The sequence below is a fragment of the Lethenteron reissneri genome, chromosome 26 (genome assembly GCF_015708825.2).
Source record: "Lethenteron reissneri isolate LAM-NWPU_2019-01 chromosome 26, ASM1570882v1, whole genome shotgun sequence".
NCBI classification, from domain to species: domain Eukaryota; kingdom Metazoa; phylum Chordata; class Hyperoartia; order Petromyzontiformes; family Petromyzontidae; genus Lethenteron; species Lethenteron reissneri.
Window position 1 is genome coordinate 13,073,964 of NC_083804.1, and position 72,089 is coordinate 13,146,052.

Below are 72,089 nucleotides of genomic sequence, written 5' to 3' on the forward strand. Positions count from 1 at the left end.
GGGAGGGGGTGGGTGGATGGCCGGACCTGGGTATCCGAGCTAAGGGTCGGGTGAATATTTTGAAGCTTTACCGTTCGTAAGTTGCAACACATTTTCGTGGCAGCCCGTCATCACTGGATTGTGCCAATACGGCATTCATGGCGTGTGTCGCACGCACAACGCAAGCGAGCGAGAGACACCCACCCCCCAACGCGGTGCCGGTGGCGTCACTCGCCATGTGAAACAGAAGCGGAGGGGGTGGCCTGGCCAATGGGCTGAGCCAGATCGGGGTAACACCTGCGGCTATAATAAGGGAGGGATCGGCAGCTCCAACGCACGTTCCAGATCGTGCAGAGAGAGCGAGCGAGCGCAAGTAGCGAGGTTACAGCAAGCGAACGAGTGTCCGTCCGCGTGAGACGAGCTGCAGACAGTGACGTGCTCGTGTGTTGAGCGGTGGTTGCGCGCGGTTCCCGTCCGAACAAAAGAGCGAGAGAAGAGGTCCTTGGCTCCGGCGCAAGTGATCCTCCTCCTTCTCCTCCTTACTCGTTGACCATCGCCTTTTGTTTATAAAATCACCGAAACAACAACGCACGCGCCGGCGCCGAAGCGACTCGTGCAAACTGCGCCCGCTCGGAGTGAGCCTTCCGGGCGAACGAAGAAAGAGTAGGAGGAGGAGGAGAAGAGGAAGAAGGAGTAGGAGGAGGAGGAGAAGAGGAAGAAGGAGTAGGGGTGGTGGTGCTGGTGCAGTGAAAGTGAATTCGCTCAGCCGGGGAACGACTGCGCGCGCGTGATTCCCGGAGCGCACGGCCACTGCGGGGGCGGGGAGAGGGCGCAGAGTTTGACGAGCACCATCGGTAAGTCACCTCCACGCAGTGTGTGACCGCCGTGCGCGCGCGCGTGTGTCCCTGTGTGTCCCTGTGTCTGTCCGTGTGTCCTCCTTGCGTGGTGCACGTCTGGGGAGCGGCAGAGTGCGTCGCGGGTCAGCGCGTTGCGCTGCAAACCGGCCGCCACTCGAGTTCGATTCCTGGTCACGGGCAACAGCAGCTGATATATTATCTGAACCGGTTCTGGGTCTCTTCCCTCTTACGTTGACACGGCCTCAAATGAGTTACCTCTTGTGATGTGCGTGTGTGATCGTCGCCGCTGGGGAGACAAAGGCGGTCGGGCGTGGTTGCTGGTCACCCACCCACCTCGTGTGCCGTGCCGGCCTTCATAGGTGCTCGCTAACAGCACTTGCCCCTACAGTTTGCTAAAGCTGCACGGGGAATCGTTGTCTCACTCGATAACAGCATTTGCCACGACATTGTACACGGCTATACGGAGGATCTTACGTTTCTCCTTTGTGTGTCGTGATCAAGATCATGTGTGTGTTGTGGGGGTACGGTGACGCTGTGATTAGCGCACTGCGATACGAACCCGGATACCCACGACGTTCCATGCTCAACCTCGGCTGACATCGGTGCTCATCGATGATATCAGAACCGGTGCTGCCCTTCCCCTGCACCCGCTCTAGTCGATCTGTCGACTTAGCCTCATGCGAGTGCCTGATGCGGTGCGTAAACGTCAATACTTGGGAGACAAAGGCCACCGGGCATCATGTTGGCCACACAACCTCAGTGTCCACCGTGCTGGCCTTATTGGTTGTTCGTTGACCGCACGTGCCCCAATAGTCTACCGAAAAGGCTCTCTGTACACTGGGGATCTGTTCGATTGTGGGCTGTGTGGCGTGTACAGCCCTTGCGCGCTGGTGGATGCATGATCCGCTTGAGTTTGTGTATGAATATTTGTGGGGGGTTTTTTTATTTGCTAGGATTGTGAGCGGTTTTACTCCGGGGTGGTAAGATCTGGGAAAGATCAATACTGAGCTGTAGATAAACGGATTCAACGCAGCAAGCCGCCCGAACGCTCACTGCATCGAGCGCTTTCAGATGCGCTTCTGCGACCGTCTGGAACGCTCTTCCGATATTTTGAAGCCACTGAAGCTATGCACTTTTAAATCGAGATTGAAAACTCATCCTTTAGAACTGCTTTTTGCGTTTAGTTTGTTGTCCTTCCTCCGCATCTCTGATTAGCACAGTTGGTAACATACGGTGCGAAAGAAGTTCAACATACATACAGTACATAGGTTCAGGCACAACAGCGAGCAATTGAGAATTCGGTGTAATTGGGAAACGTGATCAACATAGAGACGACCTTCATTCCAAACCAGGTGAGAAACAAGACCGAGGACCTCTCTGTCTAGAGACACATATTAGCCAACTTTTTTTTTAAGTCGGAGAGATCTTCTGACATCCAGGTCTCCCTTGATAAAGACTCGTCACCTGACGGCGTTAACTACCGTACATTGCCAGCTCGGGGTGCGGCAATCGATTAGGTTTGGCCCTAATATTTGATTTGTTTCGCGTGGCCACACCCAGGCTATAATATGACGTCTCCTCTTGCCTAATTACATTATTACATACGTTTTTGTGCTTTTACACTGTTGTTGACAACATATCTAATGATGGTTGTCAAGGGGGCCCCATCTCGTACCTTTGGCCAGTTACGCGACTGTCAGCTGATTTCAAGGCTTCCACAAGAGTAGTACTCTACCGTAGTTACATACTCAGGAGGAGGTTTAATTGTTTCTGTTATTCGAGCCATAGGTTCACTTTCAGATGGCACGCTACCTTGCACTCGATTTCGTTGTGGAGTGGTGGTGCTGTGATTAGTGCATTGCGGCTAAAAACCAGCCTACCCCAGTTTCATTCCCGGCCACGGCAGACGGACATTGCGAGTGGTATTTTGGGAGCCCCCTTCGCCAACCCACAGTGACCAGCGTGGTCAAGTATGGTCAAACAACTCTCATGGTAACCGACACGGAATGGAGAGAGACCTTTAGTGGATATACAATTATGTTTATTTGGAAATCTTAAAAAAGTGCGTGAGAACCATGGGAGGTAGTAGAAATTAATTACTGTGGATGCTGCCAGGTTCTGAAGCAAGAGGACACTGCCAAATGATCCCTGCCGAGTAGTGAAAGATACAGTTAGTATGTAGTGTGGGTGCTTGGGCAATACAGTGGAGCATTGCTGGAATCCGATTATTCTTTTTCTTAAGCCTTCAAAATGTTTGGGTTTTTTGACGAACGTGCCCGGTTTTGATTATCGTCCAGTGCACAATGCTCAGGGGACCTGAGCAGGCCAGGCAGTGATAATAATTATGGATTGTAAAAAAGAATGTACTGTATCTACTGTCCTGTACATGTTTAACTTGTGTTGACGTTTCAAGCAAAATTAACGTTAAGAATATGTAGCACGTGCTGAACTTAACAAAATAAAGTCTCTAGTAATAATTGTACACCCTTTTTTTTGTAAATCCACTGCTAAATGGGGGACTCCTCGTGCTCTGCGAGTTATGGGGGGATATTTGACCATACGTCATCACGATGGTCAGTGAGGGTTTGTTATGGCAATAGGGGGAGGGGGGGCTAGGTCAAGTTCAGATTGTACCCACCACTGATTTTTCTCGTGGCTGGGAAGCAAACTCAGTTTGGCAAGTACTTACCGTCGAGTACTCCCTCCAAATGCACAATAATGGCATGGGCTGTACACTGTGAAGTTTTGAAACCACCTATGAACAAAGTGCCCTGGATGGGCCAAATCCCTTCTACCTCTAAAGCCAAGCAGAATTGAGCCTGGTTAGCACTTGAATGTTGACTCTTTGGAAATATCAGGTTTTGAAGACTTTGGCTGCAAGGTGGCTTGAACATGGCAGTACAGCAGTGGATTATAACCACTTTCGTGGAGCTTTTGAGCGTTATCCCCTCCGGCATGGTGGGGTTTCTCCGGGTATTCTGATTTATTTCCATATGACGTAAAAACACTCATTTAATGGATTGGCCAAACATCCCAATTCAGGCTCGATGGTGAGCAGTAAACTACCTCACCTGTTATACAGGAGGTCGTGGGTTCGATACTGACCCTGACGCATGTATACTTTGAGTTTACATGTTCTCCCCGTGATCGCGTGGATTTTTCTCCGATTCCTTCGGTTTTTCCCTCCACATTTATATTATTTAGCTGCTCGAATTTTCAATGATAGGCCACTTCATTGAGCTATCATTTGTGGCCAGGTCGCTTCTGAAAAATAGCTATATAGCTCAGTGGGCCTTAACTGGTAAAATAAAAAATAGTTTTAGTTTAGTTTAAGGTATTGTGAGCAGTGGGGAATTTTGTTGCAGTTGGCATACGACTTGATTAAATTCTATGTCACCTCATGGCCTTGTCAACTTGGCATCATCATCACCTTCATCTTCATCAATAGCTACTATCACCATTTCCATAGCCATTAATCATCATTCAACACCATTATATTTCACATCCTTCTGGCAGTATCATCACACTGATTTTACTTATGCGTCATAGTGCATAAATAATAATAATTCTTATGAATGTGTGTTGTGCTTAATCTGCTGTCCCATTTGTGTGTTGCAGCCGGTAAAATGGCCAGACTCGGGCACGCCATGCCAGCGGTCGTCGGGCTGCTGCTGTGCACGCTGGCGGAGCAGTGCGGCGCGCAGGCTGTGGGCTGCGGCAGCGACGTCCAGTGGCCCTTCACGAGGCTGTGCGACCAGACTCTCGCGTGGGGCATCGTTCTGGAGTCGATCGCCGCCGCCGGAATCGTCATCTGCTTCATCCTGGCGTTTGTGCTGCTCGGCAGTATCCCCTTCATCAAGCAGAACGGGAAGAAGGACTTCGTCCCTGTGCAGGTGGTCTTCACGGTGGCCACGATGGGGCTGTACGGCCTCACGTTTGCGTTCATCGTCTTAAATACACCGCAGACCTGCCCGACACGACGCTTTCTCTTCGGTGTGCTCTTCGCCATCTGCTTCTCTTGCCTCATCACGCACGCATACGCGATTATCAGCCTCAACCGCGGCGCAGAAGGGCACTCCCCCTGGAAGCTGCTGGGAATCGTGGCGCTCCTCTCCCTCGTGCAGGTCATCATCAACGTGGAGTGGCTCATCACGACCATGGTGAGGCCCTTCCAGCAGCCGTGCCTCTATATGCCAATGGACTTTGTCATGGCCCTCATCTACGTGATGGTGCTAATTTTCGTCGGCTTCGTCATGTCCATCTTGGTGGTTGCCGGAAAAAATCGCAACTGGAGGAAGCACGGGGTTTTCATGCTGATCACCCTGATATTCTCCGTCTCCATCTGGATCGTTTGGATCGTCATTTATGTGCGTGGCATCGACGACCTGGAACAGCGGGGCAACTGGGATGACCCCGTGCTGGGCATTGCCCTGCTGTCCAATGCCACCGCTTTCCTGTTCTTCTACATCATCCCCGAAGTAAGCCAGCTCAACAAGACGACGAGCCACGGGGACATGGAGAACCACTTCCTCCCCGCGCGCCCTGCGCAGAACCCGCCTGCCACCCTGCCAAAGCCGTACGTCGTCGAGAATAGAGCCTTTGCCTTGGATGAGCCCAACTCTGGTACGTGCCTTGCATGCGAATAACTTTCCCTTTGTCTTAACACTGTCCTTGACCAAATCTGCCAAACGGGGATTGGATTGTACATGTTTCAGTTAAGTCACGGTTAATTGTGAATTTTTCTCGGCGAGTGTTTCATCTGTAATATGGTGCTTGTGAACATTTTTTCGTGTCGCTATTAAATAATGAAAAGAGAATGAATATGCAACTTCAAAGGCATCGTAAAGATTACATGTCAATATTTGACGTATAACCAGATGGAGAAAAACAATTGCTTAAGCTGTAACTTAATGGGACCTATTGTCTTACGGATTTGCCATGAATTTATTTTTCAGGATACAAGTCTGACTCACCGCTGAACGGTCATCATTCCAACCCGGTGTACCAGCCAACGCCGATGAGTTTAATGATGAATGGCAGGAATGTAAGTTAATGTAGGTTTTTATTTGCTTCATGGTGCTGTGTGCATATCGAATGAAGGGTGTACATCATCATGCTGATTGTGTATAATTAACATTATTTACAGCCCTTTGTCAATCCACTGCGAGATGAAGGCCTTGCCACACTGTGTCGATCATGAGAGTTATTTGACCATACTGACCACACTGATAAGTGTGGGTTGGTGAGACAGTGGGACCCAGAGCTGAATTGGATATCACTTGCTATCGATGTTAGCTCTGGCCAGGATCAGACTCACCAGGTGACTGGGTTCAGAGGGTAGAGCACAAACTGCTGTGCCAATGCTGATTTTACTGCTCAAGAATTCTAAATGTGACAACATTAAATATTCCAGTTATGCTACTAAAGAGAAATGTCATGCTTTTGAAAAAATAATTATTCATTATCTGCTTGATGAGGGCTTCCCTGTGCCATGTCAGTCTTCGGGGCTGTTTGGTCATACTTCCCCACCGCTAAAATATAACTCGCCACTGATACCCTAGCCAGTCGTTGGCTGAAATCAACGTCATCGCCAGGTTCATAGCACAGGGCATTTACTACTGTGTTCCCATGCCACCCTCTATTGAATTACAGTATTGCAAATATTCCAGATGAAGTTTCTAAAATTTAAATGTGCAACTGGTAATCGTTACATGTTGGGAGGTGGCACACGAGTTATATTATTGTTTAGTTTTGCACTGTACTTCTATCATGTACGTGCCATGTTACAGACGACAGATTGCATGAAATGACTCGCGTAATGATTGATGCGTGTAGCGGCAGTCTTTTATTAAAGGGAGTCGTTTGTTGGCTACTCCGGTCACGGTTCTGACGTCTGTTGTTTTGTCGCATTGCGTGTTGCCCTTTCTCGCAGGATCACATGATTCCACGGGCGACCTACAACAAGGACGCGCACAATGCCCCCACGGTACGTATAGAGGACACCGACCGAGTGCCGCCTCGGAAGGCCTTTCTTCCCGCCAACAACCAAGGCCTGAACCACTTTCAAAGTGGGGAAGACTGGCGTACACCACTGTAGTAGACATTTGTTGCTGTAAGCCCACCCGCTTTTAAACAGTGCAGCAATTTCAAATGTGCAGTAGCTTCTTGAAGTGAAAGCGAGAGTAACTCGTTTTCAAATGAAAGATTTAAACACCAGTAATTTATGCCTATTAAAGTATTCTTGTTTCATAGGTCCCAACTGCTGGCTGGTAAAGGTGCAGCAGGTGACCTGATGTGGAGGGGCTTGTGTCGTACGGAGCAATGCCTGTGTACTGCTGGTTAGTAGCCACTTCCTAGCAATTTGGACTTAATGTGTCTACCATCAAGCACCGGAAATGATTCTTTATTTGTGTGTTTTTACCAATAGTGCTTTATGTTAAGAAAGGTTTTGGCTAAGAAAGACTTTACATTTTAGTACGTGCTGTGGATTGATGTCCATGAGCGTAATACTTGCACAAATGTACGTTATTATTTGTAGCTTGAAAAAAAAGTAAGTGATGTATATTTACGCATTTTTAACCTTTCGAAGGTTTGATGTATGTAAAATAGTAGCAACTGTTTGGAAAGAATGGCCAAAGACGTGAACAAAATGTCAAACTGAGATACGTTGGTTTGTGTAAAACATGCTTTGTGTGTGAGTGTATATATATGTGTGTGCACATATACATGTGAAACATGTTTATATGTAAGGAGTGTAGGCACATTTATGTATATGTATTTAATGTAGTAAATTGTGTGTAAATACTAATAATGCTGGTAAACCAAGCTCATACAGTGCGACCAAAGGTAAAGTTGATATTTCATTTGGTCACCGGTTGAAGTGAATTGTCCAGTTCCCGACAGATGAATGGCAAATCAACACCCATAGTAAATTCATAATGGAAGGCATTTCTTAGAAATAAACACGCATATATGCCATGCCCAAAATTTTCAGAATCTGTTGAATGGTGTGACATTGTTATGCTAAGAGCACAGGAGGGCTTCATTATCTGAATAAATACTTTCCTTTTGGTTATCCTGTAGCTTGGACTTTTGTATTCTTCACAAGTACAGATGCACATAATGTTTGCTATCTTTTCACAGCTTTTGTATGTCTTGGCAAGTATTTATGCTGTAGTATGCCTTTGTATGATAAAAAAAAATACATTGTCATGTATAGAGTGACTCTGACAGGCGCAGAATTACACTGCACGCTGTTGTGCATGTTTTATTTATACGTTGTTGTCTAAAATAAAGATATCACAACAAAACCCTCGTGTGTGTTTGTGTTTTATGTTGGTGTGCCAGCGTGGGGTGTGTGATCGGGCACTTTACCCCGTGACCTCAATTTGTTTTCTTTTTATGCACATCATCCATCAACTCTTTCTTTTTGAGCCTACAGATATTTGTATTCATCGCTGTTTACATTTGCAAGTTTTGCATTGGGGTTTTATTTGACTTGCTCAGAATGCCGCTATTATATATTACAGTGCTTGCTTGTCGAATATTGCTTCAACAAATGTGCAAATATTGTTGATGAGAATTTGTGAATTCTATGGGATATTAAAGTCACATACAAGCTCACTGAAAAGAAAATGGTAATAAAAAGGACGCACGCAGCTGTAAATACATATCTTTGCCAACTGTTGGAGGTGTATCTTGATCACCTTTTCAAATAAGATGGCAAGTGAGAGCAGGATGGAGTGTTTTTTTTGTAAAACTAAAATTTGTGAATGAGAAGCGACGTACTAATGTGCTGCGCATTAACTGGCACATGCAGTGGAAACATGAGCACGGACAAAGACAATGGAGTGAAAGCTGCAAAGCATGAAGAGTTACATATGGGGAAATGCGTGTAGAGAAAGAAAAAACATGAACCAAAGAACAAATGCAAATTGCGAGACATTGACTGTTAAGAAAAGTGTACTTGGATATAATGCATACCTATAAGGGCTGATTGTCAGTGAATAAGACTTGTGAAGGAATGGCAGCCAAAGCAGTGAATAAAGACAAATAATACCCCACTTTAGCATTAACAAGCCTCCCGTGGCAAGTGCTGTTGACAAGCACCTATAAAGGTCGGCATGGCGCACAAGGGGGCGAGTGGAGCGAGAATTGAAGCTTTCGTGACTGCAGGAATCCATACTCTTTGGTTCTTTCAGTAAAGTCACGTAGTTTCACCTGAAGACGGACGCTCGTGTTGCGATCGAAACATCGTGATTTATTTGATTTTATTTCTACCTACATGACTTTACCGAAAGAACCAAAGATCGATTTTGGCACCACAAAACGTCGGGGAGGCCGTTGGCATGGGAAGGCCTTCGTACAGCAGTGGATAGATCACTGATGTCTGTCTACAATTCTTAAGTGTTGTATAACAGATTCCATTGAATGTGCGTAGTTAGTAGGATTAAATTATTGTTTCCATGTCATGGTATTAGTGCAACTCCATTGACAGTAGCAAATGTTGAAATTTACTAAGCTAATCCCATGTGATGAATGCTATAAGAATATTAAATCATTAGTGGTGGGTAACACGCCACTAACATTGAATGGGTGTTTTATTCTGCCACACAGCTAGGGTTCTTACTGAGTAATGTTTTTTTAATGAAAAACAGTAAAAGCTATAATTTGTTAAGCTACTTTTTTGTTGTAAAATTTAATGACTCATACTACGGTGTTATTACAAGATGAATTGCGTTAATTATATTTTTCTAATAAAATATTAAATGCGTATTTTATGCTTTGTCTGTAAATGTTATTATTTGTATACCACTCTATCAACCATCGTTAATAACAACAAGGTGTGATTATGTGCACATCTATATTCATTCATTTTTCATGTATGCATGCCAGTACCCCGATATATGTACATGCATACTATACAATTATGATATTTAATATTGTCCTTTTACCAAATTTGGATTTATTCAAATAAATACTGTAAATAAACTGCATTAAATGCTATATTGTGGTGTACTGCATAAGAGTTGAAGTTTCTGGCAAGGCATGCTATACAGTGGTGAGATAGTGGTTTGGGCATGCACGGGAGTGATGAAAATGTGATTTTCTGCTTCTAAACCATCGATGTTAATGTGTTTGTGCTGGATGTAATACAATCACTGCCACTGTAATTCAGTGCGTGATGGGAGAAAATATACAACTTTGTGCAACTGAGTTTAATATTTTTTAACACTATCAAATTTAATATAAATCTTGCCAGCTTCACAAAGACTTATTATTGTGAGTGTAACCAGATCTTTCAGTATTTACCAAGATTGGCAGGTAGTTGCACGCCAAAGGAATGTCCAGACAAGCTTAGTGAATAATTTTTACTGCTGGCCCAAGTCTCCTGTTGCGGCAGAGGTGTGTGCTTTGGGTTTTTTTTACATTCGTGCACAGAAGCATGAAGTGTACATTTTTTATTGACTTCTGTAATATTAATACAAATGTTGTTTGGCATGATTTTTGTTCAATTAAACACTATTCCATTTCTCGCTAAGCCTTGACGCATAATCGCTTGGCATACTGAAAAACGAAAAGGTGAAGGTGCAGCCCTGCAATTGCTTGCTTACGCCACTGCTGGCAGAAGGCCCTCCGCTAGAGGGGGCTCTAGAGAGCCCCTCTAGAGGGTACTGAATCTACTCCTCCACGCTGTTAATAATGTTTGGAAAACGTGGCGGTACCCATATTTTGCCCCTACCACACGTAACGTGCCGATGGAATCAGTGTGGTGTACACATTTACACTGCGGGTGCGTACCGATATATCCTATTTTTATTATTATTTTACACGCTTTTATTTAACTCACTCCGTCTGTTGTCGTATCCTCAAAAAATATTGCAACTACATTTTTACCCACTTCCCAATGTGCTATCGACTGCAATCTCGGTATACTAATGTCTTACTGATGACAAGACTATATTATGTTATTAAAAATTAAAAAAATATATTTTTAAACAATCTTTTTTACAGGGTCTAATTGTCCACGCTCAACTCACGTTGGCTGTAAATCACCACGGATCCTTACGTTATGGCAAGCTTCAGGGCCACTTCCTGGAGTCGTGGAGTTCTGCCATTACTCGTACGGTACATTTCATTAAAGCGTGTTTAAAAAAAAGTATTTTTTAACATTACTTATTAAGTTCAATTTACAGTATTTGGAGGGCCCAGTATGAAACGCTTGACAACGTTCCTGATGTGCATGTGCGTGAGTAATGGTTTGTTTGTGGTTGCACATTACTCGCGGCATGTTTGAATATAAATATCTTCAGTTGCACCACCGTCTATGTCATTGGCCAGTGCTGTAACCGGATATGAACCGAACACAAGTCAGAACATAACCATGAATGGTATTCATCAGTTGAAATAGAGCCAACACGGCTTTATAAAAAAAAAACTGAGACTATAGAAGCAACATTGGTAAATAAGACTGTCTCGTTATTGACGAAAACAGTTTTTCTTTTACCAGGTAAGGCCCACTGAGCTATACAGCTCTTTTTCAGAAGCAACCTGGCCACACATCATCACTCAACGAAATGGCTTATCACGTGGAAATTAAGAGCAACCAAATACTCGAAACGCATCTTTCTAAATGTGGAGAGAAAACCGGACCCTGAGAAAAATACACGCGACCACAGGGAGAACAATGCGAACTCAAAATATACAGGCGTCAGGATCAAACCCACGACTTCCTGTATACAAGGCAAGGGAGATAACATCTCTCCACCGCAGCACCACACGAGCACATTCCTGCGGAGGGAACTGGTAGGAACGTTGGGTTGCTCGGTCAATGGCCAGGGCCCGACTGTGAGGGCGGGCACAAGCCGGCGTGAGTAGGTTAAACGTTGAGTTTTATAAGGGCACCACGGGGTGACCAGCCCCTGCCACCCAGCCCCACCCCTCCCACCCAGCCCCACCCAGCCCCACCCTCTCCACCCAGCCCCTCCCCACCCAGCCCCTCCCCACCCTCCCCTCCCCACCCAGCCCCACCCTCCCCACCCAGCCCCACCCCACCCTCCCCTCCCCACCCAGCCCCTCCCTTCACGACGGACGGACGGACACAATAATCCCCTGTGGGCTGGTGTAACCAGGAGGTTCCTACCAGTATTAACATTCTCCACGATGAACATTCTGAAATTTAACAATGGTGCTCAGGATAATTATATACCTGGTAGTGAGCTTTGTCAACTTTCTATCAGCTTTAGCATCACCCTCTCCAGAAGTGGCAGTGCATAGTCAACTTGTGATGATCATATACATTTAAATACAAAGCATGACACTTGAAGGGATTTAGAACCTTGGGATGACACTGCCCAATGAGTAAAACTCAGCAACTTCCGGGCCATAATGTTTGGGTACCCCAAAAACAACAGTTTGGTTTCAATATTCTTATAGTTATATGCAAATACCAAAGTATCTTTGTCCCAAATTCCAGCTTTCTTAACCCGGCCGAAACACCATTAAAATGGACATCAGTTAAGTCAGAATTATCTCTATGCACAGTATAGAACACTCTTAATTATGGAGCTTTCGTGACTGCAGGAATTAATATTTGGTTCTTTCGGTTAAGTCACGTCTAAAGATAAAATAATAAATTAAAATAAAAGCATATTACGACGTTTCGATTGCAACACAAGCAATCATCATCAGGCAAAAAAGAAATAGCAACAAAAATCTATAACTAGAAAACTATAGACAGACATACAAGCAGACAGACATCACAAGGACACACAGAGAGAGGACACATATCGGCAATATATCGGCAATATGTGTCCTCTCTCTGTGTGTCCTTGTGATGTCTGTCTGCTTGTATGTCTGTCTATAGTTTTCTAGTTATAGATTTTTGTTGCTATTTCTTTTTTGCCTGATGATGATTGCTTGTGTTGCAATCGAAACGTCGTAATATGCTTTTATTTTAATTTATTATTTTATCTTTAGACGTGACTTAACCGAAAGAACCAAGTATAGAACACCTTTCCATGGAGGGACGAGCCTTCCACCATGGGAATGTGGAATTTCCTCAACTGTCTTAGAGCCACCAATGCAGTGGAAGTTCATCCCGGTGCTAATTCTAGGGTGGAGACACTTGATTGGTTAATGTAAATAATATGCAAATCACGACGCAAACCACCATGGTGCAATATCATCCAATAACCCCTCATGACCCACACGGCATTTTGAGGCCCTCATGCAGCAGTGGATTGATAAAACGGGCTGTCCACACGGAACCAGGTGTTTGGTGAAATGCTTCTCCCAGGTCCCTGTGCCACTTGTCCATTTAGTAGCTTCTCTTTGGACCAATGTTAACAGTCGTAACCGTTGGCCATTTTCAAATGGAAATATTTCTTCACTGCTTGACCTCATCACCACGTGCTTGACCTCATCACCACGTGCTAAAGACCACGAACTCCTTATTTCGTGTATGTTGAACTTCTTTCGCACCGTACTACATTGCCATCACTTTAACAGAGAAGAACTGGAATTATCTTAAGTGCGTGTCAGAGAGTCTTAACCTTTAACACCATTAAAGTACAGTACTATAGAGTGGGGATTTAACACTGCAAAGGTCGCTTCGTGGGCCTAATAAAGCCGTTTGTCAAGTGCAACTTGGCTTTGTCAAGGGAGAATTGTGAGGCCTTTATGCCGATTGTATTCCACATACAGTATTTTATGCGCATAAAACTTTCCCCCGTTTTGCTTAACCTCACGGCGATATTATGAAACGCAGCTGCAGGTTCTCGTAGAGTCGTGAGCGAGAATGTTCTGCCAGGTAACGCTGCTTTAATAAGATGATGATGAACGGGGTGAGCATTTCACTCTGTGGCCAAGCTACACTCACTCTGGGTACTCAGGTGAGTTAAACAGACTGTGACTGAAAATATTAAGCCGCACGGTACTCTGTTTGCACTTCCCTTTTCATATGCTTTGTTTGTGATTGCCACACGTGCTATTTGAGAGTGGGTTGGCAGCAATAGCAGAAGGAAGGAATGGTCTATTGTCAATGTGAAAGGGTCTCTTGTCACAGCTCTAATATGGCCAAAATGTTGGCTCTTTTTGAAGTGTGTGGTGTAATAGTGAGGATATGCGCATTATACACGCAGTATGGTGATATTATGGGACATACAAGGAATCATTGGAACATAATATTCTGGTCACGTGTCTGTTTCTGTCTAGATATCAACTTTTGTCTGTACTGTGCCTCTCATTTGATTATGGCCTTTTAAGCAATTTTATGCTTGTTGGATTTCTCGTCATTTATATAAAGTGTTATAATTGTATTACAGGCCGAGTCGTCTGTTTTGTTTATGATTGTCACACATGCTATCTGGAGTCTCGGTTGGCAGTAATGAGGGAAGGAAGGGGTTTATTATCACAGTGTGGAAAGATCTATTATCACAGCATGGACCATTTTCACGACATGGACACTGAGTGCTGCTTGACACATTTTGGACAATTATTACTGTACGCCTAATAATTATTACGTCCCTAATTTTACGGTTTGATTCAAACTTTGGTCACCCCTAGATCTTGCTGTCTCTTGGTTGCCAATTTAATGCTGGTTTTGTAATCATGTTATATTCTCTTCCATTGTCGTGATGTGCAAAGCTCAAGGTTGGTTGTCTCCAATTGTGAGTGTTGCGATTTAGTCTCAATTTACTCGACAAATCAGTGTCCACGACAACAAAAGAAACTAACGATATTTAATTAACAATGACAATTTTGTACAACTCTGTGTCATTCTAAAACTATTTCAGACACACGTAAACGGTCGTGCTTTCGCTACGTTGTCCCCACCTGAAGACGGACGCTTGTGTTGCGCCCGAAACCTCGTGATTTAATTTAGTTGTTTTCATTTATTTTATTTTTTACCTACGTAGCTTTACCGAAAAAACCAAAGAGTATCTTTCCATCACACCCATCACAGCCTCCCATCCTGGTGTTGCAAACCCCATCTTGCCAGTGTTCTCACCCCACTCTACGGAACTACCTCCTACAACCGCCCACCTCTCCACGTGCTCTCATCAGTTCTGTCTCCCTCACAGGCACGAACAGGTCTCCCTCTGGCTCTGCCCCCCTCCAGCACGAAAACGAGACCATTTGATGCTTTTTTGTTTAGTTTCTTACCCTTCTCACGCACCTCCGATTAACACGGTTGGCTTTGTATGGTGCGAAGTTCAACATACAACATGTAAACAACAACTTCTCCTAACTAAATAAACCATTCCTGAGTTAAACACCAATTCATCAGATGTTTGATTTATATAAATCGACCATTGTCTCCTTGGTGGTTCTGTTTACTTGACTACTTACAGTCTCGTGTATGTCTTTGTGATTACTCCAAGAATCTTGAGTAACACCAAGGTGTTTGGAGCCAGCTCAAAGGTTGTCAACCATACTGATGAACCAAATTTACATTAATCTGCATCTTTAAGTGGGTGTGGTTATATTTCTGAACAATTAATATTAGTAAATTCATCCACTATGGTACTTTGAAAACACGTTATAATTTGGATTTTTTTTAAGTTTCTAAATGTAATGTCTCCAGACCCATGGTTAAGGTAGCATGGTGTTCAAGCCCATTTACAAAACTTGCTGGGAAAAGCAAGTCTGTTTCGATAGCACCCAGAAGCACACGGATTTAGCTACTTTTATTATAGGTAGTTATGGTGTATTCACTAATATCATTGCTCAAGGCCTAAACGTTAACGTCAATGTTTTCCTTGCAATAGAGGTAATGTTTAATGTGTCTTAATGGTGTATTTCATCTCTTAGTTAAGTAGAGGATACAGAGTTACAGACAGTATTTCCCGCAGAAGAGAGGGTGGATCACTGGACTATTGCATGCACATACTTTCTTTTATAATGTTAAGAGAACTGGTATATGCCAGATAATGTGACCAGGTTGATGTACCAAATGAGATGTATTCATCCAGACAATGTGTTATTGCTTCAATTTATCATGTTAATTCACATATTTTGCGATTCGTAAAGTCTTACTGCATCCATGAATGGGGATGAATGACTGTGCACTGTCACTCAACATCTGTTGTTTTCTAACAACGACTATATGTCAGTATAATGGTTCAGGCAAACTTAGGCATTGAAAACAACTAATTGGTCACATTATTGCTCTCAGAGTCTACGACATACGAAACTTAATTTGTCAATCTGTGAATCAGTCTGTCAGTTCCAGCACCTACGTGAATATTTTTCATCATAGAGAGTTGAGTAATGATTCTTTCCGACTGCAAAAAGCCAGATAGCTGTGTGGTGTTGTTGATGAGCTATGTATGACATATAAACCTTTGCATTAGGTAAAAGATTTTCAGAAATGTAATGTTACGACTCTTTTTTTTATACATTTCACTTTTACATTTTCAGTAGAGATTTGAGAATAGTTCGTGAAGTTGAGAAAAATCTGATTCACATGCAAGGAACGAATACAACCTTGGGCTCTAAACCGTGAAATGCAATGGTCAATTCCTAGTCGTTTGAACAAAACTCAATCCAACCATCTACTTATAAAACGTATAAACAACAATTATTTCGTGACAAACAAAAAATGCATGGACACAATTATTTTATGTTTATAAGTGGAAATATAATGTTTGAATCCTTAACTTTAGAATGTACCAATTGGTCTCTTGTTTTGCATTTTGATTGATTGTCTCTCCCAGTTGTTATTTTTACTCATACGTTCCATAGGGCAGTGGTATAGCATTCAGACAGATTCTCTGTCTTTTCAAGGCCTCCATGTAAAATATATGACAGGTCTGCGGCACGTACAGCTTGCCCCGATGAGATGCAGTCGTTCTTCCATTGAACAAGCCTGGTAAACTGCTTTGTGACACGCACAGATGTACAGCAGTCGTTTAAGTGTGGAAGCCAGGGCAGACCTTTATTTCTTTAATGCTTTTCTCGCCTCTGCTTTCCTTCTGGATCCTGCATACAACATAGTGGCATCTGGTTCGTGTTATGAAACAGACCATAAAAAAAAGATCAAAGTATAAACTAAAAACCAAACTTATTTGCATATATGTGTGTGTGCATGTTAATGTATGTTTGTATGTAGCGTACATGTGTATGTGTAAATTGAGCATAGACTTTGATAAGACGAAATTACAGCACGGTACATGCTAAGTCGTTGAAATGGTAGTATCCAATTCAATGCTATCTCCTATGCTATACATTGATATTTAACGATTATATTCTACAACCATTTGTCAATCCTTTGGTGGATGAAGGTCTCTCCGTGCCGTGCGCGTCGTGGGTTTTGTTTTGTAGTTTTTTAGATTCTTCACGTTGGTCAGCGTGAAAGCCATGAAGTCTTGCTGCAGTTCTGGTTTCGATATACTTGCCAATGATGTTAACCGTGGCTGGGACTCAAACTCAGGTATCAGGGGATTCATAGTGGATTGACACTCACCACTTCACTACTGGTCTTTCGGATGCTGACAATAGCCGCACAAAAATTACGCTTAAAGAAGGTCAGTGTTTTATTTTGACAGCGAAATCTTGAAACGCCATTTGCATCAGTGTAGAGATAATGACATAGTGCTGAGCCCCAAGCCATCCCACAATAGAGCAGCACATGCTCCATATGGCTGGTGCGCCTGCTCCCGTCGACATTAGTATGATTAGTGGTGCCGCCCCGTTCTTTGTTACTGTCCTCAGCAGGAGGTGAGTGCAGTTTAAGCTCCTCTGCTGCAGCATTTGGGCTCACGGCTACACTCTACGGTGACCGGAAAAAAATGCAGGGGATTGAATTGGCAGTGGTTGCACAAGCACAATTCAAAATAAAATTTGCCACATTTGTCACGAATAATGTCACGTAAAATAGCATAATAAGGTAATGGTTCCAGCATTAAAACAAATGTTTATGGTAATGGTACCTGAGAGAAGAAGAGCCAATGGCCAATATGTTATCAAATAATATACTGTTCTGTTATAAGCCTGTGAAAGCAGCACCGTAGCCCTTGGCCCACTGAACCCATCCACTTGAGGTCGATTCCAGGCCACGGTTAACATGAATGGTGGGGTCTATATTTTAAGTTTTCGTGACTGCAGGGATCCATACTCGTTGGTTCTTTCGGTAAGAATATGAATGGTGGGGTGCTATCTAAACCGGTCCCGGACTCATACTTCACTAACCCGCACTGTCCAGCGAGATTAAGTGTAGGAAAACAATCCCCAAGACCAACATGACATGAGGCCTTCATCCAGCAGTGGATTGGCAAACGGTTGTACAGGTATAGCAAGTAAGATAATGGCAAACTTACGTGTTGAGTGGTGCAGGAATATTCTGAGTGCTGTTTATTGTATACTCACCATTCCATTTATGTTGGCAAAATGTTTGTGCCACCATAAGAGAATTAATCAGGAAAAATAATGGGGTAAGAGTGGACAATGTCTTCCCTGTAAACTCTGCATGTTACTCATTAGTTCATGTTACCACATTTATACAGCACAAGATGCCATAACGCCTTTATTCCAAAACTCTGCCAACTACACGATAAGAAATTCTTGTAAATATTTTCACCATATTTTATGGTATTTCCTCATGGGGAGTTACCATTTATTATTGGAGGCATAAATGTATTTCGGTAAGATATGTGTGTTACCTATTTAGCTGTTCTGTTTAAATAGCTGGACTTGGGGGGTATTGAAATAATGGGTTCAATGAAATACTACTGTATGTACAGTAATATTTCATACGTTACATTAATGAGGGATACTGCTCTCGTGTCATGGTTAGAACCCTGCCTTAGTAGATCAAACAATGGGAACATTTCTTTAATAACCATCAGCATTTCAGTTTTCTTTTTTTTTCAGCCATTCGGCTCTTGAATCGGGTGCAACCGCAACAAACAAAAAACAAAAACATGAACAAGAAAACATCTTAAAGTGACTATGCGCAAACAGAAAAATCCAGGTAAAAACTGCAAAGTCTTCCAGAAAAAAAGCATAATTTGCACACCACAGCTAGTCGATCAGCAGGTTACATCTGATAATGTAAAGTGTGGGTACTCCTATTTCTTCTAAGGGATCTGGTCAGCGTAGAAGAGCAGGCCTATTACCCTTCAGGGTGGGGGGGAATCTCCAGAGCTCCCTCTCGTTGAGGCATTTCCGCCAGCATTGCTGTGGGCAAGCAATTGCAAGGCTGCGCCGTCACCGTTTCTGTACGTTCGTGCACATCACGAACGGCGAATCGTCCCAGCGCAATCAAACTCTCATACAATTTGTGCGCTGGAGGCTGCGTGGAGGGGGCATCACACGACCGCTGCTCTTGTGGTTCACACATGGGCGGCGGACCACAGCCACGGCTAATTAAGCGCTCCAGAAGAAACCGCTGAAGCTGCCCTAAATTCATGCTGACGAGCTTCTTTGGGGCTTGGCCACTCTTGCCAAAGGCAGCCCAGCCGCTGCTTACCCGAAGGTGTGACACGGCTTACGCCTGCCCAGTCGGGGCATGATATTTCTCACGGAAATGTATTAACGGGATGCTGGCAGACTGTAGAAGACGTGGCTACTGGTGGCCACGGCTATGGCGAGAAGGTGGTATACTGGACGTGGTGAGCCACAGACCTGGGCTGCAAGTAATCCCTGCCCACAGCCATAGCCAGTTTTCCCTTTCAAGCACACACTTACAACATCTCACCACCGCTGCAATGTCACCGTGACGAGAAAATCATTCTGGTCATAGTTGTACAGTTTCTCTGTTGTTTTATTCAACATTGCCTGGGCCAGTGTGTCTGTTTTGTATTATTGCACGTATTTAACATGTACGAACAACAAGTAGACATGTTCAAATACGTACTGTATTACATCTTTCGACAGTGTATCACATCCTTGTCCACTGTAATATAAACGCGATTACTGATCACTGTCACATTGCATATGTGTAGACCATTTCACCGTGTTTACTTGGCGCAAATGCCTTAAGCACAGAGGTGAAAACTAAATATTATTACGGTGTTTAATATCACTGCACAAACACGAATGGCGTGATCGCAACAGTCAAGATGATACTGAATACGCTGTTCAATATTCATCTGCAGGGGTAGACCTATCAAGGCAGGACTGGGCATTGTATTTCATTTTACATTATGACAATATGCTGCAGAAATGTAATGGAGCAGGAATACTCAGACGGCTAGGTCATAATATTGATATGAGTACAGTTGACTTGAAAATGTAATGTTTTCAAATTGTCAGCCATACTTCCCCAAATGTAAACATCAGACTACTCAAATTATTAATATGGCATTTCTATATCATACACTTCTACAAGTAAAACATGCAACTTCTGCAGTAATTGTAACACTTTAAAAGATGCGATGTTCTGTAATACCCATTTAAGTATTGGCTGGCGATCCCAACCATTCCTTTAATATACCAAATGTATACATTTTCAAACTCATATTGTGAACATGATAATGTATGTTGATATAATGATTAGTAAACATACAATATTACAGCATATGCATAGAAATTTAAAATAATATGCTATCTAGGACGGTGGGGAGTGGGAGGCTAACCCCTGCATTTTCCATTCGTCTGGGTACCCTCCATGGAGCCCCAATAAGTAATTGGGGTAAGAAGAGGTGCCTGCTTGAGCCAAGTATACAAAAAATAAAAGTGCAGCCCAACAATTTATTTGTTCAGAGCCACTGCTGGAGAAAGGGCCTCCACTAAAGGGGAGCTCTTACAGAGCCCTTATCTGGAGGGTATTTTTGGCCTCATATTCCATGCTGGCCAGATTTCTTCAAAGGAAGAGCCTTTTTTCGAAATAAAGTACTGTAGAAATACGATTTAAAGGGAAAAAAATACTCGGGTAAATGTGTGAGTTAATATTACTGTAGAAACATATCATAGCAGACAAAAGCATACAAAGTCAGCCGTTTTGGAGCGTGTAATCATGACGACCATATGGCCCCATCCGGCCCTATGGTAGCCAATGTTGCGCGTGCAAAAAGTGCTCATTTCAAAGGCTTGTTTGAATAAATGTGTTTCAGATGCAATTGTGAATTTTTACTTCCCTTACACTATCATTGTTGATACAGTGGTGAAGAAATTACAGTAGAGAAGGGCACGTGACAGCCATTAATCTTCTCTGACCTGCACAGATCAGGGGTTAATTTGCAGTGAGTAATTGCCATTTGTATTGATACATTATACAAGTTGGACATTCGCGCAAAAATATAACGTGAGGTTAGGCACTGCAATAAAAACACATCAAGGGTGATAATGAACAATTAAAGTCACGATTTTTACCTCGGCCTTCCAATAAATGCAATTAGTTAGCCATGTCAATATTTTAGTTCATATCAAAAAGTAAATTGTAATTTAACATTCTTTTTATAGGAGTAGACACTCGATCCAGAGCCGACGTGCACCCGATTAGCTTATCAAAGGTTCAAGGATCAAGGTGTGAAAGTTCACAGCGTCATAGATGGAGGGCATCGGACCTTTTACATTACACAAGAGGAAACTGTCAACATCTAATAATAGTGTTGAGCTCGGTACACTAGTAGTAAAACTTTATAACCACGAGGAGTGCATTGATGCATCTTCAAGTATTCTTAAACAAAAATGTACAGTAGATTTTGAAAATAAAAGGATGCCATTGCTCATGTAAGCATGAAGACAACCACATTTACTTCCCACAAAGTGTGTCCAATACATTTTATTGACACAAAAAATATTATGGATCAAATTGACAAATTATTGGGATTTGAACCTGTGACCTTCGGATTGCCAGTGGAGTGTTCTGCCACAGATTAACAAAAGCAAACGGGGTTTTTTTTCTGGTCAAATAAAAAAAAACATTAACAATTCGTGAGAAAATGGATAAGGTACGTACAATTTTCATCTTGTGAAAAGCTTCCTGGGAGAACAGAACTCCACAACAGTTATTTTGCAAGCAATGTATAAGTAACAGTATGTCGACATGCAGTTCTTTGTCTAAAAAAAGAAAAATCCCGGTAACATGCACATGTGTGACGACTTGACCTCAGAAGGGACCTGTTGGGGCATCTGCTCGGCCTGAATTATTCATGTGCCACACTCGAGTGGCCGCTCCGTGCCTCACTGAGCTTTATATAACAACCCACCACTGGTGGAAGCAGTTTGTTGCCCCAGGTTGTTAATCGAGTGAGAAAGAGAGGGAGAGCGAGAAACGAGAGAAACAGTGGGAGAGGCTCGGGAAAGAGAGCAAGGGAGAAGGAGTGAGACACGTGGGAGATGAGGGGGGGGGGAGAAGGGGATAAGGACAAAAGCAGCAGGGAGTTAATCGAATAAGCAGAGGGAAAGACATGGAGAGCTCAGCACCTTGCAGTAAAGGCGTGAGTGGCAACCATTGGAGAGAAAGGACTTGGTAATTGCCCACACAGCTGGTTTACTCTATGCTTACACAGATGGCTGGCAAAAGCGGGATTTTTTTCTTGGTGGGGGGGGGGAGCGGGTGGTTTGTACTGGTGACTGGTGTCCTTGCGTCAAATTACAACAAAAATATATTCTGGATCCACAACATCTGCTAAAGCTTTTTTCTTAGCAGAAAGATAGATATCAAGTTCTGGCAGTGGAATATTCAGGGAAACATCTAGAACTGTCACACTATTGTGTTAAAGTGGTAAAATAAAAAAAATTCACCCACATAGTTTATTTCATAGAGTTATCTTATTCACTGGGGCCACTATCCACTATGCATAGAGTTTTCATGTCGGTTTATAGGAGGAAATAAAGTTTTCATGTCGTTTCATAGGAGGAATGCTGAGTTAGTTCGTTGTGTTTTATTAATGTCACTTAGCCTATATTTTGGAATGTTAATAGTGTGTATTGATTGCTGTTGTAAAATGTTAATGTTTTTTAAATTTTGACTTAAAACTTTCATGATTGCAGGAATTCATGTTTTAACGCAAAGATAACTCGTTCGTGTAATGTGATGTTCCCATTTCATCAGATGCACCAGAGCAAGCAGAAGTGCTTTGTCCACATCTTTTCAGGTAAAATGTAAAAAACGGGTTTTTTTCATATTAGACGCAGAATTGGTTTGTAAAAAAACAAGTGTGTCCAATTTGGTTGTTGTAATATTATTTATTGTTATCCAGTTGTAAAATAACAATAAAATAACAATAAATAACATTTTGAACGTAAGTTATTTTGTCCTTCAAGTGATGAAAACAAGAAAGCAGACTTACCAACTCGCATGTTTAGAACATGTCTGATCAATAATTAACATTGAAACTAGCAGACAGGATTGTGACCACGCCAAAACAATACAAAATGTATTTATTATACTGTGTTTATAACATTAAATCAAAGTTCAAAGAGGATTGTTCGTATAAAACCACGTTAGACTGATATGAAGCATTTCTGCCAGTTACATCATGCATTTGAAGAGTGGTAAGAACACTGGCCTATGGACCCATGCAGTAATGATGGATATGTTGCTGATTTTCAGATTAATATTCTTGTTTTTTTTCCGACAGCTCTGTTCTTCACCTGAGGATGGCTGCTTGCGTTGTGGCCGAAACGTCGTGAGAATTTTATTGTTTTATTTTTATTATTTTATTATTTCCCTTCTACATGACTTTACCGAAAGAACCAAGAATATGAATCCCTGCAGTCACGAAAGGTTTAAATCGAGATTTTCAGATTCATAAAAAATCGAGCCACAATTGTGCGTCTCATTGGAATTGATTATGATTGAATGCTGGTATCATGAAAGTCACATCAGATTTTTGAAGTTTTATCCAGTCAACTTTTTTTAGATACAGAATTATAAAAATCTGCTTGCATGTTATAGGTACAAAACAATTACACCACAATACATAAACCACTAATTAGAGATAAACTTTGAAAGTCACAAGGCATTGAACTAGGACTACATATTTGCATTTCAACGACCTTTGAAGTTGAAAAAGTCTACGAAATATGATCACTGTTGACCATGAGGAAAATATATTCTGCACCACTAAGCACAGAAATGTGCATCCGTACATTATTGCACATTTATATTTACAATTTTATTATGAGACATAATTTCAAGATCAGATTTGTTATGCTAATACGTACATGTCAAAGCATGTGTTTATTTCACAAAAAAGTATGCTGCCTTACTGCCTAGCATGTTAATATCTAATCAACACTAACCACTGAGTGTGTTTTGATGTCTTTTCAATTGCACTATTGTCCGACACTCGCTTTATGATGCTAATTCCCTCATCTGCATTTGCACGAGACATGAATGAGAATGTAAGGGGAAGCGGCATGTGTGCGTGGTTGATAGCAGGCACAGGAAGGCAGTCCCAGAAGAGTGGAACAGACTTCCTAATCCATTTCTCTCGCTGTCAGACATGATGACACCTGGGAACAGCTGAAAAAAAAACCTTTTTGGTCGCAGCTTCTTAAGAATTGGATAAAGCCAGATAAAAATGATTAAACAAGGTTCAATCTTGGGTGTACTCTGAGCTTTGGCATATTTACATTGGTTGGATGAAAGGTGAAATGAATACCTCAGATGTGCCAGGGTTGTACCTGAATAAAACGGTGATCAATGGTCAATGTCTCTGCAGGTCATTTCTGTAAGCAATACTGGATTTTAACTGCCCGCGTTGCCTTCAACTGAGAAAACATGCTACAGAAGCCCTTTTCTACGAACAACTGATTAGTTTGCTGATGTTCGTAAATTATATGTTAAGGTTATTTAAAAATTTCACCCCGCATGTAATTGGCCAGTCTTGTACGCAAAGCAGCAGTTACAATGAAGCGGCACATATATGTGTGACAGTACTACTGAAATTGGGGCAGCATATAATAAGAAAATGTACTAGCCTGGTTACCTTACATTTTTTTTTGCTTTCAACTTCTTCCCTCTGCTTTTAAAAGGCAATTGCAGGTTTTGCTAATGTGACTGACCATACCAGAGCTGTCCAACCTACAGACCACAAGCCAAATACAACTCCGAACTAATTTAATCCGGCCTGTAGCATCACTAAATTTTACCGATAAAAATGTGGTTCACTGGCAGCTCCCAAATAACTTTACATGGAGTGAACTTTTTTTGTCACTATGTAATGATATAACTGGAAGATGGTGTGGGTATGGGTGGTGTTGTATCAATGCAAACCTCCATCTCTTCTGTCTTTCAAATATCACCTTCATATATCTCCCGCACCTCTGATTAGCATGGTAGGCTACGTACTGTGCGAAAGAAGTTCAACACACATACATTATATATTTCTCCAATCTCTTATATATCTCTCTTCTGAATATGTTCCCCAGTTCTTTCTTGTATCTCTATTTTGAACAAATATTTCTTCTCCTTGTATAATCTTCTTCGTCGTCCACGTGTTTGTCCCACTCACGTGGAGTCCGCTGTCCTTGCCAACCTCCATGCTTCCCTGTCCTGCACCATCTCTCTTTCCGCTCCTCGGGCCACCAATGTCTAATCGCACCACATTGCCCCACCTCGTCTTCTGCCTTCCTCTTGATCTCTTTTCTTACACTTGCATCACTTGCACCTTCTGACTCACGTAATTTTCTTGTTGTCTCTCAACATAACCGAACCACAGCAGCCTTTTCTCTCTCTCTCTCATCTTCTCTGTGATTTCTACCACCTCTCACTTCTTCATTTCTCACCCTCTCCTTCCTTGTTAAGCCCAACATCCACTGCAACATTTTCATCTCTGTGACTGCCATAGGTCCTCCCTCTTTCTTGTGCCCCAGCACTCGACCCCATACAACAGCACCGGCCTCACCACCGCCTTGTACTATACACTACTACACTATACACCACTACACTATACACTACACTATGCACTACTATACACTACACACTTTTCCCTTCAACCAAACTGGGACCCTCTTATCGCACACCACACCAGTCATCTCTCGCCATTTCAGCCATCTAGCCCTTGTTCTTCTTCTCATTTCTCCTTCTCGTGATCCATCAGCACACATCGTTGCACCCAGGTACTTCAACTCGTTAATCTTCATTAACAGGTCACTTACAATTTGCAATCCTCCTGCATTGTTTCCACTGACATTTGCCACCATGTGCTCCGTCTTTATCCGACTGATCCTCAACCCATTCCCTTCAATCTTTTGCAACTGTAAATCATCTTCCACTACCCCTGTGTTTTCACCAAATAGCAAAATATCGTCTGCTTTCCTCTCCTTTTATTATACCGAACTCAACATAAATATTTTCATCATTGTGGAGAATATAAGCACAAACATGAATATGCAAGCAATGCACTTACTTCACGTGCTGTATTTGACCCTCCACATAAAATAAAATAAGTTTTATACATCCATCAGTCACACGGCCTTCTGGGAGTGCATAATCTAAGCAGCATCTGATAGGTTCAATACAACAAACTCTGGACTGGCCTTTACATTGTGTCTCATCAGTGCCATCAGGCTCATTTGAACCAGATGGTAATATACATTGCGTGAAGGGAGGCATATTTTCTGCTTATGTATCTGTTTATTATGTCTGTGGCCCGTGGCTGTCTACATGTTAGTCATTACGGGAGTCAATATAAAAACAAAGTTTGATCACTCCAGAGCGACACAACAGTTCTCATTACTGGAATGAATCTGCTGAGTTTTCCATTGTAGCTTGCAGCCTCCTTGGGGCAATGCTGGATTGTTCAAGGGCAAGCCGATTTCATTAAACATGGCGGAGTCATTTCAATAATTGAAATAAAGTAACGTGAATTATTGATTGGAATTTAATTATGCAAACCTGTGGCGAGTGAAAATATACACGGTGGCAGTTTAGTATGCAGGAAGACAACAACGATGATGATGTTATTTTTCCCCAAGTTCACACCTCAGTGCAGCCTCGTAAAAAAAATCCCATGTGGATAATATGGGGACAGCAATGTTATAATTTATTTATAACTGATTTTTACGTTTAGTTTGTTGTCCTTCCCCCGCACCTCCGATTAGGACGGTTGGCTACGTATGCTGCGATAGAAATTCAACATACATAAATCTGAACAACGGATTGCCATTGTTCACGAATGCGTTTTTTTTATCATTGCATTTTCTTCCACTGGGAATTTAGAATGTCTGAATGTGACTTCGTTTGAAATGACATATATAACACACAAAAAATGGGAGTGGAGTGGTGGCAGGGTGGTTAGCACGCTGCTCTACAGAAAACCTGCAACCTGGTTTCGATTCCCTGCCAAGGCTAAAGGCAGTGGCGAGTGATATTTAAACTGCCCTGAGCTCTCCTGAACCAACCCGCGCTGTCCAGCGTGGTGAAGTATGGTCAGGCAATTGTCATTAAGGACATGCAGTGGGAAGACCTTAATCCAACATCCACTGGACAAAGATCTGTAAAAAAAAAAGCAAAACATGCATTGTAAGGCGATACATGGTGAACGCATTAAAGGTATGTACAGGCTCCATTCAACTGTAAACAGTTTAGAGCTTTATAATTGTCTACGAATTTAGAATCGTCTATTAATTTTCTCATGGGCACCCGAGGTTTCAGTAACTAAGTGAATTCGGTAATCCTTTGCACACATTGGTAAACGTGATCAAGCTGGACAATAATCCCGAATACTCGTGCTGAGATCCACTGCCTTCAATAGGAATCTGCAAGTGCCATGAAAAGAAGCCTCTTGCCAGAGTACGGAAAATCCTGAAGCAAAGCAATCACCGAAACGATTATGTGTTTTTTTTCCTCCACTCTAGGTTAATGATTACATCATTTTATGATACCATTGTACTGAGTGGTACATACAGAATGACTGGTTAATGAATGGGGCGCCGAATTAATGATTAATTTTGAGCTTCCCGTTGAATAACAAGAGTGTAAACATTTTTGTGAAGCCATCATCCGTTGTCGTGTCTCACATTGCACACACTCTCAAATGTGTGTCTTCCTTTAATAAATGTATTCCAACTATATTCCTTCCATCACTAAGCTTTTCATTCGTGTGCAATAGCAAGTCAATATAAATAGTGCTCTCCACTCAAATTTGGCAGCAATAAAAGGGTAAAGTTATTTTCTGTATTCAATGTGCAGCCCTGAGCTAGTCATATAAATTCCACATTCCTATGGCGGGACTTGATTATCATAGGACAACCACTTAATTTCCCCCAGCCTAAAGTGGTACTCCTTTTATCGACCCAAGAGGGATGATGGGTTGAGTCAACTCCCAAATGTATCAGAAGAGTTATATTTAAGGGTGAAAAACATATTCGGGCTGTATTTTCATGGCTGTGCTGAGCTGCCCAAGTCTATTTTAAAGAGCCAGTGTACCTTTTTTCTAAAGCATTTCCACACAGAAGAAGCTGTTGTGTTCGAAACTACACCAACACGTGATTCCTTGTTTTTCTTCAGGCCCTTCTTGATTTTTTTTCAACTTTCTCTTTTCCAAGAAATGAAAGAGCAGCAACATGTAGCTTGTGTTACGCGTTCCCACGTTTAACGCATAAGGGGCATTGGAAACAGAAGTCTGCTCAATTATACGGACCTCTATTGTTGCACAAGGAGAGATGAGTAAATGCAGTGTCCTGTTAATTAAGTATCAGTTGTGTCTTTATATGGTTTTGGTCATCATGTGTTCAGGTGGGCAGGAGGTCGTGGGTTCGACCTTGACCCTGACGGCTGTATATTTTGAGTTTGCATGTTCTCCCTATGGTCGTGTGGATTTTTCTTCGAGACCTCCGGTTTTTCACTCCACATTCATTTCCGCATGATAAGCCACTTCGTTGAGCTATCATTTATTATCTAGGTAGATTCTGAAAAAAGAGCAATATATCTCATTGGGTTGTACCTGGTATTTTCATAGAATAATAACATTAATGTGCAATGCAAGCTCTTACACATATATTTGAAGGGATGCTGCAATAAATAAGTCCTCATTGCCAGTATAGATTATTTACTCGTGTAAATACACCAATGGCTAATACGTATCGTTTTAGAATTGAACACCCACCTAGTTATAATTATTTAAATAACGATTATATGTTACTCCCAAAGTCACGATTGAGGTTAATGTATATGTAATTGATGCTGCGTGAAATCTACAATTTGCCCATGCGTAATCCAGTATATCTCGAGCCTGTTCTGGTAACCCCACATTTGGGCCATGATCAAATCACCTTCAGCTGAGTCAAATTAGTACTTGCAAAGAAAGCTGCGTGTACATACCAGGCGCTTGTAGACTTGGGCTCTGAGGAGACCATAGAAAGCAGTGCACCAATTGTATTTCTGCATCTGAGTGGAGCTTTGAGTATTAAGCCCTTGTGTACGTAGGTTTTCTCTGTGTTCTCTGATTACCTCCCACGTGACTCCAAACGCTCGTCAAAGGAATTGGCCAGACAGCTCAATTCAGGGCAATCCTGAAAAAAAAATCTTGAATATCATTGAGGCTTTCCTGGGTAAATAAAGGTGCATTGTTATTATTCAATTACAGCTGTTAAGTGGTTAACCTTGTACATACTTAAACAACAGTCAGGGCCATTTAATTTTTGGCACTGATAAGAAGTGGCTCTTGAGCCGATATTTTATTGTAATTGCAACGTGTAATATTTGCAGCACATGAACTCACATCATCTTGCATTCATGCAACGACATTTTCAGCATTTTAAAGGAGATCATGGATCTCTCTGGGTCCTCTCCGTTGTAAACAACAGACAGAAGAAGACATCACGTGAATACGGTTAAACTATGTTGTGACAGAAGCAATATTGATGTCAATATAACTCCTTTATCACAGTTAAGCAATGTATTTGTAACAGAAAAAATACATTAATTCTTAACTGAGTCATGCAATAATGGTAAATTGCAGAGTTGTCTGAATATGGGTATATAAGTGTTTTTTAAAGGTGCATTTTGAGTGTCAAAAGAACACTTCACGAGTGAGAACACCGCAACAAAAGCCCTTCCACTATCGTCAATAATTTTTTTCATAATTCATAGCCAAAGCAGTCGATGAGCAGGACAAAATGTAAAATATTTCACAAAATAATAAGTTGAAGTACTAAAATTACTCCTACTGACAAATCGTCAAATAGATGGCAATCTTACCTTTATTAATACCTTTAATCAGACAACTTTGGCAGGTACACGATTGTCATGGATTATATCTCCACACTCACAATGCACACATGGTGATTACACGTGGCAATTTTACGCCTGCATTAAAGACATTCGTGGCAGATTCACAACACAGCTGCTCTATTTCAGCGAGCACAATGGGCCAAGCCGCAGCGGCTGTGCTGGCCACCTGACAACCGATAATGCGTGTAGCCATATTCGTGCAATGACGGGCAAACACGAGAACAAGAGGAACGTCCATTGTGGACGGCCATTGTCTTTACATGTGTAGGAAAACATTAGTTTGAAAACGGAGTTGAGCCTCGAAGCTTTATTGCTCAAACCACGTTGATGTGCAGAGAGGTCATGTTAGGTCTTGTTGTGGGGGTCTAAACATGTTTTAGGAAACACCGTAAGGCCAGTACAATAGCTGCAATTTTAGACATTCTAGTTTTATAAATAGTTTTACGAGCAACCTCAGGGAGACAATCAAGGATGGAGGTGATTCAAATCCCCATCACCTTTTTGTTATCTTAACACGTAGGCTTTCGCGACCAATATCATTCGTAATATAGGGGTTTTTTTCTCCAGATATCTGGCTGTCGCCTGATGAAGCTAGTTGTAATTGCTGACAAAAGGTCGTACTCAGATTGTAAATGTTATGCACTTGCTCTCCAACACACCAGCGTGCTGTACGAGTAACGAATTGGTATGTTCTGTTTACGTGACAAATCTTACTAATTGGCTGTGTCAGGTGGTGGCGGGTCTAACGATATATTTATATTTACGCGATCTCACCCAAAAAAAACCCTATATTATGGACCTTTCTGTTAATAAATACAAAACTAAGATACATTTAAACAATTTAGAAAGCTGTCTTAAGTTCTTACAAATCTCATGTTATTGCATTTTGTTCTGTATCTTAAATAACACTGCACAACACTACATATGGGCCATTTATAAGGTTGCATATTTATTGAAAGCGTCTGTTTAAATCTGCGAAAATATCTGTCCAAGTGAATATTCAGATATTTCCGAGAGCATTGATACACTGGCAATATGCAAGATATTCGTGTCTCCATTAAATTACAGTTACTATGACCAGTAAAATAATTACAGCAATAAACACAAGCCGCCTGCCAAGTTTTATTGTGCGGGCACTTGATTCACGATACTTTTTTGAAACCGATAAACATCTTGTGGCCTATCAGGAAAACATATAAATAAAATAAGCTCAGGACAGCACCGCTATTTTTGGGTTGGTGTGCGATGTGCGGTGGCAGTGTTTGGAAGACTGTGAGGTTGAGCACTGAATTCAACCCCAGTCAAACCACCAGTTGAGCCAGATATCGAGACTGAACCAAATACATATTTATCCCCACACTCAAAAGACTTGCAAAGGTGGGCTTGAGTCTTATCTTCCCAAACATGAATATATGCAGTGACTGAATTGAAATGTTCGGCTTGGTCAACAGTTGGAAGGCTCCCGCTAAATGTCGGAATGTAGACATCAGATGTGGACTGCAAGGAGGCCTTCCATGGGTTGGGTGTGGTGAAATATCCACAGAGCATCTCGCCATCACTGCGTGTTTGTAGAGCGAGGTTCTCTCTGTGGTTGCTCAAGCTATGCAACATTCCGGACGCACCTTTGTGTAATTCTACGCTGCGCCGTTTCAACCAGGTACGAGTGCAGGATGATTCAATGAATGGTCGTGGTTCAATCATAATTTTTTTAATAGAAGAAATAATTTTGCATCACTATATCGTGATGACTGTAGCAGCCTTTAAGCATATGGAGGGGCCATGTGAACCAATTGCACCTTAAAACATTGCACACACATCGACTCTCACAAACACAATTCGTGAGCTTAACAATGGATAGGGTAGCAATGAATCGATGCGGCATTACACAAGGAGCCGGTTGCCGCTTTTAAAGTGCTTTGGGAACCTCATTCTTGTGGAGGAGCTTGTTTAGCAAATACTTGCTGGGCTTTGCCATTTAGAGTCGATGTGCGTGTAACAGCCCTTTTGTCAATCCACTGCTGGATGAGGTCCACCCCATGCCATGCAGGTCATGGGGATTATATAACTGTCCTTCACTCTACTGTATAAGTCAGTGCAGGTTCGTGAACATGGGGAGCACAGACAAGGCAACATGAATGTAAAGTAGAATGGAATATTTTGCTGCACCACCATCTACTGCCCAACGCATAGCCCCACAGCCTACAGCATCAGTTATACATAGCAGCACTAACCAAGCTTATGCCTGCTTCGCTTTTGAGATTTAATTAGATTTGGTGCATTCCAAGTGAATTGGTCATTAGCAGAGTAGAATACTGAAGCTGTATATTTTTATTTCGCATTTTCTGAACAGACAGGCATGATTTCGTGCAGTATGCAGACATGCAAATGTAGCCTGTGTTGCCATGTTACTACAGATTTAAGTTTACTTTGAAGTTTTATAGTGATCATTAAACAATACATTTTAAAATCAAAGAATGTGCAAAAATTAATTGCGCAAATGCATGGGCAAATTAACCCACTGACACAAATATGATGGAAGTAATGGATGCATTTATATAGGAGACAAGGTGTTGTGATCGTGCAATCATACGAACACTCGTAAAATAAACCACTTGAAAGTGCTTCACGTTCAAATAATTTACTGTCAAACTGCACCACTAGCACATTGAAGCATACTTAAACCAATATTGTATAATATGTTAGAGCAACGTATACGTGGCAGATTTAATTTAAAAAAACAATCATCATTGCTCGCCATCGTGTACGCACTGCTGGATGAAGGCCTCCCCACACTCTCACCATCCCTTCACGGACTTCGGGTGTCATTATCAGTCTCACACTCCTCACACGAGCAGATCTCATTACTCCACCTGCACCCCTCCTTGGGCTGCCACTCCGTGACCAGTCTCGTCCATCTCTTATACCAATGCGTCATGCTGCAGCCAGCTTCATTTCCTGGACAGTCAATATCACATCTCAGATTTGCATTTGTTCCCTGATCCATGTGTTCGCCATTCAGTCAGTGTAATTCCAAGCATGCATCTCTCATGTTACTTCTCAGCTCTTTTAGCCATGTTGTATTATGGACACTGACAAAGAAAAACATTTCAAAGGAAGAAATAACACAAACTCTTTGGTTCTTTCGGTAAAGTCACGTAGGTTAAAAAAATATAATAGATCACGACGTTTCGATCGCAACACAAGCAATCGTCATCAGGTGAGACAACTAGAACAAGAAAAAAAGTAGCAGTAGCAGAAAAAAGTAGCAGTAGCTTCAAGTCTAGAATTAGCAGTAGCAGGTTTTTCTTGCTGTAGTTGATGACGATTGCTTGTGTTGCGACTTTACCGAAAGAACCAAAGAGTATATATTCCTGCAGTCATGAAAGCTTCAAATCAAGAAAGAAAAAACACAATTAATTATTTAAACGTTCTCAATTAAAAACATGTTTTCTTTGCCCCTAGATTCAGCTGTCGGCACTGTAGTTGTAGCAGAGTTTTTCATTGAACTTCTCAGTAAACCAAAAAGACAGCCGTGCCAAGAAAGCTGCCAGCTTAATTAAAATCTGATAACCTTACATAGATCTCCCATTGTTGGCTCTGTGCCCCAATATATGAAATATCCACAGGGAGTTGTGTGTTCCTAACATCATAAGCCACCGGTCACATCGCATCCAATCGATCATATGTGATCAACTAAGTCACGTGTGAATGCTTTCAACCAGGGTGCTGAGGATAATGTTGGTGAAGTTACTTGAATGCAGCATAGGGGAAGAGGAGCGTAAGAGCTGTTAATGTCACGGTTGTCACTGTATTGTGCTGGGGTTTCACGTAATGTGAAGGTTCACTTTAAAACAGCACGACGTATAGCTAAATGTATGAGCACGTGGCCTTCAAAATAGACAGAAGCATGTCTATGTAACGCTTGTCTTGTGCCGTTATTAACCGCTGAATTCCCATGGCAAGTGCGTGAAACAATTTTGGCCCTGGAGATAGTTTGAATTAGTTACGGGAAGCTTGGTAATTTGAGTATGCGGACCATACCCATGATACGAATGTGATGTGAGCTCGGATAGAGTTTGGAGTTAAATGTGCCTCTGTAATGGCTTTTCATGGGGATTAATCACACGGCAGTGGCGTGGTGCGAGACGGCGTTGCACAAACCGTGTGAGCGTGCGTGGAGCGAATGTATAATTCATTTCGGCTTCAACATGCATCGGTTCAACCTCCCTCGTAGTTCTGACTCGGGTATGAAACAAAACGTAGAGCAGCAAGCCACGATCCAGTAAACTTAGGAAATGTGCGTTAAGTTACCAAGATAACCGCCAACGTTGCCCTTTCATGGCCCAACTATGAGTACAGTAATTGTGTGTTCGCAAGGTGACTTCGCTTAGGCTGCGTGTAAGTGGCACGTGTGTAGCTTCAAGCGCCATTAAGTCGGAGTGTGTGATACGCCTATTCTAAGTGCTTTCATATGCTTCAGATGGTATACCCAGAGCATGTAGGTGAAGCCAAGAAATGGCTTGACTGTTCAACATATTGTTGGCCGGAGTACAAAAGTAAGAGAAGTAACACTTATTTGTGGGCCCTTGACAAATGCATGATGATAGCCAAATCATTGACCATCTTAGACTGCATGTTTTAGGATACATATAATTGCTAAATGTATTGTCTCCAAATCCTTGTGCAGAGACTATACATTTATTTTAATGTAGGCAATTATTTGCAGGAAACCTATTTTTAGCACACGTACCTGTGCCTGACACTCATTGCTGTGCTCAGTGTAACAACAGTCTTGGGAATTACTCATTTTAAGTGCCATGACCAGGCGTGGCTCACTCCTTTAGTTTTGTGCGCACTCGAATTGTGAAGAATCCCTCACGTCAATGAATTGTGTAAGACTTTCCAGGAAGAACCGGATTTTAAGTCCTTCCATCCTCCCCACCCCTAACACCCTCTCTCTCTCTCTGAGGCATGTTTATGCTGTCTCTGTTCCTGTTATTTTTGGGTTGCTGTGGACTTTTTTTTACTTTGCTTTATCTTCATCATCCAAACAGGACCCTCCCTTAAAACAGATGTTTCTGTTTGTTTGGCTTTACCAGTGAAATTATTTTTACGGCTAAACTATTACCTTTATTTTTCTATTTGGTTTGTCGGATGACTGTATTATCTACGGGGTGGGGGGGCCTTTTTGCCAGTATTAAGCGTAAAGCCGTTTCTTTTTATCGACTGCATTCCTGTATGTGTTCACTGTGTAGTAGTGGCGCAGTGATTTGTGCACTGCTCTATGAACGAGGTGACCCTGAGTTCGTATTCCCAATCAGGGCAAACATCCTCGGTTTCCCTTCACCAACCAGCATTGGCCAGTGTAGTAAAGTATGGTCAAACAACCCAAATGACCAACATTGCGATGGGAAGTCATTCATACAGCTGTGGAATTGATGTGCAAATAATTTTTTCCAAGTATTGGAAGCTCTGACTGCCCCTGATCCCCTACTAAATTAACATTTTTCTCACATTATTTTAGTGGTAATGAAATAGAATACGCTTTAAATTTCGCTTCAGTCGGAGTCTTGCGAGTACGCCGTTAGACTTATAATTACCCAATTCATGCTCCGACTTTTTTCACATCTAGGGAAACTGCATGTGCAAAAACGTAATTTGTTTGCAGTTTTTGCACTCTTTTAAAATAAGCTAAGCCTGAGCTGCAAAATCCGCTGGTGATATAACCACTGGATGCTATCTTCTTGGTTCTTTCGGTAAAGTCACGTAGAGTCTACGTGACTTTACCGAAAGAACCAAGAAGATGAATCCCTGCAGTCACTGGATGCTGTTCACATAGCAGGTTAAATATATGATTCAGTTTAACACGTAGGCTTTCGCGACCAATGTTATTCATAATCAACATTTTTGGGTTTAGATCGCGTTTATTTATAAATGTGTCGTAACCCTCCACCACCCGACACGGTCATTTGGAATGTGTTTTATTGTGATTATGCTACATTAGTAATCAGTTAGTGGTTGTTACTTATAAGGGAAACAACCACTAACTGATTACTAATGTAGCATAATCACAATAAAACACATTCCAAATGATTACTAATCTACAACTCGCATCGTAACAATAGCCTGATTACTAAACTAGTATATACTTACAATCACTCCCCCCTTGAATCTTTGCACCTGATGAGTTAATGAGTTAATGATGACGTCATCCTGCTGCTGCTCTATATAAGAACGGGAGACAGCAGAGCCTCACCATTCTGGCGAATTGCCCGATGAGGAGGGCCACGACCACGGCTGTGTTGTCTCTACCGTGTCTCTGCTTGTGTCGTGCCTAGTCTTGGCTCCCTGGCTGCCTGGCCAGTGGCAGCCGCGCAGGCCCTCAGGGCCATGGCGACCAAGCGTTCTGGGGTGGTGAGCCGAGGTGAGCGGGCCAGTTTGGCTGCTGCAGAGGATGGTGAGGTGGGACTGCCTGGAGGAGGGAGACCCGCAGAGGAGAGGGACGAGGCGCGAGCGTCGACCTCGAGGCGAGCGGAGGAGGACGCCTGGTGGCAGCAGGCGAGGAAGGGAGAGGAGCCGACGAGGAGTGAAATGGTGTCGGCCAGCCCAGGAGAGGAGGCGGAGGAAGCACCGAGCTCGGCGGGCCTGCAGGCGCAAGGTGCCCAAAGCGACGCTGTCCAGGCAAGTCCGGGACCTGTGGGGGCAGGGCGGCCCCAGGAGCACACAGGGCGGTGGCGCGGAGGAACGGGCGTGAACTTCACCCCGATACACGCCAAGCGGCACAATTGTGTACGGGTGTCCTTCAAGGAAGACGTGCCTGAGGAGGTCACTATCGACAGACCAAGATTCGTGCGGTCTGTGATGATAGAAATTCTGCAAGTGGATCCCGCAGATCTCTTTTGTTTGATTGCCCTGCCGGGTGGCCGGGCTTTTGACGTGAGCTTCAAGACAAGTAACTTGCTGCAACGCTTTATGACTTTGTTCGAGGAGAAGGCGGGGGAGAGGCCCCTGTCACTGCTTAAACTCCAACTGCTCTCCGAGCTAGACACAAAAATGGTCACCGTGTTTTTGTATAATGAGACTCTGCCAGACCACGACGTCGAGGTGTGGCTGAGGCAGCACTGCCTGGTGCTTTCGGACAGTAAACGGGTCCAAGACTCTTTAGGGATCTGGACGGGCGCCAGACAATGGCGAGTGAGGTTGAGAACGGCAGAAGGGGCTTTGCAACACATCCCGAGCGCCCTGAACATTGGTGGCAATAGGGTCTACGTGGTGTACGCGGGGCAGCCGAAGCTCTGCAGGCGTTGTGGGGGAAGCGGCCATTTAGGCTGCAGCGTGCGAGGCACGGATATGCTTCCGATGCAAGGCACGGGACCACGTTGTGTCAGAATGCTGCGCCCCGGCATTGTGCAACCTATGCGGGAATAAAGACCACCTGTACAGGGACTGCCCGCTGTCGTACGCAAACAAGGTCCGCGCACACAGGAGCAGGGTGGCGGATGGAGAAGGGGAGGTGGCCGAGGACGGGCTGAAGTCAACGCAGCCCGGCGGGAAGATGGAGGATGGGGGTGGAGAGGTGAGCAGGCAGGGTACGCCACTGCAGGACGAGAGGGAGGAGGGGGAGATGACGTCGGAGGAAGACGCGGATCCCACGGGCCGGCAGGTGGAGCACCCCGGGGACAAGGACGAGGAGCCCGTGGGAAAACCTCCCGACCCAACGGTGGTGGACTGGGCGGAGGCGGTGGAGGCGAGGGAGAACGGAGAGGAGCAGCAGAGGGAGAGCACCAGGAGGGAGAAATTCAAGGAGGTGGGGAAAAGGAAGCGGAAAGCGCCGCGTGGCCCAGCGAGGACAACCCGCAAACGGGACCTGGAGGCAACAGACTCCTCGATGGATGCGAGGTCGTCGGAAGATGGTGCCGTGGCGGCTAAGACCAACCAGGGAAGAGGGCTGCCCAAGGAGCCTAGGAGAGGGGAACAATTGCAGGGATTGGCTGACACAAACCTGTATGAACTATTGGACGACGTGTCTGGGTAGGGAGAGACAATTCTGGGTATGGACCTTACCGTAGCATCAGTAAACGTGAGGGGAATGTGGGGTAGGACTAGGAGGGGGGCCATTCTGCATTACCTACGGTCCCTGAAAAAGGGACGTTTACTTTTTACAGGAGTGCCACTTGCCATACTCCCTTGGTCGAGAGGATCTGGCTAGGGACTGGGAGGGACACTGCTTCTGGTCCGGAAGCAATGTTAATAGGTGCTCAGGAGTGGTTATCCTCCTAGGTAGAAAGAACATAGAGGTGCAGGAGGCCCGAGAAGTGGTCCCGGGACGACTCCACTATGTCGATGTTGCATATGGTGGGGCGGCGGTCCGGCTGATCAATGTGTACGCCCCCACAGGCTCTCCGGAACGTGTGGAGTTGCTAGAGAACGTGGCAGCCTTGCTGCTAACACGAAGGCACATCGTAATGGTGGGTGATTTTAACTGCCCGCTAACCCTGGCGGACACGCGGCCAGTCGCCGGATGTCGAAAGTTGGACCCCTCCTCTAGGAGGCTGGGGGCTTTGGTTGGAGATTTTGATTTGATTGACGCTTACCGGTCGTTACACCCAAAACGACCAGGGTTCACGTGGTCGAGTTGTTTGAGAACCGCACACTCGAGGATTGATTTCCTCTTTGTCTCTGCCAAGGTTAAGGTGGAGAGAGTGGAACACGAACCTTTCTCTTTTTCCGACCATAAGATGATAGCTGGGGGGCTCAGAATCCCAGATGGGCTGAGGTTGGGAAGGGGAATCTGGCGCATGAACTCGGGACTGCTGGAGGACAAAAAGGTGGTGGAGGAATTTGTCAGGCAGTACGAGGAATGGAGGAGCCTGCGGTGCTGCTTTGGCACGATAGCTGAATGGTGGGGAATGGTGAAGGGGCGAATTAAGTCCTTTTTCCAGTCCCAGAGTAGGAGGAGCGTAGGGGTTGCGTTGCGGGGATTGAATGAGAGATTGGAGGGAGCATATAAACTGATGGAACTGGGATTCCCCGTCATGGGAGAAATAAAGCAACTAAAAGATAGGATCTCTGCGGTGTTGGAGAAGCAGGCCGCGCAACTTGCATTCAGGGCTCGGGTGAAGGCGGTCGAGGAGGGTGAGCGTTGCACGCGTTTTTTCTTTAAGAAATGTAGGAAAGCGGACAACACAATCCGAGAATTGGTATGTCCCAGGTTAGGTAGACTCAAGAACACAGAGGAGATAACGGAGGCCGCCAGGAGTTACTACAAGGAATTGTACAGGAGCAGGCCGTCAGACGAGGGGGCGCGGAGCACACTGCTAGGGGGGGTAGATAGGGTTATTGAGGCTCCAGAGGAGCTAAACAAACATATCCAGAGGGCAGAATTGGATGAGGTGGTGGGGGGATTACGTCGGCACAGTGCACCAGGGTTAGATGGGATACCGGCTGAATTCTATGTTACGTTTTGCAGTACCCTCAGGGACGACATGTGGCAGATGTATAAGGAAATTACGGAGGAAGGCCCTGTGCCAGATTCAATGACAAGAGGGGTCATAACCCTTGTATACAAGGGGAAGGGGGAGCGCAGTGACCTCGGGAGCTGGCGCCCGATCACCCTGCTGAACACCGATTATAAAATCCTGGCCAAAGTTATCGCGGTGCGTCTGGGGAAGGTGGTGGGGGAGGTGGTGGTGTCTGACCAGAAGTGTGCGGTTCCGGGCAGGCGGGTATCCGATAACCTCGTTCTGTTGAGGGAGGTGGTGGAAACCACTGTGGAGAGGGGTAATTCATTGGGTCTACTCAGTTTGGATCAGGAGAAGGCATTTGATAGCATCTCGCACGATTATTTGTTCGCGGTTTTGAGGCGAATGGGGGTGGGGAAACAGCTTATAGACTGGATAAGGAAGCTATATCATAAGCTCACAGGTAGCCTGCTAATAAATGGAGTCATCTCGGAAGGGTTTCCAATTGGGTCCGGTGTGCGGCAGGGGTGCCCGATGTCGCCGGTGTTATTCATAATGTGCATGGAGCCTTTTGCCCAGGCTGTCAGGGGAAGCCGGCTGATTAGAGGGGTGAGCATGCCAGGGTGTGCGGAACCAGCAAAAATTGCAATGTATATGGACGATGTTGTCATTTTCTGTGGGAATGTTGCTTCGGTATGGGAGGCCCTAAGACTTGCGGATAGATTATTTTTGGCCTCAGGATTAAAGGTGAATGTAAGCAAAAGTGAGCTGCTGATATTCGGTGACCCCAGGTTATTTGAGGGCCGCCCGCCAGGTATAACGGTCCAGGGTGAGGGGATCAAAATCTTAGGAGTCACGTTCTATAGGGAGGACTCGGCGACTAAGAATTGGCGGGGAAAAGAGTGCATGGTGAGAGGCAGGTTGGCTGGTTGGGCAGACAGGCGCCTTTCAATGGAAGGTAGAATGTTGGTCTTGAGGGTGGAAATCCTCCCGGTACTTATCTACCTGGCCTACGTGTTCCCGCCGGGGGCGCAAATGGTAAAAAGGTTGGAGCGCCTGTTTTTCAAGTTCATCTGGGGGGGAGGGATGGACCGAGTGAAGAGAGAAACAATGTACAAACGTGCCGAGAACGGTGGGAGGGGGGCCCCGAATGTCGTGTGCATCCTCAACACGATTTTTGTCTGTAATACGCTGCGACTATATTTCTCCAATGGGCTCCAGGTGAAAGCCTCATATTATGTTCGGTACAGACTGGCATGGCTCCTGAGACGGCTAAGCATGGCGTCGTTGCCGCGCAGCACCCCCCTGGCTTGGCCTCAGGGGTGGTTGTGCACCGCGGTAAATGAATACATCACGAAGTACGAGCCGGACCGGACACGGGGGTCGTGGGTTCCCAGGGAAGTCCTGGCGGACATGTCGAAAAAGGAGATCTGCACAGAGGTGCCAGGTGCTCGGGGTACCCGGGCACGACAAATTTGGGAAAACGTAGCATCGGCAGCCCTGACGAAAAGGCAGCGGGACTTATCCTGGCTGGCCGCATGGGACAGGCTGGAGTGCAGACTATTTATGTGTTCCCGCAGATTGGCCCGCTCACCTGATTGCCCGAGAGGCTGTGGCCTGGGAGAGAGCGCTGCTCATGCCCTCGTACAGTGCCCATTTGCCCAGGAGGTGTGGGAGTTAAGCCGACCCCTGCTGTCCCATTTTTGCCCTGTAAAGGCCACAGCGCCTAATATGATTTGGGGGATGTTCAGGCAGAGAGCGGGTGGGGTCTGGGCTCAGGCATGGGCCGTCATAGGTGCCGTAAAAGAGGCCCTGTGGACGGCGCGCCAGAAGCTGATTAAGGGCGCCTATATGTCGCCTCCCGAGGTATACCGACTAGCCAGGGGGCTGTTAGAGAGGGTGGTGGAGGTGGAGCGGGCGACAACGCGCAGAGCAGCCACAAACGCGAAGTGGCGATGGCCGCTACCCAAGTGCGGGATAGGCTGAATTCGAAACGACCCCCCCCCCCTTTTTCGACGAGAATGGGTGGATGAATGTACCCCCCCCCCTTTCCTCCGGTGCGATGGCGACTTCTTGTCTTTTCTGAGTAAAGGGTGTGAAAGAGGGGAACTCGATCGCGGCATACTCGGTGCATCGGCTGTAAAAAGGATCCCCTGTTCCCGTTACGTTCATGTGGTTTTTCCGGTCTTTTGCTGTTATTTTGGCTGTACAAGGCAGAGGCCTGCTCTTGCTTGAAAGGAAATAAAAACCTTAAATCGGGCTTGCCAGGGGAGACACCAGGAGCATCGAGGTGATCCTTCCAGCCCGTCCGGATCTCAAGTGAGACCTAGCCACCAGCCCCGAGGCCTGCGAGGGCCCTGACCGTGTGGCCAGGGATGACCATGCTGCCAAGAAGTGGGGACTGCTGGAGAATGGAGACGGAAATTGCAACAGACGAAGAGGGGAAATGGCGAGAGGCAAGGACCACGAGGGCCACCCGAGTTGCTGAAGGAGACCGGGATGACCGAGCCGCCCAGCTTATGCTCGCAGCAGATGAAAAGGAAGCAGAGAGTGCGTCAAGAGAAATGAATGCCACCTGCACTGCTGAGGGAGCCTGGGACGACAGAGTCGGCCAGACGGTGACTGCAGGAGACAAGAAGAAGACGCGGCGAAAGCAGAGGGCCACCGACACCACCTACGCTGCCGGAGGGGACTGGGGCAACCAGACCGACCCGCTGGCAGCAGGGGGATGCGTGGAGGAGGCATGGAGATGGATAGAGGGGAACGTGGCGGAGGCACGGCAGAAGGAGAGGATGGAGGAACTGGATGGGAGGGCGGGAGCTGATGGAGTGGGTGAGGGAGGCCGAGGAGAAAAAGGTACGGCGTCCGGACGCAGAGATGCGGGTGCCCCCGAGCGGAGGGTGGGGAACGAAGCCAGAGAGACGCCAGCAACCCTGGGGCAGGGGGAGGCCCGGAGGGAGAACGCGACAGTGGACGCTGGACCGGTGGGAGCTGGGAGGCCGCGGGAACGAGACGGGAAATGGCGAGGCGGGGCAGGGGTGAGTCTGACACCACCTCATGTCAAACGACATAATTGCGTCAGAGTAATGATGAAGGATGAGGTAGCAGAAGAAGTGACCATCGACCGAGCGACCTTTGTACGGTCAATAATGATGGGCTTGCTACAAGTAGAGCCGACAGACTTGTACTGTTTGATAACTCTGCCGGGAGGGAGGGCGTTTGATGTAAGCTTCAACTCAAGCCCCCTACTACAAAGATTTATGACCCGCTTCGAGGAAAAGGCGGAGGAGAAGCCATTGATATCAATGAAGCTACAACTGTTATCAGAGCTGGACACGAAGGTGGTGACTATTTTCCTATACAATGAAGCCCTACATGACCACGACGTGGAGGTCTGGCTAAGACAGCACTGCTCGGTACTGTCGGGCTGTAAAAAGGTGAGGGACTCAGTGGGGATATGGACAGGGGCAAGACAATGGAGGGTGCGGCTGAAAACAGAGGGAGGGACCTTGAGACACATCCCGAGTGCCCTGAACATAGGAGGCAACCGGGGATATGTTGTGTATGCCGGACAACCTAAACTGTGTAGGAGGTGTGGGGGCAGCGGTCACCTGGCTGCAGTGTGCAAGACAAAAGTCTGCTATAGATGCAAGGCACTGGACCACGAGGTAGAAGAATGCAGTGTTCCGGCACAATGTAACCTCTGCGGTAGCCGAGAACATCTGTACAAAAATTGTCCGGAGTCGTACGCCAACAAGGTTAGGGCGTATAGGGTAGGAGGAGCGAGGGATGAGGAAGGGGGTGGGACCAAACTGGACCCGGATAAGGAACTGGTGAGGGAAGGACGTGGGGAGGTGGCTGAGCAGCAGCCACCAGCGACGGATGGAGGGGGAGAAGGGGAGAGGCATGCAAAAAGAGCAGAATCGACATCGAGCGAGCAGGAAGAGGGGCTGGCGGGGGAGGGGAGCGACGGCATGGGCAGCATCTCCGAGACGACTGTGGAAGACTGGGCGGAGGCGGTGGAGGAGGATGAAGGAAAAGGGGAACGACAGCAGGAGGAAGGCGGTAGCGAGACATGGGAGGGACCAATCGGAAGGAAAAGGAGGATACGGAGAGCCCCAAAAAGAGGCGCCCCTTTAGGCAGCACGGAATCCTCGGACTCCTCGCTGGACACAGAGGCCTCGAGGGAGGGGATGGAGGAAAGGGTGGAGAGCCGGCGCAGGGGGAAACCCTTGAGAACAAGGGGCAAAATGAAATTGCGGGAACTGGCGAATGAAGACGGTTACGGAGGGCGAGCGGAGAAGGCCGCTTCGGACTGAGACACATCCCAACATGGAACTTTCCGTGGCGTCCGTAAATGTGAGGAGCTTGAAGGGAAAGGGGAGGAGAGGAGCAATAATACAACTGCTACAGGCTACCAAGTGGGAGGTGGTCTTCCTCCAGGAATGCCACCTACCATACACCCTGGGCCGGGAGGAGCTGTTGGAGAGCTGGGATGGCTACTACTTTTGGTCCGGGAGTAATGAAAATCGATGCACGGGGGTGGTTACCCTCCTAGGCAGGAGGGGTATACAGATAGTCGGGTCCCAAGAGGTGATCCCGGGCCGCCTCCATTATGTGGACGTGTCTTATGGAGAGGCAAACCTGAGACTAATAAATGTGTACGCCCCCACGACGTGCACAGAAAGAGTGGACCTATGGAATAATGTAGCGACCCTGCTCGTGACGAGAAGGCAAGTCATAATGGGGGGTGATTTTAACTGCCCGTTGTGCCTGGCAGACCTATTATCGGTGGCTGGGAGGAGGAGGCTCGACCCTTCCTCTAGGAAGTTGAAGGAGCTGATAGAGGATTTTAAAATGACTGACACCTTCAGAAAGGTACACCCGGTGAGACCGGGATACACGTGGTCGGATAAGGGTGGTAGAACACAATCACGAATAGATTTCATCTTTGTGTCTGCCAATGTGAAGGTGGATGGAGCTGACCTGGAACCCTTCCCCTTGTCAGATCACAATTTGGTGAAGGCAAAGCTCGGTATTCCAGGTGGCCTGAAGATGGGGAAGGGAACCTGGAAAATGAATGTAAGCCTGTTGGAAGACAGAAGGGTCGTGGAAGACTTTGTAAGGAAGTACGAAGACTGGACGACCCTGCAGGAATGCTTTGCCACGAGGGTGGAGTGGTGGAGCATGGTGAAGGGCCGGATAAAGGCCCTCTTCCAGACACATAGTAGAAGGAGGAGTGTAAACAGGGAACTGCAGCTGTGGAACGCTAGAATCGAGAAGAAGCACAGGTTACTTGAGCTGGGATTCCCGGTGGGTGAGGATATACGGAGATTGAAGGGAAGGTTATCCTCGGTATTGGAGAAAAGAGTCAAACAAATGGCATACAGGGCAAGGGTCAGGGCAACGGAACAGGGAGAGAAATGTACGAGTTTCTTCTTTAAGAAATGCAAGGCAGGAGACAACACACTTAGGGAATTGGTGAGTCCGGTCAGAGGCAGGCAGGCAACGACAGAGGGTATGATAGAGATAGCGGAGGAGTACTATGGGGAGTTGTATGGGAGGAAGGGAACGGATAGGGGAATAAGGGAGGCACTACTAGGGGAGCTAAGACATGAGGTTAAGAACCCAGAGGTACTGGGAGGGAGGATCCAGATGGAGGAAGTGGAGGAGGCAGTGAGGAGGCAGAATAAGAATAGGACGCCAGGACTGGATGGAATTCCAGCAGAATTCTATATTACATTCTGGGATTTAATGAAAGGGGACATGCTGCAGATGTATAGGGAAATGCTGGAGGGTGGACTGGTGCCAGAAGAAATGTGTGAGGGGCTCATCATACTGATGTATAAGAAGGGGGACCGGAGAGAGTTGGGAAACTGGCGTCCAGTTACGCTCCTGAACTCGGACTACAAGATTATGGCAAAAATAGCTGCGACGCGCCTGGGGAAGGTGGTGGAGGGAGTAGTCGAACCCGACCAGACGTGTGCGGTGCCAGGAAGAAGGATTTCGGACTCCCTGATTTTATTAAGGGAGGCAATAGAGGTAGAAGGAGAGAGGGGATGCCCCCTAGGGCTTCTTAGCCTGGATCTTGAGAAGGCTTTCGACTGCCTCTCGCACGAGTATATGTTCGCAGTGTTGGAAAAAATAGGAGTGAGGGGACCCTTGGTCGATTGGGTGAGGCGTCTTTACCAAGGGCTCAAGACCAGACTACTGATAAATGGGGAGCTCTCAGGGACAATTCCAGTAGAGTCAGGGGTGAGACAGGGGTGCCCGATGTCCGCGGTTCTATTTGTAATGTGTATGGAACCCCTTGCACAGGCAATAAGAAACAATGAGGAGATTAAGGGAGTGACCATCCCCGGGAATAAGGAACAGGGGAAGGTGGCGCTATATATGGATGACGTAGTCGTGCTATGTAGGGACGTGGCATCAGTGTGGGGGGCCATGAAGGAGACAAACCGCTTCGGCCTGGCCTCCGGCTTGAAGGTGAATGCGAGGAAGAGCGAATTGATGGCCTTCGGGGACCCGAGACTATTTGAGGGCCGGCCGCCTGAGTTGGGGATAAAGACGGAGGAAGTCAAGGTCTTGGGAGTGTCCTTTTGCCGAGAGAGGTCGGCGGAACGAAACTGGGACGGGAGGATAAAGCAGGTAAAGGGACAGTTAGGCAAGTGGGCCGGGAGACGGCTCACGATGGAAGGCAGGATTCTGGTAGTGAGGGTGGTGGTTTTACCAACACTCAACTACCTCGCATATGTGTACCCGCCAGGTAGGAGGGAGGCAAGAATCCTGGAATCGCTGTTGTTTAAATTCATTTGGGGAGGCGGGATGGATAGAGTGAAGAGGGTGGTGATGTGTAAACGCGTCGAACTGGGGGGAAGGGTGCCCCAAATATTGCACGTGTGCTGTCCTCAATTTTTGTGTGCAACACTTTGAGGTTATTCTTTTCCGAAGAGCCCCGGGGGAAGGCCGCATGTTATTTAAGGTATCGCCTGATGTGGCTCCTGAGGGGGCTTGGGATGACCCAATTACCGGCGGGCACGCCCTTGGCCTGGCCACAAGGATGGCTGAATGCGGCGGTGGGTGACTACATAAAAGTGTACAATTTGAGTCAGAGAGGGGGACCGTGGAACTCCAAGGAGGTATTGGCCAAAGTAAACGAAGGGGAGGCCTGCGAGGGGGTGATGGGCGCGAAGAGGACTATGTACCGTCAAGTGTGGAGGAACACTTCATCAACGGCGCTCACAAAAGAACAGAGAGATCTGTCCTGGTTGGCGGTGTGGGATAGATTGGAGACGAGGGGCTTCATGTTTTCTCGCCGAATGGCACGTTCGCCCAAATGCCCGAGGGGCTGCAACACAGATGAGGACGCGGTGCACGTCCATGGTGAAGTGTCCCTTCGCACAGGAGGTGTGGAGACTGAGCAGTCCGCTGTTGTCCTGGTTTTACCCGTCGCAGGTGATAAGTCGGGACATTATGTGGGGAGTCTTAAGGGAGGTGCGGGGAGATGACAGAGATCGAACGTGGGCCATAATAGGCGCGACAAAGGAGGCCTTGTGGGGAGCTCGCAGAAAAGAGTTGGATGGGTCCCCTATATCACCGTTGGAGGTGTGCTACTGGGCAAGGAGGTTGCTAGAAAGGGTGATGGAAGTAGACCGGGTTAGGCTGGGATACAAGGCCGCAGGTGTGAAGTGGAAGTGGCCCCTACCCGGGGTGGGGTAGCGAGGGGACCGGCGGGTATAGGGAAGGGATAGTGAAGGATGGCCATGCACATTTTAGCCGGCCTGCTAAGTCGTGTGGGCAAGGAATGTACGTGTTCGATCGGGGGAAGGCGATGTGATGGAGCAACGCATGGGTGAATGGTGGTGATGAATGTAAATAAGGGGAACGGGGCGGTGTGCGTTATGGCGGCGAGCTTTTTTTGTTGCATTGTATGTGGGTGGAGCCCGCGGATGTGACGGAGACTCGAAGTGGCCAACCGGGGCGCCCGGGAAGGAGTGGTTTTCAGTACTCTCTTTGGTTTTCCTTGTACCCGTTGAGAAGTTAATAAAAACCTTTAAATCGCAATTACCAGCGAAACGTCGTACTCAAATTGTAAATGTTGTGGCTTCAACACACCGGTGGGCTAAAGCAGTGAACTATTTGTCTTTGTCAACGTGACACATTTTTACTGATTGGCCGTGTCGGGTGGTGGAGGATTACGACACATTTATAAATAAACGCGATATAAACCCAAAAACGTTGATTATAAATATATGATTTTGAAAATGAAAATGCCGCAAGCTTGTGCCCTCACCAGCTGTAGCCAATACCGATAATTATTGATTAACAGTTGTGCATGCAACTCGCTCTAATTAAATCTTGACTTAAAGCTTTCGTGACTGCAGGAATTCATATTCTTTGGGTCTTTCGGTAAAGTCACAAGCGTTCGTCATCAGGAAGAGGGGGTTAGCTTCTGAAACTAGCCCCCTCGCTCTAATTGTTTCATGCTAAGTAATTTCTATTCTGTGGAATTGTGAACATGGTGTCGACTGCTATCGGCATACACGGCACTATCCGATATACATACTCATAAATATTTAATTATGAATATATTCACCTTGGCAGGGTGGGGAAGCCATGGTGCAGTGGAGTGGTTCGCACACTGCGTGTTGTTAACCTGCTCAGCTGAGTTCAGTTCCCTGCAAAGTCAGCAAGTGAGTGATACCTGAACTGATACTGAGCTCTCCTTCACCAACGCAGACTGTCCAGCGTGATGAAGGATGGTCAAGAGATTGTCGTTAAGGACATGTCGCATGACAAAGGACTGTCAACAAAAGAAAAACATACATTTTAAGGCGATAAACGATCAACTCATTCAAGATATGTCCAGTCTCCATTCAACTGTGAGTTATATATTCATATTCATAGTTTTTTTCGGTAAAATCACGTAGGTAAAACATCAAAATTATAAAAATAAATCAAATAAAACAAAAATCACGACGTTTCGGAGGCAACATATCTCAGCCTATCCTGGAGGTCCCTTCCTTTACCAACATGCACTTAGGGGGCGTCCCTAAATGACGTCACGCGGTTTCGGACGATTTTTGACCCCCCCCCCCTCGTCACACGGCGTCACAAAAAGTCAGACCCCCCCTCAAATATGACGTCATAAAGCTCTGCTTCCCCCCCACCCCAAAAAAAAAAACATGCTTCAAATCGCTTTAAACTATTGTCATTGTATCTTCTTGGTTCTTTCTGTAAAGTCACGTAGAAGGGAAATAATCAAATAATACATTTTTTACATAATAAAATACAATTCTCACGACGTTTCGGCCACAACGCAAGCAGCCGTCCTCAGGTGAAGGACAGCGTCTTTCCGACAGCCCTTCTACGTGACTTTACCGAAAGAACCAAGAAGATGAATCCCTGCAGTCACGAAAGCTTTAAATCGAAATTTATATTGTCATTGCAGTGCGTATTTAATGTGGTGCTGCACTTTGATGTTATAGGATAAAACATTTATTTAAAAGTCACACTTCTCAAACCCCCCCCCCCCCCTCGTCACACATCGTCACAAATGTCTGACCCCCCCCCCCTCCTAGGTGCGTGACGTCATTTATGGACGACCCCTTACCTGTGTGGTCATGACTGATATAGGTTGCGGGAAGGCCTTCATCCAGCAGTACACTAACAAAGATCATTGTTATATTTAAGCACCTACAAAAGCTATTTATTAATTTACATCAAATGTGAGCAAACAGCTTAAGGGGTGCATGGTAACCTTGGGCAACATGTATATCCGCTTAAGACAAGATGCCATATTTAATTTGTAGGAAATAAAGCTGTGCTAAGCTGGGATAAATGAAAACATCACGAGTGTTTTCTCCAGCAGTCCTGCCGAGGTATGTTTCAGCAGCGCTCATACGTTGCCCATTTACATCAATCATAGTGTCTCTTCAGTTGCAGGTGTATTCATACACGATAATGAATGCATTTAACAAGGGTTACACTAATGGTTTGTGCGTTGGTAAAGCCACAAAAAGCTGTTACATATGAAACCATGACATGGGACGTGGTGATAAAGACATTAAGTAGAGGCTCCCTGCCCAATGTCCCCACTCGTTGTAGGCAGGCACCTTGGTAAGTAGCTCCAACCCGTGGTGCAGTTGCACTGTCTGCATACTCCCAAATAAGACTTTGAACCGTATATTTTTAGACAAGTTGTTGCGTGAGATTAAGCAAAATATAAGAAAAAAGATCGTAGGGTTTTGTGGTGCGTGGGTGAGTTATGCGATGCTGTTCAATTCGTGATCGCCTTTGGTCCACGACACTAGGCCAAGATAAATCGTTGGCCCGTGATGAAAAATGTTTTGAGCTCCGTTGCTCAGTTGTACCGCTGTGATATCTGACCTGCTGCAGGATAACATTTCAAGGAAAACTCGTCTTAAAAGCAAAATTTCCGCAAGCCGCTCTCCCACTCTATCTGTCTCTTTTCATCCCACCTTCAATCTCTGCCTCCCACTGTTACGCAACTCTTAATAAATCATTACGTTCTTGAAAAATAGTACCCAGCTTAGATCTTTTATCATTGGAATTATGCAACAAGCTCCATGTGTGCCCAATTTCGATAGACATATTTCTTGATTTACTTGTCAAGCACACGGATGTAGCCTCGTTAGTCCAATTATTATTAAAATTGCAAACGCTGCAGAAAACGCACGGAAGGTTGTTTTAATCTCCTTTTTAACACTATCATGGAAGTCACCCGGAACTTTCTGAATAATTTATGGAATGACACATTGATACTTTGATCTGGAAAGTCTCAGGTGGGCCATGCTTTCACATGTGTTTATGAACAAGGAATGCGCCTCTAATCTTAGCGGTCAAACCTGCTCTGCAAGCCCGGCCACCACCAATGCCTGCTGATTGTATTTCATCTCATGAAAAGAGACGTTCGGACAGATGCTGACAACACAATCCGTTTTCATATTGAGCACAATTATAACATAATTCATGATGGAATAACTAGGATGTCAAAGCTCGCCTACGTAGATTTTAGTAATCACAAAGTCGTGGCTGTACTGTTAGAAGTGATTTAGTGATAATCGGTACTTTATAAAAAAAATGCTCGTTTCGTCAAACAATAAAGCACTTTAATTGAAATGTTTTAAGTGTAAAATAAAGTTCAAACATCGAATAAAGTTTAAAATTAAAGTTAAACTGTATCAGGTGTAGTAAAATGAAAAAGTATACTACATGATGATTTAGGAGCCGGAATTATATGACAGTAATTAAATTTACAACGGTGTGAATAATTGCGTGTGGATTAGTGGCGCATTGGTTCATGCGCTGCACTATGAACTCGGTCACCTGAGCTCGATTCCCAAAGCCAAACATCTGTGGCGTGTACAATCTGAAGCACTTCTGTCCCACTTCACTCATGTGCCCTGATGAGTGTGGTGAAGAATGGGGCGCCGCAGTGGCGAGATGTTAATAACCTCACCTGATATACAGAAGATCGTGGGTTCAATCCCGACCCTGATGCCTGTATATTTGTGAGTTTGCGGTGTCTCTCTCCTCGTAGTCGCGTGGGTTTATCTCCGTGTCCTCCTGTGGACCCGATTATCCCCACCCCTATTCTTCCCAATTGTCCGTTATCCAATTTATTTTCCCATTAGAACTAAGATTCTTAGGGTTCTTGAAAAGAGGAGTTCTGTAATTGGAGTACTGCATTGATATGTACTGCAATGACAATTTGAGCCAGTTTTTCCACTGCCATTTTTTATTGAAACAATAAAAGTTATTCACTCACATTTCACAAACATGTCAAAACATGTCCATGCATTTGTTTTACTGAGTTGAGTGAGACATTGCCACATCAAGCACAACAGCACTACATTTCATATTTTACGATGCACCTTGGCTCTGGATATACTTTATTCAAATACGTGTGTGCGTGTCTCTGCATGTACACATACTGCCATAGGGCAAGGTTGTTGATTGCGGTGGCACGTGTGTATGTTGAACTTTTTTCGCACCGTACGTAGTCAACCGTGCTCATTGGAGGTGTGGGTGCGAATACAGTGCGGTAGAATATACGTCAATGCCTCGACACCCGTGAAGGTTCGGTTCTTGAAAATCTGCATGAAAGTAGAAATCGCGAATGTAGATATATATGTTTATAGTGGGGAAGTGGTGATCGGTTCCCATGTCCTACTGAAAGTACGAGAAAAAATACAATGTTTTATAACTTTAATTCTATACTATACACATAAATAACATTCACATACTTAATTAAGTAAAAAAACAGCACAAAAGGCACCAGCTTCAGCATGTGGATGGCAGCACACGGTCCACAATCCACCGCTGTACTAGGTAAATACAGAACACCTCCCCATGATGCGATGTTGCCAAACCGCATGTCGTCGAAGGAAAATGGCTCAAAAGTGAAACTGGTATACAAATATAAAGTCAAGAGTAATCGACGTCCGAGAAAGAAACATCCACGAATGAAGAGGTTTTACTGCATTTAAACGTCTGAGTTGGTCCCCTTAAAATGGAGTCCTTACTCATGTGTACGAGTGAGTCATTAAAATGTGGACAGGCCTTCATCCATCAGTAGATAGAAACATGCCTGTTGATGATAAATATTGGATTGCCTCCCATCCATGATCTTCGCATATATAGTTGTGAAACCTATTATCTGTCAGTGGATTTCAAATTATTCCTGTTACCCGAAGAACCCCGGGATTCACAAATGAAAGACCCAATGCAGAAAACTTCATTGCAGTTCCAGTGGAGTCTAAATTCTAAACGATGCGGGGTCCCCTTGTTTTTAGGTGACTATTGCACCACCGCCTCGCTCAATGTGATGCTTATTGGACCAGTGAAGGGTGACCCTCAAACACACCCAGGTGACTTCTTTCATGATGAGGCGACTGTTGGCCCGCTATCTTTCACGAATCCAGACACGGTGAGTGAAAGAAACATAACCTGTTCTTTACGTAGTGTGGCTGGCATTAAACCTGATGCAAGGAATTAAATGGGGGCCCATGGTCAAATCCACCCTCTCTTTGTAGCCCGGCGGTTGGGCCCCTGAAGCCCGTGGGTGCTGGCGCACTTACAGACCAGGTATCTACGCCAACGATGATATGTAATTTTGTGTTTAGTGAATGTACAGAACACGCTTTTGAATGTTGTGTAATATCCTCAATCAGGGCTGCAGAAAATGAGTGACTCCTGAAAAGGACCCCACAGCCCAATGGTGCAAGAACCTTTCTGAAGATCCAGCTAAGGAAGAGCCTTGGTTCTCTCTGCTCCGACAGCAGTGGGTGCCACTCTCAATCGTGGCCCAACAACAACACATGGAAGACGATGTTGATATATCTTTCATAAATGGAAGATCAAGGACTCACCAAACTGCGAATGTGGTGAGGTGTAAACGAAAAGTCGTATATCGCTGATGACTGCGCAATACAACATGCTTATGCTGGTGGAACAAGTGGACTCCACTCACGCTACCCCAGATGCTGTGGAATGGCTTACAACATTAAGAATACAATTACAGTCTGTTTCCTTTTGTAAATGCCATACAAAATAAAATAAAAAGTGACTACCTGAAATATATATTTTAAATATTAACGTGATGGCAGAATTCGGAATGTGCCAAAAAATGTGCGCTTATCTAGGATAGAGCTGCTAATCTGGCTGGCCACGTGCGTCACCTATAGCTGTCAAAACAGTCTTAGGCTCGACAAGCTCTCCGTGCATCACTGACGTGTTTTGCCTCAATGGTGGATGCATAAACACACCTTGGTAGCCACACCTTGCGAGTGTGTTAGCATTTTTATACAGTCTCCAATATGTTCTGAACGCCCTTGCCCCACAGCTTTGTGCAATGTACATGTCGAAATGTTTGTTTTGGCTGAAGGCCTTTAGCCTTTATGGTTAGGAACGAAGGACATACTGTTTCTATGACTGCATATTGACATCATGCTGGTGCCCGATGACTATCTTTTTCCAGAACATCTTAACTTTATGATGTTATAATTTAGGGTCACATTGGAGGCCTCATCACGACTATGCATTGTGAATAAATAAAGTAAAATAAATTAAATAACAGCACTTGAAGAATGCTTTTGGGTTCAACTCTCAGTAAAAAAATATAATTGTGTATGTTACACATGAATTTATAAGTTAATACTTTTTTTTGCCAGGTAATGCCAACCGAGTTACATAGCTATTTTTCAGAAACGACCTGGCCACAGGTGATAACTGAACTTAGTGGCTGATCATGTGGAAATGTATTGCAGCCAAATACTCTAAACGCATGTTTCTAAATGTGGAGGAAAAAAACCCGGAGAATCCGGAAAAAAAATCCACGCAGCCCTATCAAAGATAAATTTTGCTGGATGAACGAGGAGCGTTTAACATTGGGAAGTTTACAGTGACGAGATGTTTCATATCATACTTCATACTAAATTAGAAGAAGAAAAACTTTTCCTGGCTGCCTGACGTCACGACTCCCCCCAAGCCACCCTCCACCCTGGCCGTGTAATTCGCGCAAATGTACGTACATTGAACTTCTTTTGCACCGTACGTAGCCAACCGTGCTAATCGGAGGTGTTCGTCGGCAGTGCTAGTTTAAGTCGAACCATTGCCGGATGAAGGTTACCTCGGGCCCTTTCAGTCGTGGGAATTTTTGTTACCACATTCCACGATGCTGGGACAGTGCGGCAGGTTGATAAAATCAGGGGAAGGGTCCGGATCGGTGAAGATATCACCCGCGACTGATGTTAGCCACGGCTGGGAATCAAACTCAGATCGCCGGATTCAATGTGCAGTGTGCTGACCACTACGCCACAGCACCCCCCCCCCCCCACTATTTATGTCGTATATGTATTTTTGTATGGGCTACTGTATATAAATGACCCCTTCCTGTGCATCACGTTGCATAGGCATTCCCATCTACTTCGCGTCAAACTGTGTTTTATCAACCAACACCACGATATAGACGTGATTTTTTTTGTACGTACAATCTGTCGCGTCGCTGACATGTGCCCCCAACCTCTAGGATATGCGGTAAAAAAAGAAATGAAATGTATTGCCATCCACCAGCAGGCTGTAACATCGGAAGGTCTTCATCATATGATTGACATCGGGTTTCAAATCATGCCGGGCAATTAGGGGTAACTTCGGTCCGTGCGACTGGCTGGATGCACGCGCCGTCCGTCGGGGGTGTGATTTACACGACTGCTCACTGTCACTTCCAGCCTCTGCACGAGATTGACAAGTGGATTCTATTTACAAAGAGCACTCTTTGGAAAATTAATCCCCTGTGAGATTTCAAATTGAGGAGGCTTACAAACAGTAGTAGAAGTATTAACAAAAAAATGCAAACTCCTTGCCAAGAGCTTTAATGCTGCGAGTATTTACAGCAATGCAAAAACAAAGCATGAATATTGATGTGTGATTACAACTGAAAGGAATATCGTATTAATGTATATATTGTATACTTAAGGTGCAGCGTTGGCGTAGTTATTATCGCTCTGCACAACGAAGCCATCAACTCGAGTTTTATTACGGACCACGGTTAACAATGAGTGAGTGAAATTGGAACCGATCAAATCCCTCACGAACCTGCACTGTCCGGCGTGGTGAAGTATGTTCAAAATCCCTCATGACCTACACGGTGTGTGGATGCCTTCATTATCGCAGTGCTATTTTTGAGCCTGACCTAACTACATCATTGGTGTCGCGGCTGGAACTAAAGTGTTGTTTATTTGACAAATTATGGGCACGTGAAATCCCATGTACACCTTAAGATCGTATTTATGGGTGTTCCGTGAGTAAAACACCCTAACAAGTTGAGTTGCACAACATTTTTAAGCTATATGTATACCGATTAGCGGTGTAAAAACTCGAGCTTTAATGTTAACATAATATCTCAGATCTGCTTCTGATGGCATACAAATTAAGATCGTGTGTAGTGTTTTAGAAGGTACTTTTCAATGTAGATTACTCGGCTATTTTTGCTCTTCAATCAAGAAGCGACATGCTGTGCCTGACCCAGGCAATGACAAAGCTTTGCTCGCGTGCGATATTTGATATGCAGTGAAGTCAATGACATACAATTAGGACACACGCCCTGCATGCCCTTCTGCCTTGCAGGGTGCAAGTGTCGATCTTCATTAGCCATGCATATCGCTACTCTGGAACGAGCTGCGGTATGCTTGGCTTTATCAATAATGGATCACAGACTTCACTTAACATTCATGCCCATCTCAAGATGGGTTTCTTTCCACGATCTTCGTGGGTTAGCGCTTCGTATAAAGTGGGAAACCGCAAGCGTGTGTTTTACTATTTTTGTGTGCTCGCCAAATCTGCTTATCCACGAAGTTTTGAAATTCCGTAATCTTCTGCTATAATAATTGAAACAAATGTTGAGTTTAAATTGTGGCTGTACAATTAAACCTGAGAAGGAGTTACATGTTCAGATTTTTATTCTAGGAGTTGGCAATTATACATTGCGACGATGGTAATGAAACAACAATATTATAAAGATGCATGTGACAGATGTCATCATCGTCGTCATCACGAAGCATGGGTAGATAGCCCAGAGGTGTCATCATTTGTTGACACTTTCCTCTGTCTTGTGCCAATATGCTCAAGTCGTGCACATCTTTCTGGCACTAATCTCCTACATCGTCAAGGCATTCTCTGTGAGGTCTTCCTCTCTTTTCGGTTACTTCCATTTTTACAAACAACACACTTTTTATTTTCCTGTTGCTGTCCATCCTACATATGTGTGCAAATTTGCAAATAGTGCAACTTCTACTTTGTTGCCATCTTATCCGATTCCTTTATCTTTAGCTTATTTTTCTAATTCCCTGTGCTAGTTCCAATGTTTTCTCAGCCATTTGTAGTGAGTCCAACTGAGTCGCAGACGTTATCTTGGGAGCAACACTTTATTCACACAACAGCACGAACATAACACAACCTACGCTCGGGTCTCGAATGCCCATCTAACCACGCTATGGCAGAACTAGACACGGTTCGCTATCTCGGGCCGGACCACCAGCTGGGTCCTGGACCGCGTGGCTAGAGGCTTCTTCTCCCCGATGTGGATCTTCGAACACCAACACTTGAAGAACCCCGAGCTCCTCACGGAGCTCTCGTTATATGCTCCCGGGCTGGGGCTGGCTCCACCCTTAGCCCCGCCCACCTTCCAGGCTTCTCGAGCTCCTTCTCGAATGTTCCCGAGAGCTCTCCGGGACCACGTGACCGCCCCTCGGCCCCCGTCCACCGGTGATCCCCCTCCAGTATCATCCGGTCACGTGACAACAGGTCATCCAGAGTATCATGCCCCAGAGTAACCCTGGCTGGCTGACGCTCGCTCCCTCACTGGGAGCCGGCACCCCACACTGCTCACGGTGCCTTCGCGCTAACCAGCGCTCACCCAACCACCGCTAGTGCTGGTACTGCAGCCCGCAACCGGGACTGCCCGCAATGACAACGTTACCGGCCGTGACTTCGCAAGTCCCAGCACCACACAGTGACAAGTACAGTCACTACGCATTTACTTTTGTATTTTACTACTAAGGGTATTTTTGCTGCTACTGCTTGCTCCACTATCTTCTTCAATGATAATGCCCTGCTGTCTTTGCTAAGGTGTTCTATTTTTGCCCCGATGATTCGACTCGATATTTCCTCTTCATACTTCCTGCTTATCTCCTCGTTATCTCCTCGTTCTCAAGTTCCTCTATGTTCCTCTTCTCCTAATGCATTCTGGACATGCGTTTTAGTTTTAGTTGTAGGTTGCAGAGTACCGTGCACTGGTCTGATGACACATCGGCTCCTTGGAATGTTCTGCAGTCGAACTGATGTTCTTTGATTAGCTCTTCCCATTCCTATGAGCGTGGTTTTTCAATCCCATTATCTTTCTCAGTCTTACGTGTGTAGTGACACCGCTGGATGTCACCATGCTGTAAGTGCAGTACCGGCCCTAGAGGGCACGGTGTGTGTCGACCTGCAGGGAAGGTCGGGTAAGGCAATGACAGCTTGGTTGACCTGGGAGGACACGTGACCGGTTAGAATGACAGGGGGGGGCCCGAGAGGGGGCTGTGAGGGTCACGTGATGGGAACCGAGGTTCTTCCTGAAGGTTCTGGAAAATGGGCGTGGCCAGGGGCAGAGTCAACCACGCCGGAGAGAAATGTAAGCCGAGTCCCGAGAGGGAGCTTGGCTGTCCGTCCCGGGGAAAAAACCCTTCGTCTACGATCTCCGATCTTCAAGTCTTCCAGCACGTGGACCCGGGCAGTATGCTGTTGGTCCCGGTCTAAAGTTGATAGTTATCCTGTAACTTTCGTAGTTAGCCAGGATGGTCACCACCCTAGGTCGTTGTCTTGTTAAGGGGTAAAGTTACCCCGTTGTGTTGAAGTAATATATGCGCTGCCTCCGAGTCAAAGTGTGCGACTCAGTTAAACCCACTACATATGTGATAACTGTCTTTTATTGAGCTTTTATATATTATAGAAAATAAATAACTTTTCTGTTAATGCTAAAACTATTTTACAGCCTAATATGAAAACGATTGCCAAGACATTTATTTAACATATAATCATAAACTGTTACATACATTTCGAGTAAGTATTTTATTTGAAAAAATATAATGAATAAATAACATTCCACCCACTATCAATTTACCAATGGATGAAGGCCTTCCCATGCTGTATTGCCATTCGTTTTTTTCCACGCTTCACCATGCTGGTCAGTGCAGATTTATATCACTTGCTACTGATGTTAGCCATGGCTGTATATCGAATTCAGGTAATCGGATTCATAGCTTAGCTATTCCTGTACTATCCATCATTTATAATTATTACCATCGACTTTACATCAGACACTGTGTTTTGTTTAATAATTGTGACAGTACAATGGAAAGGAGTGGGTTTATTCATGTTCTCAAAAACAAAACAACTATTTACCTTATAAAGTCAAAATAAAATTGGCAATATAGCTGCCAGGCGGGAAAGTTAATTTATTTAAATCGACCAGGCATCACTTCCTGGGGGCTGAAGGAGTGTGACCATTAGATAGACGATCGTGAGATGCCCCAGCGCACCTGTGAATATGCCCCTTTGTGCGTGACGAACGACGACACGGCTTGCGATCTAACCTGTTACTGTGAGCGGCCTGAAACTTTATGGAAACATTCCAATCACATTTCCAGTCGTGCGGAACGCAATGGTGTCCTTTCCACGGTTGGCTACGTACGGTGCGAAAGAAGGTTCAACATACATAGTGACAGCACAGGTCAGAAATGCGTGTGTGTTCTTCAAAAAAATTAAATTATTTTTAATGCCGCTTCCCTTTTAAACATGAAAACATTCAAAAAAGTTGCCAGTTCAATTTTTGTTCGGGGTGCGACTCAACCTAGCATCCCTCTGTACTCAAAATTAGTATTGCTTTGTGGAAAGTGGCTTTTCACCATTGGCCCAGCACAACTCAGAGAGAGTTAGCACCGTGTCATACTCACATGACGTTTTAACTTCTTAAATACGTTTTTATATATACTGTATATAAATCCCTTAGGGAAGAATGATGTTTTACTTGCAACCAAGGTTACTATTAAAACCATTATGACTGTCTTTGTCATCGTCATCATGAACAATGAGTTCAGCACGAGCGGCGCATGATCTTGAGTTGTCGCGTTTGTTTAGGTCCCCTGCAATGTTTGTTTTGGCGTTGTGATGGAGTGGTGAGTAGTAATTTATTATGATAGAAGGCAAGCCCACACCTGTTTATAAATGCCGTACTATATGTAACCTAACCACATACTATTTATGTACAGACATGCACATTCGGGTCTTTTTAATGGATGTTTTTGCTCAAACGAAGAAAATAATGATATTATTAAGCGAAATGTCACGTACTTATACGATTCCAGGCTTATTTTAAAATGTTCTGCACCAGGGAAGCACACATTTAATATTTTCACCCTTGATATTTAAACGTGATTTAACAAGCTAATTAAGGAACTAAATGTGATAACGTTTTGTCCTCTCCACTGCGTTGCTCACCTTCGTCACGAAGTGCTTACGTGATGTCATTGCTGAATAATGGAGGGCGGAACGCTTTGTGTGTCAAGTTTGCCCTGACGCATCACCAGAAGACGCTAGATGTCAACACGTAGCGACTTAACACTCGTGCATTCCCATTCACCCGTACGCCTAAATGCGAATGAAATGTCGGTGAACAATCATTTGACCAATAACACACCAGCACACTGCGTGGCAACGTAGTGGCAGAAAGGCCTCTGTGAGAAATGGGGTTCTGGAGGGCATCCCTACGGGGTATTTTGGAGGACCTTTTCAACCCTGGATAGACATCTTTAAAAAGTGGCAGTGCCCACACTTTAACCCAACCACGCGCGATCTGCCAATTGACTTGCGAAAATAACTCATCCATACTGCTGGGCAGACAGAGGCGGGTGGATTTAAGAAACTTGCTCTGATGTTTCAACTGCCGCACTGGGACAGCTCACAAAAGCAGAGATTTCCAAGTCCCTTGTGCTTCTCATTCACACGACAGCCTCCGTCGATTGGGGATTACTGCATATAACATGTACCTCTGTAATTTAAATATTTTAAATTATTATTTTATTTAAATTTGTATTTTCTTTTCTATCTACGTGACTTTACCGAAAGAACTAAAGAATATGAATTCCTGCAGTCTCGAACGTTTTAAGTTCAAAATGTACCTCTGTTCTAAAAAGCCGACATGTCTAAGATTAGATGCGTTAATTCTCTACCCCTAAGCAGAAACATGACTGTGTGTACATAACCGTGAATTTACAAGTCTGTTGTATTGCCATGCAGGTACAGTATATTATTCCTAAGTAGGGGAGTTTGTTCGCAGTAATTACGTAGCATTAATTCAGCTCCGAGGCCAATGTGACCTGGGTGCATTGATTTGATTGCATGCCACGTCACTATTCACAATATACACTTGTGTCTTGGTGTAATCAGATTGTTCTGTGGACTTCACATGAAGTGTACCGTCACTATGCAAAAGAATGTTCCGACAGAATGACAGTATTGTTTGTTAGAGAGAGATAGTTATTTTTTGAAAACATATTAAATGCTGTTGAAAAAGCATTCAATTAATTCACTGTGACTGTTTCGGTCAATTGGTTAAAAGTAAGAAAAACATGCTACGCTCATTTATGTTGTGGTGCCATAAAACCATAATGATCTTAAGTTAAGGAGTGTGAGTCGAGTACTAACAACAGTTGCACAATTTTATTTGTTATAAGTTTGTCTAAATATACCTCAAGGTCGGTTTTACAAGCCGTAAGGAACTTCAATAAAGCTACTTAACACTTTTTGTTCAAAGCTTATTCGAATGGTCACAGCATTATGAAATATTTGCCACAGGCTTAGTCACACACTGCATCAATTACCACCTTTACAAAAACAATCGAAAGCATTCTAAAGATGTTGAAACGTCAATACAAACATTACGTACATGTTGCACCCACGTCTTGGTAATGTTGACACAGTCCTAAGTCCCCAAGTCAGTACAGACATTAAAACCTGGGTCACCACCAACAGGACTCTTCCCGGACTATTCACAGGTCTCTTTACCGTTTTGGTTTTAAACACTTTTTGAGAATCCATACGCAAAATGTATACAGCAATGCTGTAGTAAGCAAGTATAGTGAAACCATTCTTTATCCGCATACCTGACAACCCATACGGTTTACCCGTATTCTTGTAGAGGGAAATTGAGTTTGCATGTCCATACGGCGTACAGCCGTTTCAATACGGACAAAAATGTCTATTTGTTTGTGTTCTCTCTTGTGATGGGACCTTGTAGGGTGAACATTGAGACGTATAAGAGCACAATAAGGTCTGAATTGGTCTGTAATAAGGTAGGCACTAATAAGGGGTTGAAATATATGTATCCATGTGCATATAGGGAATGCTATTGGTGGATCCTATTATCCGCACTTGTTCGCAAAAGTATATCCTGATGTTTGCTTTTTTATCCAAGGATAAATGTGCACAATGTGATGCATTTTTACACCATTTTCTGGGCCACTCCTCTTACCTGTGAGAAAAAAGGTAAATTCAGCGCTGCTGAGAGACCGCTCCCTTCCGTTACTGCGATTCACTCTTTTTAAATCCTTTATATTAAGTTGGCGTGCTTGCTTGCTTGCTTAGGACCGTGCAAATCTTTCGGTCGTTTTTTAACCCACTTCCCGTGATCCAATCGACCTGACATTTTCCACACAGACTCGTTGTGTGTGACAATTAATTTTCGTGAAATTTTTTTTCCAAAATTTTACACTGTTTAGGGAAAACTAATTAAAAATGTAATTACCAATTGCTTAATACTGGCAGACAATCATCTGACCCATAGATTGCAGCCATCTCAAGCCAGAGGACGAGAGAACTCTAGCCGCCACGCCGATAAAGGATTTAGAGTGAAAAACTTTGTTTTTACGGGATTACTTGTTAAATCCTTTATATTAAGTTCGCGTGCTTGCTTGCTTGCTTAGGACCGTGAAAATCTTTCGGTCGTTTTTTAACCCACTTCCCGTGATCCAATCGAGCTAACATTTTCCACACAGACTCGTTGTGCCAGACAATTAATGTTCGTGAAAAAAAATTCCCAAAATGTTACACTTTTTAGGCAAAAAAAATGTAATTTACATATATTCAAATATAACTCATTCATCGCTTTGGCTGAACGTCACAGTATAAGAGCCCAGAGCATAACCCCGCCACAGGCCGTGGCGGAGTAGCGCAGTTGGTAGCGCCCTCGCTTCCCATGCCAAAGGTCGTGGGATCGATCCCCGCGTCCTCCACAGGCGAATATATTTTTAAATCCTTTATATTAAGTTCGCTGCCACGCATATAAAGGATTTATAGTGAAAAACTTTGTTTTTACGGATTTACTTGTCCTTTATTACCCGTAACAACATAAACGAAAAATAAATAAAAAATTCCACCACTTACAGGTGACTTCTCTTATACGTGGATAAATGTAACTCGGATGAATGTGCCACCCGGGCAACTCTGCTCATCTGCTAAAATACATTAATAATATAATCGGACAATAGCTCCTCCTGGGAGACCACTCCTGAGTGACTCGTCATTGGATCCATTATGGATGATTGGATGTATTGCCAAAATCTCGGTCACTCCAATATTTATCCGTAATAAACACGCATAAACGTGGATAAGATTTTTCAAAGATCGATTGAGACAGCAGATATTTGGAGGCACTGATTAGAGGGGGTTTAATGTAACCCAATTGTCAAAAAACAAATCTAAGTATAATTCCATTCTGTATCACCACATATAAATACAAATATTTGTAATCCATCGGTATATTGGCATTCCATACCGATATTATCAAGTGGCATTTATTTAAGTAAGCAAACACTGGACTGGTTTCAAACCTCATTACTCTCATACCCACAGTCAGGATTGTAACAAAAAATGCTGCTAGATTACTAGATATTATTGGCAAGAACACTCCATATCGATATAAGCAATATGTGGAGACGCAGAATGGAGTTTTACCCTTAGTATATTTGCGTTCACACGAAAAAGAAGTTTTCGTACACGATTGCAAAATACAAATTTCATCTTGCCTGCTTTTTTTATTTGATGAAATTATCTTAAGAGTCATACTTTTATTTTAAGAATGTGAACATTAGGCAGACAGTAGCTGCCAATGGAAACATTTTCTTTGGACTATATGTGATGCACTGCGTCCCACCACACACCATTGCCATTGCTTTGATTATCACTAAAGGGACAAAGCAAAAATACGATCATCACACGATCGAGGCAGGCATTGCCGCCCACTGTCACTCACAACACGACAGTGTTAATTGCCAGTGTCTCTGCATTAGTTTCACATGCTGTTTTACTGTATTGGCTCGTAATGAAGTAAACATAACAATATTCACGTGTGGTCCTTTTTAATTCACTCCTGGATGAGGCTCTCCTCACATTGTGGTCCAAGAGAAATATTTAATATTACTTCACCATGGCGGTCAGTGCAGGTTGGTGAACTGGGGGCCGGGGCGGGGGAGGGGTGATGAGTTCATAAAAAGTGTACGGTATATTACTACACTGCTCTCTACAGCCCAAACTGTATATTTCACTGTTTGCTTGCACATGGTGGTTACTCATTAGCGATGATTTCTACCAAGGTTATTATTCTTTATCATTATCACTGCTTCGTTCAATCCCAGTCCTTGTTGACATTTTACTGCTGCATCTATCCACCCGGTTTTCTGACTGCCCCTTCTGTTTTCTTTCATTGTTATGTGGATCCTGTCTTTGTCCATGTCACTGACGTCGCAAAACCCCTGTAGTCTTCATTCCTTAACTTTGACTCTTAAAATTGTTTACCGTTTTCTTATACTGGAATTTTTCAGTTTCTGCAGTGTACTGACATTTCTGCAATATTTTTCAACGAACCCATCTCAGTTCAACGAACCCATCTCAGTTCAGCCAACCCATCTCAATATGTAAAGGAAGGATTATCCACATGTTGACGTCGAGGTGCACACTGCTCCAGCGTCATTATTGGGTCATTCCGGTTTATTGCCATTGCTATTTGTGAATGTCCATGAGAGTTCTCATGCGTGTATTCTAGCCCACGGTTCCACCAAAAATAACACGAACAAACAAATGTCTTCAACTTCCAGAGAAGCTTTAAAATATTATTATGTAGTATTCTGTATCCTAGGCAGCGTTCACTTTTGAAAAGGTGCTGTTGTCCATATGGCTTTTCACCTGATTGTCAACATTAGTTGGCTAAAACCCAGTAATTACAATGCCAAATACTAATTAGTGCATTTAGAAATATACTACTATTACAACAATACCGTTTGGACTTATCTAGAAATAAATATATAATCACAATATAATGTACAGCCTTTTGTCAATCCACTGCTGGATGAATGCCTCCCCATGTAATTTCAGTCATGGGGAATCTGGTCACACTTCATCACGCTGGTTAGTGTGGGTTTGTGATTGGGAGGGCTCAGGATCCATTCAAATATGTAACTCTCCTTAAATACTCTTAGGTTTTTTCAGGAAAGTCACGTAGGTAAAAATAAATAATCAAAATAATAGAAATAAAATTAAAATAATTATATAATTATATAATTGAATGTTAGTGATGGCTGGGATTTGGATTCTGGCCACTGGGTTCCAAGTACAGCATGCTACCCACTGTGCCCTTGCTGTGGTTTGGATGTATCCAATGTCTAATCGCAATTGGCTATTTTTGGGTCAAAGGCTTACGTCCCTGAGATACATTCAAAGAACAGAAGTTTAACTTAGATGGAGGAAGAACGGAGACAGTATCCCAAATCAGTGGAACTTGCAGCTGCAGTTGGGCTAGCTTAAACAAATGGGCGTCTGTGCGATCATTTAATAAAGTGGTTCTGGACAGTGAAATGTCAACATAGTAGCAGTATCTAAGACCCCCAAAACTCCTTGAAATGGAATGGATTTAAAGGGTTTTGAAATAAATATATTGGCCTCAATTTTCCATTGCCAATGACCACATCACCTGATCCTATCGAACCTTGGGCTGAGTCTGGAAAGTGCTTGGATGTATAATGACGACTTGACACTTCTCTTGAGATGGCACTTTATTGAAGACACGTTCACTATACATATGGCGGAGACCCCCACTGCAACAGCCCCGACCGAGACACCCGCGCATCTCCCCCTTATATACCAACTGAGGCCACGCCCCCCTTCTCGATCATTCTCACTGACTCTGTGCACTTGCTCCACCGGCAGACTCCACCGTCCTCGTCCGTCGCCTGACCACGCTCCCTTCTCCAACATTCCCGTAGCCACCAGTCCCTTCTCAATCACAACTGATACCCCTGTCATTATCTACCGTAGCCACTGGTGCATTCACACCGCAAGCAGGCTCGATTGTCATTACAGATAGGTGACCACCATGTGCGAGGGACGGTGTATTAGGCATTGTGGGCAGTAGAGGACAGTGCCACAGAATCCATTGTTCTATTGTCCCCTCACCTTCACCAACGCGCATTGACCAGTGTGGTGAAGTGTGGTCAAACAATTCTCACGACCCGCATGCCAGGAGGATGCCTTCATCCAGCAGTGGATTGGCAAATGGGCCGTACATGTACATCTGTCTAGTGTAAGAAACATTATGAGGATAAACTTTAACCAATGAATTTACCATATTGATGTTTACCGAGAGGTGAGAGGTCAATAACGTTTGAAAACACCTTTTTTGCAAAAAAAAACCTTGGTAAATACTGCAGTTATGTTACAAAAATAAGCAAATTAATAATTCCTTTTCACTAAAAACAAACACATCCTTTAAAAATAGAGTAATACTAAAAATGCAAGTAACATGGGAAGAAAACACAATCATATAAACATAAAAGATGCGAACTTTAATCATTATTTAATCAAAGCAATAAATAAAAAATAATATAGAGCGAATCGTAATCATAGAAGGTTTTTCTGTTATGTAGTATACATGAACTTTCATAATAGAGGCTTTTTGGGTAAGATCGCGTAAATATTTAAATGTGTCATTAAAGCCGCCACCACTCGACACAGCCAACTAGTAAGGGTTGTCACGTAAACAGAACGTGGCCAATTCGTCACTAGGGCAGCACACCGGTGTGTTGGAGAGCCAAGCCACAACATTTACAATCTGAGTACGACGTTTCATCATTAATTACAACTAGCTTCAGGAGGCGACAGCCAGACAAATCCCTCCAACACACCGGGTGTGCTGTACGAGTGACGAGTTAGCATGTTCTGTTTACGTGACAACCCTTACTAGTTGGCTATGTCGGGTGGTGGCGGGTTTAACGTCACATTCATATATTTACGCGATCTAACCCAAAAAACCTCTTATGGATGATATTGGTCGCGAAAGCCAACGTGTTAAACTTCATGAACTTCACCCAATAATTTCATAATAATCATCGACCATGATAAATCCCCAAACCATCGCCACCTTTCACAATCTTGCGTTTCAACAATCTCCCTCGCACCGCCACACGAGCTGATTAATCTTCATTGGTCTCCGGATGATTTATAGTAAGACGTTTGTCGATCATTCTGCTTTATTCCTTTAAAATCAAAATTAGTACAAGGAGGATGAGTAAACACCAAACACAGCAAAATAATTCCCCTTTCAAAAATGGAAGTTTTTTTTTTCAATATGAGTGAGCTGACATGGAGAGTGGGCGAAATCGTGCATTGGAGTGAACAAACAGCTCAAGAAACCACCACACTGCCACAGCGATAGAAGCTGAGTTAACACCTGAGTGTGCAACAGTGCGTGTGTGGACAAGGCAAGCGCCTGGCGGCTAAAGCCCAGCGAGTTAGCACAGTGGGGAACGTATGTATGTTGAACTTCTTTCGTACCATACGTAGCCAACCGTGCTATTCAAAGGCGCAGGGGGGGGGGGGGGTAACAACACATTAAACACAAAAAGCCGTTTTAAAGGAACATGATGCATCTGCCAGTCATCTCAGTCAACCCATGACACCTTGGTCTGTTCCGTGACCTGCCAGCGTGCCTTCAACACTTCACGTAGCCTCAAAGTGTACCTAGCATGGCACACGCGCCGTGGTTACGTCACCGCCACTTAGTGGGGAACGGCGGTTTTTATGTTTGGACAAGGAGAAGAGAAAGAGTGGGGATTGCACACCATTCAGCATCCATCCATTGTGTCGAACGGGTGACCACGGTGGACAAGGGCTGTAATGGCGAGACGGTGCCATCGGCACCACCGCAGCTCGATGTAAATGCCGTGGTTGTAATGGTTAGCACAATGGACTTGCAATCCAGAGGTCACCGGTTCAATCTTCCGGCACAGCAGTTGAACGATGGAGACATTTCTTAAATCCCCCACATTTGTCCACCCAACAGTTTAAATAGGTACATCACAGTTAGTCCATCTGTCGGTCACGTGTGGATGGGGTAAATTGTGAGCACTCCCACCTCTTCAAAGATGTTTGGCCAGAACGGCAGAGTAGTCCAAAATATCCTCTCGAGGGGCTCTATAGAGCCCCCTCTAAATGGAGGCCCTTCCACCAGCAGTATCATGAGCAAATCATTGCAGGTCTGCCCCCTTCAGCTTTTAACATCATGTTTAGCTGTAAATGATGCAATGACAAGCAGTGAAGAATGGTTCCCATAACCACGGTGTACACAAACAGCCACTTACCTCCCAGCATTGTACAATAAAATAAATATAGCTTGTGTCTACTATTAAGTTCATTTATGCGAGATAACCAGTAAGCTTCAAGTGTAAAATCCGATACGGTACTCATTCAATGAAGGAGGGTACGTGCCTTATACAACATACTCAAATACAGATCACTCCTCAAAACAGCGCCTGTAATTTAGCTAAATTTCCATAAAGGTATAATCCAATGTAAAAATAATAAGATGGCAGTTTTAACTGCGTGGTTGAAATACTGGCAACGTACCCCTCATATGCTCGAGATTAAGTGTTTCCCAACAAAATTAAACGTTTGAGAGGCCTCAACAACCACATCGCAGAAACATTCAAAAGAATCACAACTGAAATGTTAGTGAATACCTAGGGCTCTCTCAAATCTCAGTGCGATGTGCGTTGCCAATTACATGGCGGACACGTGGAGGTTTCAAGGGATGAGCCTCGTTCCCGAGTGTGTGTGTGTAATTTTAATTTGGAGTGGTGGCATAGTGGTTAGCACACCGTGCGACGAACCCAGCGCCCCGAGCTCGACCAATAACAGTGACGAATATGTTAACCGGTCCTGGGCCTCCCCTAGGTCGACTCAGCCTCAAATGGGTACCTGGTGTGGTGTGTAAACATCAACATAGGCGAGACAAAGCCGAGTGCAGTGTGGCCCATCCACGTCCTAGTGTGCTATGCCAGCCTTCCTAGGTGGTCGTTAACAGCACTGACCACAAGCGTTTGTTCAAGGCCATAGTGGGTTCTTTGTAGTGTTTTCCTATCTCAAACAGTTGTCGAAGTAGAATGACTAAATGAAGGACAGCCTTTATAGTATCATAGCAGATTTATTTGATGTTTGTGGACATACTTGACTGTTCACTTTTTTGATGCAGTGTGTTAAGTATGCTCACTAATCCTGCAACCGCTATACGACTATTTTTTATCATTCACTTAGCTAGCCATTTAATTTTCGTTATTCGGGGGCCACGTGTGTGAAGTAAAAAGGTACAGGACTGCGATGACAGGCACAATTGGTGAATTGAGATGGTTGGAATCAATCATTATTGATTCGCGCATAAACCCCTAACTCATGATGAGTCTACTGAACATTATTTTTATGTTTTACTCCAATAGCGACCTGCATGCATCTCATCAAAAACCACCCGTTCAAACGTCAGTTGTTTAACTTTGCATTGTGGATAAAGCGTTAACAAACACTCTAAATATATGATATTTCTATTACCATGAATTCTTCACACTGGACGAGTTTTCGCAAGCGTTTTTTTTTTACTTTCGTCGCACAGATCGCAACTTTGCTAGCTGGCGCTTTTGTACGAGCAGCTGCTTCTAAGAAGGCACCTTCATGTAAAAGTCATCCGAGGCTGTGTTTTTCGAACGCCCGATGAGTAAAAACGTTTGTTGGTACAGTCGTGCGCTCATGGAGCTGTTGCCATGCCCACGTTGTATGCCCCCCGGCACTTCAGGGCAGCGCCACTGGCAGTGGGTCCAGGAATAGATTGGTTGTGAAGCTTCACCAAACAAATACTGCTAATTTCCCATGATGCCTTTCCAGGCACTGAAACCACTCTTGGGGGGGGGGGGGGGGGCAAGAGATCGAGATTTGTATCCCCAATGTGTGCACGGGGTAATGCTGTGAGATGTCCTATTGTATTGCATAACACACTGTACTAACTCATGGCTAGAGTCGCGTTCTTTGCATTGAAATGGTAGACATGGTTGGGGTCGTTATTTTTTTCCCACGTTTCCATCAATCTTTTATTCTCAAAACAGACTGCCACGCCCGCACAACAAAACACCTGGTTTATCAAATCAATGGCGGTCCTTTCACCGGGCCATTAAGCCGCTTGTCACACAACGCCCAACGGTGCCATTGTGTGCCCGACACAGCGCGCACATTTCCAATCATTTCTGCGAGGCATATTTTCACTGGGTTGTAAGCAAGCTGTATCAATCTCAATGGAAAAAAAACTGGACTGTAGTAGTTAATAATAATTGGTTTTTTTCTACTTCAACAAATGTATTTACGGCACGGTAAATTACTGCGGTGGAAAACCATGTACTTCTTACATGAATAATGCAAGCCAAGCCATTATAACTTTGCTACAGCTGCATTTTATTCTACACTGAAATTAAATGTTAATGCTTGTTACATTACTAACACGTATCTGTATTAATTTGAAGTGCGAAAACATGAACTTATATTGCAGTGTTCAAGGAATGAACCTTGTCACGTGCTATGTATTAATGTCCCTTTTCCATTGGTCTTTGCCCACACTTTGTGATGCACATGCCATCTCACTGCAGCCTCTCTGGAAGAATCAAAATGGAAATTGAGTAAGAGCTCAAGGGACTTTGCATTTTAGAAATTAATCACATTTCTTGTATAATGTACATTTATAGCTCGTTTGGCTATTCACTGCTGGATGAAGGCCTCATATAACTCTGCACGGGTTGTGGGTGTTATTTCACCATACATCACCATGCTGGTCTGCGCACTGGCTGAGCATAGTGCAGTCCATGAATGGATTTTGCCGCACTGGTGACAAAGTAGCCCCGGAGCAGCCTACAACACCTGTTTCATGCATGTGGCTGCCAATCCAAGCACTATCCATGCTGAAACCTGCTTAACTTCTGAGATCTGCCGAGATCCCTCTGATCTGTACAATAACAGCAACAAAAAATATATTTTTTTTTAAACACGCATTCAAGAAAAAAAACGCAAATTAAAACCTATCATCATCAAAAGCAAATTATTTGCATATGAAAAGAAATGTATCTGCAGCCGAGCAGCATGGAGGGTAACCTGCTGCAATTAATTCCACTTAGGAGCACTCATAATAACATAGTGTCATCACATCTGATGCATATTTTGCAGATGCTTCCTGACCCGATGCCAGATATTTTTTGGTATTTTGATATGGTCGAAAGTAACTCATTGAGGATAAATGGCACCTGTCCATGTAAGATCTTTTTTTTATCAGATCAAGAACTGTATAATTAACCCCCGACAAGCTTCAGTTCGTGCAATTACAGTGTTCCAACGTGAAAAGCTGCAATTTACTTTGTGTGTGAAGAAATCATTTTTTTATTCCGTGAAGATTAGAAAATTCCAGAATTGAAAATAATCCCACACGCTGTCTTACAAGACCACTTGTAAATAATTATTGGTCGTGAAATGTATGTACTAGAGTTACGTGCAAGATGTATGACAAATGTATGTACACAATTCTAGATTTGAAGCTTTCGTGACTGCAAGGATTAATATTCTTAGGTTTTTTCGGTAAAGTCACGTAGGTAAAACATCAAAATTAATGAAAATAAAATAAAAATCACGACGTTTCGGAGGCAACACAAGTCTCCGTCATCAGGTGGGACCGTGACAGCCGGATTAGCTGCATCAAGTGAGGCAATGTACACAATCTGAGAATGGCATTCTAACCTGTCTGAAATTGATTGTTCCATGTAACAGTGGTTAGTACAAAAATGCAGTCCGAAATGGTCAAAGTAGGTCCACAGGTTTGATAGCACATTGGGTTTGAATTAAGGAGAAGGAGAAATAATGTAACATTCAAATCAAATGAACCTGTTATTCAGATAAGTTGAATAACTTTCCCGTTTTCCCAAAACGGAATTGTTTCTCTTTAAACCGCCGCTTTACTGCCACTGTGCACAGTACAGCACCGTGATGAATGCATTGTTTATCGAGTAGCCTCCAAATTACAAAGATATTTGAACATATATAAAAGTAAATCCTTGAATGCAAGTGTGCTATGAACCTGGAAATGAGTTCGATTCCCAGGCATGACTAATGAGTGAGCTGCATTAAGCCACTTCACCAGCTGGAAGCGTGGTCAAATAACCCCCATGACTGGCATGGAATGGCAAGGCCTTGAGCCAACAGCGGATTGACAAACGACTAAAAGTGTAATTCAGTTATTACATATTTTTTGTTTAATTATTATTCATATATATACACCATTCAAATTCGGGTAGCCAGCAATGATTTAATTGGTTTCTCAGGTATAACGAGTTAGTTGGTCACCAATGACATTTTAAAAAACTCATTACGGAAGGGTTAGGTTTCAAAGAAAGATCCGTAACCCGAATTTTTTGTATTTCGGAAACTGAACAATTTTCTTCCAAAATCAAGATAAAATACTATAGCCGGAAATGTTTTATCTCCCCCACCGGATGACGAGTTCGTTTTCTCTTAGTATTCTATGGCGCTGTCAGCCGTTTTCTATCGCGACCTGTATCGAATCGCTGTACATGCACTCTATACTTCCTATGATCCTTTCATTTAATCGAATACCTACCCTGACACTACCCATAATTAAACTAATGGAGCATACACTGTATCCCATTCTTTATGAATATCACAAAACATTAATAT

At 44.3% G+C, this 72,089-nt stretch overlaps 1 protein-coding gene and 1 long non-coding RNA gene across 3 annotated transcripts; both read left to right on the top strand.

Annotated features, from left to right (window-relative positions):
- The first annotated feature begins 299 nt into the window (after positions 1–299).
- On the top strand, positions 300–8,146 carry LOC133347710 (G-protein coupled receptor family C group 5 member C-like). 2 transcript variants are annotated; one of them, XM_061560211.1, is made up of 5 exons: positions 300–833; positions 4,455–5,459; positions 5,792–5,880; positions 6,769–6,822; positions 7,089–8,146. In XM_061560211.1, exons 2-5 carry the CDS (start codon positions 4,463–4,465, stop codon positions 7,107–7,109), a joined length of 1,161 nt encoding a protein of 386 aa, XP_061416195.1. In that variant the 5' UTR covers positions 300–833; positions 4,455–4,462; the 3' UTR covers positions 7,110–8,146. The 2 variants fall into 2 exon arrangements, with proteins under 2 accessions (XP_061416195.1, XP_061416194.1); XM_061560210.1 differs by having other exon boundaries at positions 6,769–8,146.
- Positions 8,147–22,123: 13,977 nt separating this feature from the next.
- Positions 22,124–24,283, top strand: LOC133347402 (uncharacterized). Its single transcript, XR_009755705.1, has 3 exons — positions 22,124–22,254; positions 22,840–22,882; positions 23,369–24,283. It is a non-coding gene; the product is annotated as an uncharacterized LOC133347402 (long non-coding RNA).
- Positions 24,284–72,089: the final 47,806 nt, after the last annotated feature.

Coding starts and splice junctions, on each gene's coding strand:
- LOC133347710 (XM_061560210.1), top strand. CDS start 4,463: ATGGCCAGACTCGGGCACGCCATGCCAGCGGTCGTCGGGCTGCTGCTG. Junction 5,460..5,791: donor CTTGGATGAGCCCAACTCTG/GTACGTGCCTTG, acceptor TTTATTTTTCAG/GATACAAGTCTGACTCACCG. Junction 5,881..6,768: donor TAATGATGAATGGCAGGAAT/GTAAGTTAATGT, acceptor CCTTTCTCGCAG/GATCACATGATTCCACGGGC.